General features: G+C 44.3%; 3 protein-coding genes, 1 long non-coding RNA gene and 1 pseudogene across 7 annotated transcripts; all 5 read left to right on the forward strand.

The window, feature by feature from the left end:
- Positions 1–14,857: 14,857 nt before the first annotated feature.
- LOC112259763 (C-type mannose receptor 2) lies at positions 14,858–21,274 on the forward strand. 2 transcript variants are annotated; one of them, XM_024434396.2, is made up of 6 exons: positions 14,858–15,006; positions 15,152–15,209; positions 15,713–16,081; positions 19,491–19,832; positions 20,505–20,605; positions 20,909–21,274. In XM_024434396.2, exons 2-6 carry the CDS (start codon positions 15,176–15,178, stop codon positions 21,023–21,025), a joined length of 963 nt encoding a protein of 320 aa, XP_024290164.2. In that variant the 5' UTR covers positions 14,858–15,006; positions 15,152–15,175; the 3' UTR covers positions 21,026–21,274. The 2 variants fall into 2 exon arrangements, with proteins under 2 accessions (XP_024290164.2, XP_042185439.1); XM_042329505.1 differs by having other exon boundaries at positions 14,865–15,006; positions 20,921–21,274.
- A 2,111-nt stretch (positions 21,275–23,385) lies between these two features.
- Positions 23,386–27,468, forward strand: LOC112259797. The gene is made up of 3 exons (XR_002954927.2): positions 23,386–23,423; positions 23,954–24,320; positions 27,106–27,468. It is a non-coding gene; the product is annotated as an uncharacterized LOC112259797 (long non-coding RNA).
- Positions 27,469–31,353: 3,885 nt separating this feature from the next.
- On the forward strand, positions 31,354–39,066 carry LOC112259769 (adenylate cyclase type 4-like). Of its 2 annotated transcripts, XR_002954907.2 has the most exons (6): positions 31,354–31,580; positions 32,471–32,629; positions 32,909–33,065; positions 36,912–37,039; positions 37,156–37,236; positions 38,645–39,066. XR_002954907.2 is itself a non-coding variant. In XM_024434402.2 (5 exons), the coding sequence occupies exons 1-4, from the start codon at positions 31,567–31,569 to the stop codon at positions 37,032–37,034; spliced, it is 453 nt and encodes a 150-aa protein (XP_024290170.1). In that variant the 5' UTR covers positions 31,354–31,566; the 3' UTR covers positions 37,035–37,039; positions 37,156–37,262. The 2 variants fall into 2 exon arrangements, 1 of the variants encoding a protein (XP_024290170.1); XM_024434402.2 differs by lacking the exon at positions 38,645–39,066 and having other exon boundaries at positions 37,156–37,262.
- A 1,150-nt stretch (positions 39,067–40,216) lies between these two features.
- Positions 40,217–54,632, forward strand: si:cabz01101003.1 (ubiquitin carboxyl-terminal hydrolase CYLD). 2 transcript variants are annotated; one of them, XM_042329481.1, is made up of 16 exons: positions 40,217–40,336; positions 40,929–41,152; positions 41,558–41,833; positions 42,032–42,409; positions 42,618–42,723; positions 42,972–43,435; positions 43,640–43,805; positions 47,120–47,261; positions 47,823–47,945; positions 48,088–48,179; positions 48,439–48,502; positions 48,585–48,792; positions 48,870–48,978; positions 53,319–53,437; positions 53,568–53,775; positions 54,029–54,632. In XM_042329481.1, the coding sequence occupies exons 2-16, from the start codon at positions 40,985–40,987 to the stop codon at positions 54,211–54,213; spliced, it is 2,808 nt and encodes a 935-aa protein (XP_042185415.1). In that variant the 5' UTR covers positions 40,217–40,336; positions 40,929–40,984; the 3' UTR covers positions 54,214–54,632. The 2 variants fall into 2 exon arrangements, with proteins under 2 accessions (XP_042185415.1, XP_042185416.1); XM_042329482.1 differs by lacking the exons at positions 53,319–53,437; positions 53,568–53,775; positions 54,029–54,632 and adding an exon at positions 51,619–51,765.
- A 1,635-nt stretch (positions 54,633–56,267) lies between these two features.
- Positions 56,268–59,437, forward strand: LOC112259770 (annotated as a pseudogene).
- The last annotated feature ends 1,744 nt before the right edge of the window (positions 59,438–61,181 follow it).

The raw sequence follows: 61,181 nt of genomic DNA on the forward strand, positions 1-61,181 counted from the left end.
AGTTGATTAAAACACACTAGTTTTCGAAGAAGGTCTACAGTGGTGGCCAAAAGTTTTGAAAATGACACAAATATTAATTTTCACAAAATTTGCTGCTTCAGTGTTTTTAGATATTTTTGTCAGATGTTACTATGGAATACCGAATTATAATTACAAGCATTTCATAAGTGTCAAAGGCTTTTATTGACAATTACATGAAATTGATGCAATGAGTCAATATTTGCAGTGTTGACCATTCTTTTTCAAGACCTCTGCAATCCGCCCTGGCATGCTGTCAATTAACTTCTCGGCCACATCCTGACTGATGGCAGGCCAATCTTGCATAATCAATGCTTGGAGTTTGTCAGAATATGTGGGTTTTTGTTTGTCCACCTGCCTCTTGAGTATTGACCACAAATTCTCAATGGGATTAAGGTCTGGGGAGTTTCCTGGCAATGGACCCAAAATATGGATTTTTATGTTTCCCTAGCCACTTAGTTATCACTTTTGCCTTATGGCAAGGTGCTCCATCATGCTGGAAAAGGCATAAGATCAGGTAGTCCTTCACTCACAGTTTCAATCTGTTTTCTTTCCATTGTTGCCTTATGAATACAACCCTGTATTAGTCAATCAATGGGAAGGTAAGGTGAGGTTTATTTGGTTAGCAGTGGTCCATAGCACACCATCCCATGTGTGTTTGTATGTGTGTGTGTGTGTGTGTGCGCGTGCGTGCGTGTGTGTATGTCTACTGTTAGTCCATGGATCCAGAACACGTGCTGGACCATGAGCTGGTACAGCATGTCTCTTTGGCAGAGGGTAGCTTGGGGAGAGGAATGAAGTGGGAGGCTTTGGAAATCTGATATGCCACGGTCAGGATGGCGGTGTTGCCATCAGACAGGGGGAGACCTGTGACAAAGTCCAGGGAGATGTGAGAACAGGGACGGTGAGGGACAGGCAGAGGTTGGAGGAGACCAGAGTTTGTCACGGAGTCTTGTTCTGAACCATAGTAGGCAACCAAAAACCCGGTTCCGGCGGGAGCCTGGGTGGCAGGCAAGCCTGGAGGCGTGGACCCACTCCAGGACCTAGGAGTGGACCATGCCAGGAATGAACATTTGGATATCTAGGTCCCACCTGGGGTTCGGCTGTGAATGCTGCACCTCACGAACATGATTCCCTATTCCCCATCTGATTGCTGTCGCCAGGCACGAAGTGAGAAAGATGGTCTCAGGTTCTGGGGTAGTATCCATGAGGCTGTAGCGGCGTGACAGCACATCCAGTTTGACATTCTTGGATCCAGGCCGGTATGAGAGGGAGAAGGTGAACAGTAGGGTACACCTAGCTTGCCTGGAATCAAGGTGCTTGGCGGTGCAGAGATATTCCAGGTTCTTGTGGTCAGTCCACACAATGAAAGGATGTTCCACCCCCTCCAGCCAGTGCCTCTACTCCTCCAACGCCATCTTCACCGCGAGAAGCTCAAGATTCTCCACATCGTAATTCCTCTCTGTGGCATTGAGGCAGTTGGAAAAGAATGCGTAGGGATGTAACTTGAGGTCCAGGGCAGACAGCTGGATCAGGACAGCCCCCACTCCGACATCCGAATCATCGGCCTCCACCATGAACTGGTGGGATAGGTCAGGATGAATCAAGATGGGAGCTGTGGTGAAGCGGTGTTTGAGATCCCGGAACACCTGGTTAGCAGCTGGGGCCCATGTGAACGGAACCTTGGGAGAGGTGAGTGCAGACAGGGGGAAGCCAGGGTGCTGTAGCCCAGGATAAAGCGGCGATAAAATTTGGCGATTCCCAGGAAACATTGGAGCTGTACTCTGGACATAGGATGGGACCAATTCACCACTGCTCTCACATTCCCGGGCTCCATCTGTACACCCCCTGCAGAGATGATTTAACCCAGAAAGTGGATGGTGGATAGATGGGATTTGCATTTCTTTGCTTTTACAAAAGATGGTTCTCCACGAGGCATTGGAGAACCTGTCGGACATGGAGCACGTGTTCTTAGGTGGAGCGGGAGAAGACGAGGATCCCGGGCAACTTCCGAGCCCCCAGGAAGACGTCTCGGGGCAGGCTGCACTGACTTCAGGCAATGGGTGTGGCAGAACGGGCTCCAGCCCATGATGGCACCGGCAGACCAGTCAATGAGGGGATTGTGTCGGAGGAGCCAGGAGAACCCCAATACCACAGGAACCTGAGGAGACTTAATGAGCAGGAACTGGATCGTCTCGCTGTGGTTCCCTGACACACGTAGGTTGATATGAATAGTATTGTGGGTGACCCGGCCTATAGAGCACCCGTCTAGTACTCTAACGTCCATGGGAATGAATAGCGGCTGAGTGGGGATATCCAGCTCAAAGCAAGGTTTGCATCCATAAAGCTCTCACCGGCCCCAGAGTCGATGAGTACCCGGAGAGATTTCGACTGGTTCCCCACAGCAACATGGCATGAAAAGGGATGCGAGTAAGGGGAGAGGAAAAGTTATCCATATTGCCCACTAGAGTACTCGCTCCTACCGGTGAGCCTGGTCTTTTAGTGGACAGCCTGTAAAACCGTTCAGCTGGAGACAGCCTCGCTCTGCCTAGTTGCATGGGCTCGGGAAGAGGTGAATCGTCAGTCTTCGGAGGCTCTCAGGGGAACTCCGGTAGCCTTGTGTTCTCCCGGCAAAGGAGCCTTCGGAGACTTCCGGGATACCTCGGAGGCGAGGTGGAATCCTTGGACTGGCGAGTGAAATCGAATCTCCTCTCCTTCCTTCGTTCCCGTAGTTACCCATTGATCCAAATGGTCAAGGTGATGAGTGAGTCGAGATCCGTCGGTAGTTCCCGGGCTGCAATCTCGTCCTTTACTCGAAAATGGGGGAGCCCTGAGATAGAAAAGCCCGGCAGGTTACGGAATCTGCAGCGTAGCGCTCCGGAGGTGGTAAGTAGGGTTCTCGGGACACTTGGGTAGGCTGAAAGATTATGAGTGTGACTCGCTGCCCAGTGGGGAATCCGCAGAATTGCTCCAACAAGGTATCGAACGCCTCGTTCTGTCAGGGTATGAAGTCCCTCCATAAAACCTTGAAGTAACTCCTTGTGTCTTCCATGGGTGGCTCCTTGCAGGGAGACAGCATTGTGGAGCTGGTCTGAGTCTGCTGGGTCAGTCATGGCCAGTTCGTACTATCAGGTTTCAGATATGGCCCAAATGCAGACAGTGTCGAAGAAACAAACGTTTATTTCTAGTACAGGAGCAGGCAAACGGCAGGTCAAAGGCAGGCAGAGGTCAGTAATCCAGAGATGGTGCAAAAGGTCCAGAATGGCAGGTGGTCTCATGGTCAGGGCAGGCAGGGGTCAATAATCCATTGAGATGGGACAAGGTATAGAACGGCAGGCAGGCTCAAGGTCAGGGCAGGCAGAACGGTCAAAACCGGAGAAGGAATAGAAAATAGGAGCAAGAATAGACAGGAGCAGGGGAACAAACGCTGGTAGGTTTCACGAAACAAAATGAACTGGCAACAGACAAACAGAGAACACAGGTATAAATACACCGGGGATAATGGGGAAGATGGGCGACACCTGGAGGGGGTTGGAGACAAGCACAAAGACAGGTGAAACAGATCAGTGTGTTACAGTCTCAGCTTCCCTAGCTCACCATTGCCAGTGTACCGAAGCCGGATAAAGGATTATGGCTATGTTCACATAGGTAGCTCAATTATGATCATGTTTTCACTAATTGGTCTTTTGACCAATTAGTTCCGATAAAGAGCTGATGTGATTAAGACCAGTTAGTGGAAAGAATATCAGAATTGGGATGCCTGTGTAATTGCAGGCAGTGTGGCACAGCATAAGACAGTGTTTCACAAACTTGACCCTGGGGACCCCAAGGGCTGCAGGTTTTGGTTTTTGGCAAAAACCAAAACCTGCACCCCTTGGGGTCCCCAGGACCGAGTTTGGGAAATCCTGGCATAAGAACATGTAGGACAGGGGTCTCCAACCCTGTTCCTGGAGAGCTACCCTCCTGTAGGTTTTCGCTCCAACCCCAGTTGTAACTAACCAGGTTCAGTTTATCAACCAGATAATTATTAGAATCAGATGTGCTAGATTAGCGTTGAAGTGAAAACATTCAGGATGGTAGAGCTCCAGGAACAGTGTTGGAGAGCCTTGATGTAGAACTAATATGATATATGTTTGGATGTGTTCTATCACTCTTTGAAATTTGTCAGCCCTTATGGATTCACAGAATATATGTATGTAAGCTGTACAGGGCTCTGTAGCATCAAACAGATGCTAAACATTCAGATTGACAAATAAAAAAACTAAAATACAGGAGAATGTACATTATTTAATGCTCAAGAGAACTGGGAAATGAACAACAATGTTATATGGTAAAAGTAACATACAAAAAACATTTATGTACAGTGTAGTACATTCCTGTCCGAGTGTGTCCGAGACAGACAAGTGCAGAGAACTGTATCTAATGTGATTTACCCAAAGGTTTTTGCTGACATATTGTCTTTTTCAAGTCTTCTCTCATTGATCGAGACAGGTGGGTGTCCACCTCAAAGTGCTGCATTTTCTGATGACTGAGACCTGTCTCGATCACGATGGTGGCGCACATATTGTTGGATTACTTTATGGAGAAAAAAAAGTAATGGAACATTTTCTAAAATCAAACTGACCCCATGCAACTGGACACAGACCTTTTATGAGACTCCTGTTTCTCCAAATCGAAGATGAAGACCGCATCGCTAAGGTTGGTAGAACATTCTGTGCTACACCAAACAGTACCTAGACTGTACATTCCCGTAACCTGGTGTAACCATCTGTAGCTAAAAGAACTGATGATCACAGATGATGGGAGAGGTGGTCATTATGAAATTGTAATTCCAAAGAAACATGCAGTAAGTTTAGGGAATACTTGTAATGTTGTGGGAGGAGTGTGATGCTCAAACTGCCATTCAGTTCCTGATGAGTCATCTGCTTGAAATCGAGCATAATGTCTAATCCCTCGAGAGGGATACAGTTCACAGGATACAGTTCTGCTACAATGACGCATGTAAAGGCCTTCTGTTTCTGTATTTAGAATACAATTCAGGATGATGCCCAGGAACCACACGATATCGTCTGGAAGACAAAAAACAAACAAAATTATACTCTATTGTGCAGTTTGAACAACAGTTGAACCGTGCCAGCATAACTTCAACATTAGGGTAGACTAGTTGAACATACATTCATGTGCACAGGCACAGAGATTACATTTAGAACAATATCTAGCCTAATAGAAAGAAATGGGGCATAACCCTCACCCTTTGCAGTGACCAGACAATACAAATGAGCCTAGGTAGGTAGGCAGACAGTATCTACTGTACGTACAGCCATGTCGATCAAGCATGCCTAGGCAAATATGTTTTATAGTACAATTAGCTTCAGTTTTATAGATTTACAACAGTAAATTGTTGTACTATTGATTCTCCTCACTATTTGCTAGTAAACTTACCTAGCCTGCTTGCTGGATATCCAATACAATACAGATTTACATCTGTTTGGAATCCTGTTTGGATCTGTTTGGAATCCTGTTTTGCGTCATGCCTATAATTTTGTGATTGAAATGCATCCAAAGTCATAATCATATCCAATGTCAACCCTCGTCAATTATGTTACATAGGTAGCTAGTAAAACGCTTTGCTAACAAGTTAAAATGCTAGGCGTGGCACATAACAAGTTAGCAGGCGATAAACCTAGCTTTAGGTGGCTGGTTGTAACGTTGTAGCTTGCTGTTTAGTAGCTATCCATATCGAAAATTAAAAATAGAAGATTAATATCTTCTATTTCTATATCTTCTATTTTTAGTCATAGATATGGCTACTGGCAACGTGAACTCACCCCATTCCGTACAAAAAAGGCTGCAAAGAAAACTAATGGGACTGTAGCGACTGTGTTTACTTCAAAATCTGGGGTGTGAATTACGTTTCTATTCAAGAGTTGATCGACATGGTAATAGCTCTATAATATTAGAGAAAAGTTGAAAAAACTGACCCTCCGTTACATCGTGACATGTCATGTCGTAACGTACAGCACGCATAAAGCAACTATTTCTGTCTTACAATCTCTCTCCACCAGGTGTAGCACTTCTCTCATCGTTTAAAATCAAGAAATGGACAGTGACGGGGGTAAGGGGGGATACCTAGTAATTTTTTGCATTATCACTGCAAGCATCATGACTATCAATGCCGCTGTTAACTTCTGAAGATCACTTTAGCACAGCACTAAAAACCTGATTCAAATTCGAGTTTACGTTAGTTGTTTAGCTAGCTAGCTAAGATAACAAACAGAAACATATTTTGATTTCCCACCACTGTAACATGTTAGCCAGCAATCCACAGTATGGGTTTCAGTAGATAAACTAGAGTTAGCTAGGTGGCTTGCAGGGAAAATAACTTACTTAGCTAGGCACCGTTTTTGTCATCTGCCCTCTTGGTGCTGGCATCGGCTGTAGCTGAGCATCTAACGTTAGCTAAAGCCAACTCTTTGTTTCGAATCCTCTTCTTCACTTCCCCCAGATTGAAATTTCCCTTCAAGTCAAAACTGTAACTAGGCCACTTAGGAACATTCAATGTCGAATTAGTAAGCAACTCCAGTTAATTTTTGGCCTTGTGTTTTAGGGTATCGTCCTGCCGAAAGATGAATTTGTCTCCTAGTATCTGTTGGAAAGAAGACTGAACCAGGTTTTCCTCTGGGATTTTGCCTGTGCTTAGCACTACCCCCCCCCCCCTTTTCCAATGACAAGCATACCCATAACATGATTTAGCCACCACTATGCTTGATAATATGGTACTCAGTCATGTTTTGTGTTCAATTTGCCCCAAACATAACTCTTGTATTCAGGACATAAAGTGAATTTCTTTGCCACATGTTTTGCTGTTTTACTTTAGTGCCTTACTGCAAATATGATGTATGTTCTGGATATTACTGTTCTGTACTGGCTTCCTTCTTTTCACTCTGCATTTAGGTTAATATTGTGGAGTAACTACAATGTTGTTGAGCCATCCTCAAATTTCTCCATTAAACAGCCATTAAACTCTGTAACTGTTTTAAAGTCGCCATTGGCCTCATGATAAAATCCCTGAGTGGTTTCCTTCCTCTCCGGCATCTGAGTTAGTTAGCAAGGATGCCTGCATCTTTGTAGTGATTGGGTGTATTGATACACCATTCAAAGTGTAATTAATAACCATACTCAAAGGCATATTCAATGTCTTGTCGTAGCAGAATCAGAATTAGTTAGGTACCATTGATAAATAAGATGTTTTATCTACTTTCATAAATATGCTTATGTGGGAGGAGTCACTTGGGGCCCAGAGAGGGGAGAGTTCAGGATTGTCTTCATATGTGAGGGTATCTGTTAAACCATGTGAAGGAATGGCGTGATTAATGGGGAACCAGTTAGTTGGCTCCACAATGTCTGTACACCAGTCACTCCCTACTTTTCCCATTGGGGGGAGGAGTATGGCAGTGTCTGGAACCATTGTATGTCCCCTCTGATGTCGAAACTTATCTTGATATAGTATATGACCTAGAGGCTCACTACTCTCCTTGAGTTTGTCCAGGAGGAGCTGTGTGTGAGATGGGAATATCTAGAATTGACAATTGATATATGCCATTGGATGAGATAATTGTTTGGTAATATGAAGTACCAAGAACGAGAAGTAGAACCTTGTCTTAGAGAGCAAACTGAACGATAATTTATAGCTAATGCTGTCTGGCTATGGGATACTTCTCTCTCAAGTAAAAGTCTTTCTTTGTGAACAGTTCCTAAGATCTGTGGTTTGTCATGTCTAACTAGGGGGTGGATCTTTGCCATAAAAGATCTCAGTTGCCATTATGTTGACACTCTCAGATAATTAATTTATAGACTCTGAATTGATCTGAGAGTCACAGGGCTATGGTGAAGCTCATATTATTAAAAGATGAAGTTTAAAGTATTACTCTGACTTGTGTGTGGTTTGTAAACTCTCCTTTCACTTAGTAATACAGGAAATTACCACAACAGTCTGCATTTAAAACAATATTAACCCATTTTTGCTTGGCATTAGAAAATCTCCCTGGTCTTGGTGGTTGAATCTGTTAAGCACAATTTTACTCGTGAACTTATTTAGGCTAGCCATTACAAAGAGGTTATGCCTCCTCCCCAGCCATGTCAAGTGGACAAAATATGGTCCTCTAATCAATTTCTGTTTTTCATGGACTCTTGGAAGATTATGCCCCATTGGGGACTAAAATAGATTCAAATAAACAAATTCCTCTACTATGTTGACAACAATAGTAAGAGATGGATAACTTGCTGAAATATTTTCAAAATAACCTCATTTATTTTTTGAAAGAGAAAGATTGAAATGGGCATGGTGTAATTAACTTAACAACCTTAAACACAGATCTAAGTTGAGATTTCTTAATGAACCAGAAAATCAATAGTTATATCTGGTGTTTTGTCAACGTTAGCTGGCTAACTGAGTCAGGTTACCAGGCTAGGGGTGAGATTATTTAGTTCAAGTTATTATTTGGGGGCAGATGTACATTTTAGTTTTCTTGGACATGGTGTGAGAAAGAACACTGCAGTATCACAGTAGTTATGGTCTATCCTGGTCTTATGAATACTGATATTTCTCAGGTTATTTCATTTATTCATATTCTATATAATGTTCATACATTAATTACATTATTTCCCAACTCGGTCTCAATGTTTTAACAGGGGAGTACATCAATTTGTAGAGAATTTATGTCACACATTTGTATGGTTTCTGCACAATTAAATTAAAACACCTAAAGCTAAGCTTCTATTTAGAAAAGACCAGATTGGGTATACTGCCAAGCAGAATCAATGCGTTAGCCACAAACATGCCTAAATATTCTAAAATAACTATATATTTTAGAAAGATAAGCTTGAAATGGGCATGGTCTAAACCAAAAACATAATGTACCTGAAAATCAGTCTTTATTCAAAGTTGGCTGGCTAACTCATTGGTGCTTCTTTTGTAAGTCAATAGAATGCAGGCTTGGAATAATATACTTGACTAAACCATGTTCATTATTTGAAACAAATACATGTTGAAAGGAATAATGTTGTTGATACAAACATTTAAATACATGAAAACTTCAATTAATCGCCCCGGCAATTATTTGCTTATATCACTGAACACAACAGCCACATATTAGATACATGCTTCTATTTACAGTTGAAGTCGGAAGTTTTCATACACCTTAGCCAAATACATTTGAACTCAGTTTTTCACAATTCCTGACATTTAATCTGAGCAAAAATTCCCTGTTTTAGTTCAGTTAGGATCACCACTTTATTTTAAGAATGTGAAATGTCAGAATAATAGTAGAGAGAATTGTTTATTTCAGCTTTTATTTCTTTTATCACATTCCCAATGGGTCAAAAGTGTACATAAACTCAATTAGTATTTGGTAGCATTGCCTTTAAATTGTTTAACTTGGGGCAAATGTTTCGGGTAGCCTTTTGGCCCATTCCTCCTGACAGAGCTGGTGTAACTGAGTCAGGTTTGTAGGCCTCCTTGATCGCACACACGTTTTCAGTTCTGCCAACAAATTTACAATGGGATTGAGGTCAGGGCTTTGTGATGGCCACTCCAATACCTTGACTTTGTTGTTCTTAAGCCATTTTGCCACAACTTTGGAAGTATGCTTGGAGTCATTGTCCATTTGGAAGTCCCAATTACAACCAAGCTTTAACTTCCTGACTGATGTCTTGAGATGTTGCTTCAATGTTTCCACATACTTCTCATTATGCCATCTATTTTGTGAAGTGCACCAATCCCTCCTGCAGCAAAGCACCCCCACAGCATGATGCTACCACCCCCATGCTTCATGTTTGGGATGTACTTTAGATGTACTTTGATGTACTTTGGTGGTTGGATGTACTTTGGAGGTGTTCATCACCATAAGCAGTAGAATCACCAACATCACCACCATCAGTAGAATCATCACCATCAACAGTAGAATCATCACCATCAACAGTAGAATCATCACCATTATCAGTAGAATCACCAACATCACCACCAGCAGTGGAATCATCACCATCACCAGCAGCAGTAGAATCATCACCATCACCAGCAGCAGTAGAATCATCAACAGCAGTAGAATCATCACCATCACCAACAGCAGTAGAATCATCACCATCACCACCAGCAGTAGAATCATCACCACCAAAAGAATCATCACCACCCCCACCAGCAGTAGAATCATCACCACCAGCAGTAGAATCACCACCAGCAGTGGAATCCTCACCACCAGCAGTGGAATCATCACCATCCCCACCAGCAGTAGAGCCATCACCACCAACAGACTCATCACCATCAACATCAGCAGTAGAATCATCATCATCACCACCAGCAGTAGAATCATCACCATCCCCACCAGCAGTATAACCATCACCACCAACAGAATCATCACCATCAACATCAGCAGTAGAATCATCATCATCACCACCAGCAGTAGAATCATCACCATCACCACCAGCAGTAGAATCATCAACATCGCCACCAGCAGTAGAATCATCAACATCACCACCAGTAGTAGAATCATTACCACCAGCAGTAGAATCATCACCACCATCAGTAGAATCATCATCACCACCAGCAGTAGAATCATCACCACCAGCAGTAGAATCATCAACATCACCACCAGCAGTAGAATCATCATTACCACCAGAAGTGTAATCATCATCACCACCAGAAGTGTAATCATCATCATTACCAGCAGTGGAATCATTATCATCATCACCACCAGCAGTAGAATCATCACCACCAGCAGTAGAATCATCACCACCAGCAGTAGAATCATCACCACCAGCAGTAGAATCATCACCACCAGCAGTAGAATCATCACCACCAGCAGTAGAATCATCACCACCAGCAGTAGAATCATCATCATCATCACCACCAGCAGTAGAGCCATCACCACCAGCAGTAGAATCATCATCATCATCACCACCAGCAGTAGAATCATCACCACCAGCAGTAGCATCATCACCAGCAGTAGAATCATCATCATCACCACCAGCAGTAGAGCCATCACCACCAGCAGTAGAATCATCATCATCATCACCACCAGCAGTAGAGCCATCACCACCAGCAGTAGAATCATCATCATCATCACCACCAGCAGTAGAATCATCACCACCAGCAGTAGAATCATCATCATCACCACCAGCAGTAGAGCCATCACCACCAGCAGTAGAATCATCATCATCACCACCAGCAGTAGAGCCATCACCACCAGCAGTAGAATCATCACCACCAGCAGTAGAATCATCACCACCAGCAGTGGAATCATCATCACCATCACCACCAGCAGTGGACTCATCATCACCATCACCACCAGCAGTGGAATCATCATCACCATCACCAGCAGTGGAATCATCACCATCACCACCAGCAGTGGAATCATCACCATCATCACCAGCAGTGGAATCATCACCATTACCACCAGCAGTAGAATCATCATCATCACCACCAACAGTAGAATCATCACCACCAGCAGTGGAATCATCATCATCACCACCAACAGTAGAATCATCACCACCAGCAGTGGAATCATCACTATCACCACCAGCAGTAGAATCATCATCATCATCAACAAAATTGAACAATTACATGGGGCCCATAGGGCTCTGTCCAAAAGTAGTGCACTATACAGGGAATGGGGGGCAAGTATCCTGCCTCTACAAGTATCCTGCCTCTATTGTATTGTGTTTTGGAGAAAACGGGGGTCATGTTAGCAGTAACTGCATAAAGTTACTGTGAAACCAGGGTAAATACAAGCAATTTTTCTCAGTTCCACGTAATGAGCAGTTACTGCCTTTTTGCTTGGTAGGGCAGCATAGTTCTATGCACTATGTCAATGTGTATCTTATTTTCCTGAAACAGCAAATCTTACCTGTGTACAAAGAGGACAAACAATTATTGTAGTTCAGACTTGTGTTCTTATTGTATTACTGTGTTGTTGTCTCTTCCTCTCTTCTCCCAACACCTCATCTCTCTCTTCTATCAACACCTCATCTCTCTCTTCTCTCTTCTCTCTTCTCCCAACACCTAATCTCTCTATTCTCTCAAAACCTCATCTCTCAACACCTCATCTCTCTATTCTCTCAACACCTCATCTCTCTCTTCTCTCTTCTCCCAACACCTCATCTCTCTCTTCTCTCTTCTCCCACCACCTCATCTCTCTCTTCTCTCAACACCTCATCTCTCTCTCTTCTCCCAACACCTCATCTCTCAACACCTCATCTCTCTTCTCCCAACACCTCATCTCTCTCTTCTCTCTTCTCCCAACACCTCATTTCTATATTCTCTCAACACCTCATCTCTCTCTTCTCTCTTCTCCCAACACCTCATGTCTCTCTTCTCTCTTCTCCCAACACCTCATCTCTCTCTTCTCTCTTCTCCCAACACCTCATCTCTCTCTTCTCTCAACACCTAATCTCTCTCTCTTCTCCCAACACCTCATCTCTCTCTTCTCTCAACACCTCATCTCTCTCTTCTCTCAACACCTCATCTCTCTCTCTTCTCCCAACACCTCATCTCTCTTCTCTCTTCTCCCAACACCTCACCTCTCTATTCTCTCAACACCTCATCTCTCTCTTCTCTCTTTTCCCAACACCTCATCTCTCTCTTCTCTCTTTTCCCAACACCTCATCTCTCAACACCTCATCTCTCTCTTCTCTCTTCTCCCAACACCTCATCTCTCTATTCTCTCAACACCTTATCTCTCTCTCTTCTCCCAACACCTCATCTCTCTCTGCTCTCTTCTCCCAACACCTCATCTCTCTCTTCTCTCTTCTCCCAACACCTCATCTCTCTCTTCTCTCTTCTCCCAACACCTCATCTCTCTCTTCCTCTCTTCTCCCAACACCTCATCTCTCTCTCTTCTCCCAACACCTCATCTCTCTCTTCTCACTTCTCTCAACACCTCATCTCTCTCTTCTCCTCTTGAACCCAGTTCTGTTTATGATGTTCATGCTATCCATGCAAAACGGTCTGTCACAAATAGTTCACAGTGCCATTGTCTACACCCCATCTCTTACCTGTATCATTTGCATATGATGATGTTTCATACAGGCCCATGAAAATCATCAATGTATATTTAAAGTGACTATGCATATATGATACACGGAGAGTAGCAGCAGTGTGAAAAAGAGGGGTTGGGGGGGCACATAATGCAAATAGTCCGGGTAGCCATTTGATTACCTGTTCAGGAGTCTTATTGCTTGGGGGTAAAAACTGTTGAGAAGCCTTTTTGTCCTAGACTTGGCACTCTGGTGCCACTGTAGAGAGAACAGTCTATGACTGCATTGCTTGCACCTGCATTGCTTGCTGTTTGGGGTTTTTAGGCTGGGTTTCTGTACAGCACTTTGATATATCAGCTGATGTAAGAAGGGCTATATAAATACATTTGATTTAATGACTGGGGTGGATGGGGTCTTTGAACATTTTTAGGGCCTTCCTCTGACACCGCCTGGTGTAGAAGGCTTGGATGGCAGGCAGCTTAGCCCCAGTGATGTACTGGGCCGTACGCACTACCTACCCTCTGTAGTGCCTTGCGGTCAGAGGCCAAGCAATTGCCGTACCAGGCAGTAATGCAACCAGATCGGATGCTCTGGATTTTGCAGCTGTAGAACCTTTAGATCTGTACCTAGGGGAAACGTCACCCCGGACCTACACAGAAAAAGGGTGAGCTTATTTTGCACAACTAAACTGCGTAACAGATAAAAGGTGTAGTCTGCTGTCGTAATCGAGAACTGTAGAGCCTGGTGACACAACAGTTAAGAAGAAAATGTCAGATAGATTTTTTTTTTAAAGCAAGAATAGTTTCTCTAAATATTGACCGACAATACCATGGAACTGTTAAATTAGCCTCTGATGCAAATGGCTGTTGAAATGTTTGACGACAGTCCGCTCATTTGACTGTGGCTGCCATGTTTTACATAGGACTAAAAGACACTCTGGAGTGAAGTTTCCCCCAGGTGCAATAAAGATCTTGGATCAGCTTCCTCTCCCTCAATCATGACTTTAACCATTACTCACGATCAGTGCCTAGGGCAAACCCCAACTTCAACTAATTTTATGGGTTAAGTTTAGGCAATAAGTTTAAGGTCAGGGTTAGGTTAAGTTTAGAGTTTGGGTTGGATTAGACTGGAAACCTTAATCGTAAGCCACAATTGACATCCTGCCTTTTTTAAACATTTTTACCCCTTTCCTCCCCAATTGGTAGTTACAGTCTTGTCCCATCGCTGGAACTCCTGTACGGACTTGGGAGAGGCAACGGTCAAGAGCCAGGAATGAATAAGAATATGTACATAAAAATATATGAATGAGCAATGGCCGAACGGCATAGGCAAGATGCAGTAGAAGGTATAGAGTACAGCATATACATATGAGATGGGTAATGTAGGGTATGTAAACATATAAAAGTGGCATTGTTTAAAGTGGCTAGTGATACATTTATTACATCAAGATGGCAAGATGCCGTAGATGTTATAGAGTACAGTATATACATATGAGATGAGTAATGTAGGGTATGTAAACATTATATAAAGTGGCATTGTTTAAAGTGGCTAGTGATACATTTATAACATACATTTTTCATTATTAAAGTGGCTAGAGATGATTCAGTATGTTGGCAGCAGCCACTAAATGTTAGTGATGGCTGTTAAACAGTCTGGCCTTGAGATAGAAGCTGTTTTTCAGAAGGGACAAAAAAATGCAAAAGGCTAACATGCAAAAGGCTAACATGCAAAGGCTAACATGCAAAAGGCTAACATGCAAAAGGCTAACACTACTCCTTTCACTATCTCTGTTGTGAACTGGTGGTACAGAGAATGGTGACGTGTTCTTTAACACACTAAAACGTGATGAACACAGAGATGAATAGGTGTACTGTCAACAACTTTATTCTGACAGGGATTCTAGACAGTGCTCCATTCAGAGAGAGGTTCAGATGAACAGATTCCACAGTACCAGATCAGGTAAGGACATTTCACCAGTACAGAGGAAAGCTAGCAGGTTTTCTTTACAAAAGTGATAACCACATAATTCATAAAATGTATCATATTTTAAGGGTGATGAGGATGACAACATTCATGTCTAAATGTATTCACCTTTGGTCTGTAGGTACAAGAGGTCTGTTATTACGTCATGAACAAGAAGGTGCTGGTCCTGTTTCTCTCTGGTCAGTGTCTTTATTAAGGTTTTGTTTTTAAATCCAGATTTTAGATTTTAGTTGACAACATTTATCTGGCAGAATTTTCCATTTACAAGTATTTTCACATATTGCACTGGAACGGATATCTATAGGCTACAGTAGTTAGAAAATATCATCATTTGTTTGGTAGAAACATTTATATGTACAGGTATGCTGGTCAAAAAGTGAGCTGTTTGTTTGTCAGCGTCACACTGCATGGAGAGCACACCGTGGCACAAAGCTCAATTGCAAGCCTGTTTATTCTTCTAACATTGCAAGACAGTCAAGTTTGATACCAAAGTCTCAAGATGTGACGTAGAATGTATTTATTAAATGTATTGAATTTGCATCAGGGATTTGGGTCCGATAGAAAAAACAGCCCACTCCTCTCGTAAAGGTTGTTATTGAACCAGTACTTCCAACATGTAGATAATGTTCCTCACATAGACACTACAGTGAAAATATGAATGAGATAATGGACTTCTCCACAGGGCTCTACACTCTCTCCTCATGCCTTGCTCATGAGTATCACTTTGTGAACATGAATAAGAACTGGACTGAAGCACAGACATACTGCAGAGAGAAGTACACTGACCTGGCCACCATAGAAAACATGGAGGATATGAAGAGGCTGATCAACACTGTAGACAGTGGTTATAATGGATCAGCCTGGATAGGGCTGCAGAAGGGAGAGTGGCAGTGGTCTCTGGCAGACAGAGATTACATTCAGGGATATGTCAACTGGGAAGAGACCGAACCCAATAATGACGGAGGGAAGGAGGACTGTGTATTTATGAGACGCAGTGGTCAATGGAATGATGCCCCGTGTAACATTCAACATTTCTTCATCTGCAATGGCAGTAAGTAACCCTATTAGGAACACTGGCTCTTTCCATGACAGACTGACCAGGTGAATCCAGGTGAAAGATATGATCCCTTATTGATGTCAATGGTAAAAATCCACGTCAATCGTTGTAGCTGAAGGGGAGGAGACAGGATAAAGAAGGATGTTTAAAGCCTGGAGTTGGCTACTGGAGTCAACATGGGCCAGCATCACTGTTGAATGCTTTCGACACCTGAAACAATGTACATTGCTCCAAAAAATAAAGGGAACACTTAAACAACACAATGTAACTCCAAGTCAATCACACTTCTGTGAAATCAAACTGTCCACTTAGGAAGCAACACTGATTGACAATAAATGTCACATGCTATTGTGCGAATGGAATAGACAACAGGTGGAAATTATAGGCAATTAGCAAGACACCCCCAATAAAGGAGTGGTTCTGCAGGTGGTGACCAGACCACTTCTCAGTTCCTATGCTTCCTGGCTGATGTTTTGGTCACTTTTGAATGCTGGCGGTGCTTTCACTCTAGTGGTAGCATGAGACGGAGTCTACAACCCACACAAGTGGCTCAGGTAGTGCAGCTCATCCAGGATGGCACGTCAATGCGAGCTGTGGCAAGAAGGTTTGCTGTGTCTGTCAGCGTAGTGTCCAGAGCATGGAGGCAATACCAGGAGACAGGCCAGTACATCAGGAGACGTGGAGGAGGCCGTAGGAGGGCAACAACCCAGCAGCAGGACCGCTACCTCTGCCTTTGTGCAAGGAGGAGCAGGAGGAGCAAATCAAATCAAATCAAATGTATTTATATAGCCCTTCATACATCAGCTGATATCTCAAAGTGCTGTACAGAAACCCAGCCTAAAATCCCAAACAGCAAGCAATGCAGATGTAGAAGCACGGTGGCTAGGAAAAACTCCCTAGAAAGGCCAAAACCTAGGAAGAAACCTTGAGAGGAACCAGGCTATGTGGGGTGGCCAGTCCTCTTCTGGCTGTGCCGGGTGGAGATTATAACAGAACATGGCCAAGATGTTCAAATGTTCATAAATGACCAGCATGGTCGAATAATAATAAGGCAGAACAGTTGAAACTGGAGCAGCAGCACGGCCAGGTGGACTGGGGACAGCAAGGAGTCATCATGTCAGGTAGTCCTGGGGCATGGTCCTAGGGCTCAGGTCCTCCGAGAGAGAGAAAGAAAGAGAGAAGGAGAGAATTAGAGAACGCACACTTAGATTCACACAGGACACCGAGAAGGACAGGAGAAGTACTCCAGATATAACAAACTGACCCTAGCCCCCGACACATAAACTACTGCAGCATAAATACTGGATGCTAAGACAGGAGGGGTCAGGAGACACTGTGGCCCCATCCGAGGACACCCCCGGACAGGGCCAAACAGGAAGGATAAACCCCACCCACTTTGCCAAAGCACAGCCCCCACACCACTAGAGGGATATCTTCAACCACCAACTTACCATCCTGAGACAAGGCTGAGTATAGCCCACAAAGATCCCCGCCATGGCACAACCCAAGGGGGGGCGCCAACCCAGACAGGATGACCATATCAGTGAATCAACCCACTCAGGTGACGCACCCCTTCCAGGGATGGCATGAGAGAGACACAGTAAGCCAGTGACTCAGCCCCTGTAATAGGGTTAGAGGCAGAGAGTCCCAGTGGAAAGAGGGGAACCGGCCAGGCAGAGACAGCAAGGGCGGTCCGTTGCTCCAGAGCCTTTCCGTTCACCCTCCCACTCCTGGGCCAGACTACACTCAATCATATGACCCACTGAAGAGATGAGTCTTCAGTAAAGACTTAAAGGTTGAGACCGAGTTTGCATCTCTGACATGGGTAGGCAGACCGTTCCATAAAAATGGAGCTCTATAGGAGAAAGCTCTGCCTCCAGCTGTTTGCTTAGAAATTCTAGGGACAATTAGGAGGCCTGCGTCTTGTGTCCGTAGCGTACATGTAGGTATGTACGGCAGGACCAAATCAGAGAGATAGGTAGGAGCAAGCCCATGTAATGCTTTGTAGGTTAGCAGTAAAACCTTGAAATCAGCCCTTGCTTTGACAGGAAGCCAGTGTAGGGAGGCTAGCACTGGAGTAATATGATCATTTTTTTTGGTTCTAGTCAGGATTCTAGCAGCCGTATTTAGCACTAACTGAAGTTTATTTAGTGCTTTATCCGGGTAGCCGGAAAGTAGAGCATTGCAGTAGTCTAACCTAGAAGTGACAAAAGCATGGATTCATCATTTTTGGACAGAAAATGGAGCACTGCCAGAGCCCTGCAAAATGACCTCCAGCAGGCCACAAATGTGCATGTGTCTGCTCAAACGGTCAGAAACAGACTCCATGAGGGTGGTATGAGGGCCCGACATCCACAGGTGGGGGTTGTGCTTACAGCCCAACACCGTGCAGGACGTTTGGCATTTGCCAGAGAACACCAAGATTGGCAAATTCGCCACTGGCGCCCTGTGCTCTTCACAGATGAAAGCAGGTTCACACTGAGCACATGTGACAGACGTGACAGTCTGGAGACGCCGTGGAGAACGTTCTGCTGCCTGCAACATCCTCCAGCATGACCAGTTTGGCGGTGGGTCAGTCATGGTGTGGGGTGGCATTTCTTTGGGGGGCCGCACAGCCCTCCATATGCTCGCCAGAGGTAGCCTGACTGCCATTAGGTACCGAGATGAGATCCTCAGACCCCTTGTGAGACCATATGCTGGTGCGGTTGGTCCTGGGTTCCTCCTAATGCAAGACAATGCTAGACCTCATGTGGCTGGAGTATGTCAGCAGTTCCTGCAAGAGGAAGGCATTGATGCTATGGACTGGCCCGCCCGTTCCCCAGACCTGAATCCAATTGAGCACATCTGGGACATCATGTCTCGCTCCATCCACCAACGCCACGTTGCACCACAGACTGTCCAGGAGTTGGCGGATGCTTTAGTCCAGGTCTGGGAGGAGATCCCTCAGGAGACCATCCGCCACCTGATCAGGAGCATGCCCAGGCGTTGTAGGGGGGTCATACAGGCACGTGGAGGCCACACACACTACTGAGCCTCATTTTGACTTGTTTTTAAGGACATTACATCAAAGTTGGATCAGTAGTGTGGTTTTACACTTTAATTTTGAGTGCGACTCCAAATCCAGACCTCCATGGGTTGATAAATTTGATTTCCATTGATAATTTTTGTGTGATTTTGTTGTCAGCACATTCAACTATGTAAAGAAAAAAGTATTTAATAAGAATATTTCATTCATTCAGATCTAGGATGTGTTATTTTAGTGTTCCGTTTATTTTTTTGAGCAGTGTGTAATACATGTATATCAAAATATTCAGCAAATATCTGTTGATCAGGGAAATACGATACTGTAGTAGTTCCATCAGAATAACACACAATCTGACTTAATGTCATACTTACATTACAGTGAAAAATTCTAAGGAGTCTTTCCATTTCATTAATGAGGCTAAAACGTGGCACGAGGCGCAGAGTTACTGCAGGAAGTACTACACAGACCTGGCCAGTGTGAGGAACCAGACTCAGAACCATGAGGTAGTGACAGTGGCTGCTGCCAAAGAAGTGTGGATCGGCCTGTTCAGAGACTCCTGGAAGTGGTCGGCCGGAAGTAACTCCTCATTCACATACTGGATAAAGGAAAAGCCCAACAATTCCAAAGGAAATCAGGACTGTGCCTCAACAAGTTTGAATAACTTGGGAAGATGGGATGATATGCAGTGTTACATAAACAGTCCCTTCATTTGCTACGGTGGTGAGTTATGCTCCTTTTTTATCACATTCATCCTCAGTACACAAACACTGCTGAGAAGGATCTGTGTCTCTGTCCATGTGTGGTCCTAGGGCTCAGATCCTCTGGGAGATGAGAGGGAAATGGAGAGAAGGGGAGAGGAAATCAGTGGGAGCATACTTAAATTCATCCAGGACACCAGATAAGACAGGAGAATTTCGCCAGATAGGACAGACTGACCCTAGCCCCCCCAGCACATAGATTATTGCAGGATAGATACTGGTTACTGAGATAGGACCAACTAGGCAGGATATAACCCCACCTACTTTACCAAAGCACAGCCCCCCCCCCACCACCACCACCAGAGGGATATCAACAGACGACCAACCTACTACCCTGAGACAAGGCCGAGTATAGCCCACAAAGATCTCCCCACCGCACAAGACCGAGGGGGAGAAAAACCAGACAAGACGATCATGTCAGTGACTCAACCCACTCAAGTCAAGTATAGACTTAAAGGTTTAGACCGAGTCTGCGTCTCTCACATGGATCGGCAGGCCATTCCATAAAAATGTTGCTTTATAAGAGAAAGCCCTGCCTTCTGCTCTTTGCTTTGAAATTCTAGGGACAATGAGGAGGCCTGCGTCTTGTATAGGTACATGCGGCTGTCTCTTTGTCTCCGTCTGTCTCTGTTAGCTCCAGTGAAGACACAGCAGGTGGTGAGAGTGAAGCTGACCCCAAAGGACCAGAACATGGACCTGACTGATCCTGCCATTCAGGAGGCCATCTTGCAGCAGGTGAATTTCACCTTCTCTTCCTCGTTGAAAAATTAGAGCCAGTTTAGTACAAGTGATGAAGGGTTACTGCAGTATCTGGCCATAATATATACCATTGACTACAGATGTAGTACCTGTCATTTATAACGACCATTACAAGTACAGTACATTTAAAACATATTATGCTATTGTTCATAATGTTTATTACCGCCTATGACTGATGCTATAATTTCTTATGTAGCTGTTATAAAGGCTTTATGAATGAGGAATACAGTAAAGTGTTAGCCAGTACTGGCTGCATAGTTGGTAGACTAGTCAGACTAGTTTGTGTTCCAGATAAGGAAAGAGCTGAGGGAGAAGGGGATTTCTGATGACGTCAAACTGAGATGGAAGGAGCAGCCTGATGGGAAGATCTTCCACAAGGAAGAAAAGAAGAATTAAAGAGGAGAAACTCAACCGAGTATTAAGCTGGAACTGTAAATACCATTACAGTAGAGACTATGGGGACTTTTCTGACCAACATCCCATTGACAGCCCGACTAATCAAAACCCTGAAAACTAACCCTTACCGTGTCCCTAACGTTAACCAACCCCCTAACCCTAACCTTAAGTAACCCCCTAACCCTGACCTTAACCCTAACCAACCCTCTAACCCTGACCTTAACCCAACCCCTAACCCTAACCTTAACCAACCCCCTAACCCTAACCTTAACTAACCCCCTAACCCTAACCAACCCTCTAACCCTGACCTTAACCAAACCCCTAACCCTAACCTTATCCAACTCCCTAACCCTGACCTTAACCCTAACCTTAACCAATCCCTTAACCCTAACCTTAACCTCATTTTAACCAATGTAGAAATTAAATATAGTCGTTCAAGTACCCTTCGTTTCTCCCAACTTTTACATATTAAAATAAAAACGTATATTCTTTGAATCCTGTTCTTTATACTCAGTAGCCAACAACAGTTACATATTAATACTGTCAAATTGCATCTGGATTGTTTTCACACTTATTGTTCAAACTGTATTTCCAAGAAATATCTAAAAGTTTCAGCTTTCTTGTTATTGATTCAATCTATTTCTTTTTCTTGTTGTTTCTAACTGTAAACAACTACTGTACCTTAACATGAAAGAGTGAGTTTGAATTTACATTGTCGGTTAAAGGGGAAATAGTTGCATCTCTGTTTTTATTCTGTCGTTTTTTTTTCAGGTAGGTTTAACATAACAGTCCCCACAGGGAGAATATATAAATGGTTGATTTTAAATCTAATTTGTTGATCAGTTGATTGATTGCTTTATTATGTGATTGATTGTGTATTGAATAATTATGGGATTTTAATATGTTTTACAGCATTAAAGATTATTTCATTGATAAGGTTTTACTGTGTATGTTTTTCTTCCTAGGATACACATGTGAAGTCATATAATCTACAGTTTACCTTGTGCATCTGTTGCCCTTGTTACACATTCAATGACTGGCTATATTTAGAAAATGTAACATTTAAGGAGAATTGACCTGATAATACAATTGATTCTGACATGCAAGACAACAGAATAAATTCTATTCTATTCAAGACATTTCATTACCTAGCTCCTGATGATGTAGGACATTGTTGTGAAATTCATTCCATGGAGAGTTTTCACTCTTCCCTTGTAATTGATTCATTAATTAATGTCACTGATTAATTAGGATCTCCCCTCACCTGGTTGTCTAGGTTGTAATTGGACACAAATTGAAAGGAAAAGACAAAAAACCAGCAGACATTCGGCCCTCCATGGATTGAGTTTGGCACCCATGATCTGGTAGGCATTCTATTCATTGTGATGATCTAGGACCGGTTAGTCAAGTTTGGGTAAGGAAAAAGAGAACTATTTCAGGAACCTTCCTGAAGAATAGGCAACACACACAGAGAGAGAGAGAGAGAGAGAGAGAGAGAGAGAGAGAGACTCTCGATAGAGAGACAGAGAAAGAGAGAGAGATAGAGAGAGGAAGAAAGAGGTGAGGAGATCATGGTTTCTGCTTTTAATACCGAGGTTGACAAACTGTAGAAATATTTATAACACTGGATTATTTGAAGAGTTAAACTTACTTTAAAACTTGAGTTATACTTACTATTATTTCTGTGTTCAAGAAGAGGTCAGATAAGGATTGTCTGCTGGACCAGATGAATGGTTTCAGTTCAGATTTGTTGGGTTTCAATTGAACAGAAAGAAAGAAAGATGTTTAAAAGGAAAAGAACAATAGGGTAGAGGAGATAGAGGAGGAAAATAGATAAATGTCATAAAAAGGAGGACAGGCAAATGAGGGATGGATGTGTGAGCGACAGAGAGCAGCAAAGTGGAAGAAGAAGGGCAAAAGAGAGAGAAAGAGGGGGAGGGAGAGACGCAGTCAGCCAGACTAACATAAAACAACTTGAAAGACAGGTAAGCTACTTTAAAAAAAAAACTTGAACAGTTTTAACAGTTGTTGATATTTTATAACTGATAGCCGTGATCTTTGTATCAAAGGAAGTCATCTGTTCATGCTCTCTTCCCAGTGTAGCCTGGTGTCACTGCGGGAACTTAGAGAGTCAAGGGAAGATACCCAGATGTAAACGTTTATTTAGGCCTAAAATATGATTTGAAATGTGGAAACGGCTTTTCGTGTCATTTGTTTTTTTGTCATTTGTGTAACATATTATTTGAACTGTAGTTTTTGTTCATTTGTTTACAATTCTCCTCATCCACATATTGGTCTTTGACAGAGAGAGAGAAAGAGAGAGAATAAGAGAGAGTGTGAGAGAGAGAGAGAGAGAGAGAGAGAGAGAGAGACCTCGGCCTAAACATCAGCACCACAGGTAACTTCCACAAAGCTGTGAACAATCTGAGAGACAAGGCAAGAAGGGCATTCTATGCCATCAAAAGGAATCAAATCAAATCAAATCAAATTTATTTATATAGCCCTTCATACATCAGCTGATATCTCAAAGTTCTGTACAGAAACCCAGCCTAAAACCCCAAACAGCAAGCAATGCAGGTGTAGAAGCACGGAACATACAATTAGATTTAGGATCTGGCTAAAAATACTTAAATCAGTTATAGTGTCACTACCTCTGAATGTCGTTACATATAGCATAGCAGAAGTGGTTAATGTTATAGCATTATGGTCTGGTTAGCACTGGTTGGCATATTAGACGTGGTTATAGCATTTGGGCCCGGTTAGCATTAGTAGTTATGGTTAGCAGGATTTAGCACTGAGGATTACATGGATTACATGGATTTACAGTCAGTCATCCAAGGAAGACAACATCATGATTGTAAAATATCAAAGTTACTCAGAGAACCTGAATGGACTATGCCCTGACTCTGTCCCTCCTTTGTCCTTCAGTATCCCTGGCAACAAGGACAGGGATGCAGGATTGAACCACCATGCAAGACAACCATTAAGGATACTTGGTGGTTGGGGGAAACAGGACTGGAGACATGAACAGGACTGGTAGTGGGTTCGCTTGTGGTGGAGACAGGGAAGACGGAGTCAAGGGAAGAGACGAGAGAGCCAAGCCTGGAGCTGACAGATTTGTCCAGCAGCACAACAGACAATGCTGACTCTAGAGAATGTCTGATTGCAGAGGAAGAAGAGGATGGTGACAGCAAGAAAAGGAAGGACATCACAGTGAAAACATTTGGTATCAGGACTCACAGTAATGACATCAGAGATGAGGTCAGCGGAGATTCCAAGAGCCAATCAGTACATGGTGAGCCTCGTGTCTGTAGAGTTGGGCGTGGCTAGGGTGGAGCTAGCCCCAGAACCACTCAAGTCCCAATTGCCTTTCAAAGAATCTCTGGAGCCCCACCCCCTGGTGATAACTATGGCACTGAATTCAAACCAGACACTGTGAAAATTCAATGTGGATGCAGTTGCTTGCGAACGTATTCACCCCCCTTGGCATTTTTCCTATTTTGTTGCCTTACAACCTGGAATTAAAATTCATTTTTTGGGAGTTTGTATCATTTGATTTACACAACATGCCTACCACTTTGAAGATGCAAAATACTTTTTATTGTGAAACAAACTTGAGCGTGCATTACTATTCACCCCCCTCCCCCCAAAGTCAATACTTTGTAGAGACACCTTTTGCAGCAATTTCAGCAAAAAGTCTCTTGGGGTATGTCTCTATAAGCTTGGCACATCTAGCCACTGGGATTTTTGCCAATTCTTCAAGGCAAAACTGCTCCAGCTCCTTCAAGTTGGATGGCTTCCGCTGGTGTACTGCAATCTTTAAGTCATACCACAGATTCTCAATTAGATTGAGGTCTGGGCTTTGACTAGGCCATTCCAAGACATTTAAATATTTCCCCTTAAACCACTTGAGTGTTGCTTTAGCAGAACCTCCGTCCCAGTCTCATATCTCTGGAAGACTGAAACAGGTTTCCCTCATGAATTTCCCTGTATTTATGGCCATCCATCACTCTTTCAATTCTGACTAGTTTCCCTGCCGATGAAAAACATCCCCACAGCATGATGCTACCACCACTATATTTCACTGTGGGGATGATGTTCTCGTGGTGATGAGAGGTGCTGGGTTTGCGCCAGACATCGCGTTTTCCTTGATGGCCAAAAAGCTACATTTTAGTCTCATCTGACCAGAGTACCTTCTTCCATATGTTTTGGGAGTCTCCCACATGGCTTTTGGTGAACACCAAACGTGTTTTTCTTATTTTTTTATTTAAGCAATGGCATTTTTCTGGCCACACTTCCATAAATCCCAACTCTGTGGAGTGTACGGCTTAAAGTGGTCCTATGGAAAGTCATTCCAATTTCTGCAATGGAGCTTTGCATCTCCATCAGGGCTATCTTTGGTCTCTTTGTTGCCTCTCTGATTCATGCCCTCCTTGCCTGGTCCGTGAGTTTTGGAGGGCGGCCCTCTCTTGGCAGGTTTGTTGGGGTGTCATATTCTTTACATTTAAAAAAAAATTGATTGAATGGTGCTCCAAGGGATGTTCAAAGTTTGGGATATTTTTTTGTAACCCAACCCTGATCTGTACTTCTCCACAACTTTGGAGAGCTCCTTGGTCTTCATGGTACCCCTTGCTTCGTGGTGTTGCCTTTCAGAACAGGTGTATATATACTGAGATCATGTGACAGATCATGTGACACTTAGATTGCACACAGGTGAACTTTATTTAACAAATTGTGTGACTTCTGAAGGTGATTGGTTGCACCAGATCTGATTTAGAGGCTTCATAACAAAGGGGGTGAATACATATACACACGCACCACTTTTCTGTTTTGAATTTTTGGACATTTTTTGAAACATGTTATTTTTTTCACTCCACTTCACCTATTTTGTGTTTGTCCATTACATGAAATCCAAATAAAAATCCATTTCAATTACAGGTGGTAATGCAACAAAATAGGATAAATGCCAAGGGGGATGAATACTTTTGCAAGGCACTGTAAATGCACTGCCAGTCCTGACGATGATGAATTCATCACAGACTTTAACAATGGCGCCTTGAAATGAAAAACAAATCCCTACAATCACAACTTTAATCTGGCCGTGATGGACTCCACAGCAACACTCTGCAGCCATAACCACGACAACAACACAACCCCTGACGACACTTCCAGATCAGCTAATTCCATCCCTGTGAACCAATCAGACCCTGCACCCGACATCACATGAGACAACACTCCGCACCTCAGAGAGGGTGGCCGGTCCTCACAGAATAGTGTAGCAGAGGGGGTGTGCTGCTGCTACAGAGATGTACACAAGGCATTTATAACGTGTGTATGATTTGGACATTTTAAATCCAGGGATGAAACCCTGATCTCCGGTGGGGGGAAGCAGTAGCCTGTTAGCCCTCAACCACAGCTCTCTGTAGGTGGAAGGAGGATGATTATAGCCACACAGAAGCCTATGGTCAGCATCAGTCCAAGCTGGTGTCTCCTCCAGACATCTCATGAGAGAAAATAATGGAAACATTACCTTGGTGTCAATAACAGCGAAGGCTGAGTTAATTTGATACAATTGACGATTTCCATAAATAGGAAGTATAAACAAACAATAGAAATGTTCAACAATTACCATTTAAATCTTCCCAATGGAGACTAGGGTTCAATCAGTGTGTCCATCCTTCCTACTGTTCCTCCCACTAGCCAGTCTCCCCACTTGATTTTCTTACTTTATTTCAATAAAGGACATATTAGGTGTTTAGGTGGTTTGATACAATTATTTGCAGCAATTTAAAATTGTCATAAATATGAAAAATAAACTCTGCACTAAATATCTATTTCAAATGTGTATAGTGTGTATAGTGTCGTTGGATTACGCTAGTGTGTGTTTATTTTTCATATTTATGACCATTTTAAATTGATCTACAATGTGGAGGAGCTCTCTTGCTTGAAGTGTTGTGTATTAAATGTATCTTTATATGAATTATATTTCAGTTCATATGGTTTTATCTAAATCTTTCTCTCTCTTTCCCTCGCTCCCTCGCTCCCTCTCCCCCTCTGTCCCTTTCTCTCTCCCTCTACAGGTAGCATTCTTTCAGTTTCTGTTGCTGTGTGTGTACATGGTGCAGCCCCTGTCTCTAGCCTGGGCCTTCATGGTGGGCATAGAGACCAGCGTGTCACACATTATCATCATAGATGACCACCATTAGTGGGCTGCCTTCCGAACAAGAGAAAGAAAGAGATCGAATAAACCCCACTCCCCTCAATTCCGCTAGCAAACATGAAATCTTTGTACAATAAAATGGACAAGTTATTGGGAAGAATAAACTACCAACGGGACATTAGAAACTGTAACATCTTGTGCTTCACAGAGTCGTGGCTGAACGACGACAATATCAACATACAGCTGGCTGGCTATACAATGTACCGGCAGGATAGAACAGCAGTGTCTGGTAAGACAAGGGGCGGCGGTCTATGTATTTTTGTAAACAACAGCTGGTGCATGATATCTAAGGAAGTCTCGAGCTATTGCTCGCCTGAGGTAGAGTTTCTCATGATAAACTGCAGGCCACACTACGTACCGAGAGAGTTTTTATCTATATTTTTTGTAGCTGTTTGCATACCACTACAGTCCAAGGCTGGCACTAAGATAGCATTGATTGAGATATATTCCCGCCATAAGCAAACAAGAAAATGCTCACCCAGAGGCGGCGCTCCTTGTAGCCGGGGACTTTAATGCAGGGAAACTTAAATCAGTTTTACCAAATTTCTATCAGCATGTTAAATGTGCAACCAGAGGGAAAGAACTCTGGACCACCTAAACTCCACACACAGAGACGCATACAAAGCTCTCCCTCGCCCTCCATTTGGCAAATCTGACCATAATTCCATCATCCTGATTCCTGTTTACAAGCAAAAATTAAAGCAGGAAGTACCAGTGACTCGCTCAATACGGAAGTGGTCAGATGAAGAAGATGCTAAGCTACAGGACTGTTTTGCTATCACAGACTGGAATATGTTCCGGGATTCCTCCAATGACATTGAGGAGTACACCACATCGATGACATCGTCCCCACAGTGACCGTACGTATATACCCCAACCAGAAGCCATGGATTACAGGCAGCATCCGCACTGAGCTAAAGGCTAGAGCTGACGCTGCCAAGGAGCGGGACTCTAACCCGGAAGCTTATAAGAAATCCCGCTACGCCCTCCGACGAGCCATCAAACAGGCAAATGGTCAATACAGTACTAAGATCGAGTCTACACCGGCTCTGATGCTTGTCAGATGTGGCAGGGTCTGCAAACCATTGCAGATTACAAAGGGAAGCACAGCCGAGAGCTGCCCAGTGACACGAGCCTACCAGACGAGCTAAACTACTTCTATGCTCGCTTTGAGTCAAATAACACTGAAACATGCATGAGGGCACCATCTGTACCGGAAGACTGTGTGATCACGCTCTCCGCAGCCGATGTGAGCAAGACCTTTACACAGGTCAACATTCACAAGGCCGCAGGGCCAGACAGATTACCAGGATGTGTACTGTGGGCATGCGTTGACCAACTAGCAAGTGTCTTCACTGACATTTTCAACCTCTCCCTGTCCAAGTCTGTAATACCAACATGTTTTAAGTAGACCACTATAGCGCCTGTGCTCAAGAACACTAAGGTAACCTGTCTAAATGACTACTGACCCGTAGCACTCACGTCTGTAGCCATGAAGTGCTTTGAAAGGCTGGTCATGGCTCACATCAACACCATCATCCCAGAAACCCTAGACCCACTCCAATTTGCATACCACCCCAACAGATCCACAGATGATGCAGTCTCTGTTGCACTCCACACTGCCCTTTCCCACCTGGACATAAGGAACACCTATGTGAGAATGCTATTCATTGACTACAGCTCAGCCTTCAACACCATAGGGCCCTCAAAGCTCATCACTAAGCTAAGGACCCTGGGACCTCCCTCTGCAACTGGATGCTGGACTTCTTGACAGGCCGCCCCAGGGTAGGTAACAACACATCCGCCATGATGATCCTCAAGACAGAGGCTCCTCAGGAGTGTGTGCTCAGCCTCCTCCTGTACTCCCTGTTCACTCATGACTGCACGGCCAGGCACGACTCCAACACCATCATTAAATTTGCCGATGACACAATAGTGGTAGGCCTGATCACCAACAACAATGAGACAGCCTATAGGGAGGAGGTCAGAGACCTGGCCATGTGGTGCCAGGACAACAACCTCTCCCTCAACGTGATCAAGACAAAGGAGATGATTGTGGACTACAGGACAAAGAGGACCGAGCACGCCCCATTCTCATCAACGGGGCTGCAGTGAAGCAGGTTGAGAGCTTCAAGATCCTTGATGTCCACATCACCAACAAACTAACATGATCCAATTACACCAAGACAGTCGTGAAGCATCCTGACTGGTTGCATCACTGCTTGGTATAGCAACTGCTCGGCCTCTGACAGCAAGGCACTACAGAGGGTGCAAATACATCACTGGGGCCAAGCTTCCTGCCATCCAGGACCTCTATACCAGGCGGTGTCAGAGGAAGGCCCTAAAAATTGTCAAAGACTCCAGCCACCCTAGTCATAGACTGTTCTCTCTGCTACCACACGGCAAGCGGTTCCGGAGCGCCATGTCTAGGTCCAAGAGGCTTCTAAACAGCTCATACCCCCAAGCCATAAGACTCCTGAACATTTAGTCAAATGGCTATCCAGACTAATTGCATTGCCCCCCCCCACCCCCACCCCCTCTTTACACCACTGCTACTCTCTGTTGTCATCTATGCATAGTCATAGTCCTATTAATCATTCCCATTTAGTTTGATAGTTACACACAAACCCTCCTCATGCCCCTCCCCCTGACAACAGGAGCATCTCCTCCTGTCTGTGTTGCCATGGTCTATCGCCATGGAGCTGAAGACAGAGATCATCAAATGACTGTCAGAGAATAAAGACAAAGGACAGAACTTCCACAGTCTGTACATCCGTCAACACAAAAAAGTCAGGTCAGGAAATGTGTCTGTACATCCGTCAACACAACAACGTCAGGTCAGGAAAGGTGTTAGTATATCCGCCAACACAAAGACGTCAGGTCAAGAAATGTGTCTGTACATCCGTCAACACAAAGACGTCAGGTCAGGAAATGTGTCTGTATATCCGTCAACACAAAGACGTCAGGTCAGGAAATGTGTCTGTATATCGTCAACACAAAGACGTCAGGTCAGGAAATGTGTCTGTATATCCGTCAACACAAAGACGTCAGCTCAGGAAATGTGTCTGTATATCCGTCAACACAAAGACGTCAGGTCAGGAAATGTGTCTGTATATCCGTCAACACAAAGACATCAGGTCAGGAAATGTGTCTGTATATCCGTCAACACAAAGACGTCAGGTCAGGAAATGTGTCTGTACAACCGTCAACACAAAGACGTCAGGTCAGGAAATGTGTCTGTATATCCGTCAACACAAAGACGTCAGGTCAGGAAATGTGTCTGTACATCGTCAACATAAAGACGTCAGGTCAGTCTTGTCCTGGAGGCAGCTCTGCAGAGTGGTCACTATCTTGTTTAGCCACAAAGTCATAAAATCTGATTTTAAACCTACAGTAACCCTAGCATTAACCCTAACCTCAACCACACTGCTAACCTTATACCTAATCCTAACCTCAAATTAAGACCAAAGACCGATTAAGACCGATTAAGACCGATTTAAAAAAAAAACTATTTACGATATAGCCAATTCTGACTTCGCAGCTTGGAGATTTAGAGGAAAGATTCATCCCAATAAACTTCAACCTGCTTTTTTGGGGAAGTTGCTCTCATCTTCCCAATGATCTGTTACTTTGGCCAGCACACCTAAATAGTATCAGAGGACCGAGCAGAGTCGCATTGATTCCCCTACTGTATCTTCTTGGCTCGGTGTAGTATTCTGTATTCTGACATCGTGGGGTTTACTAAGCTGGCCACCTGTTCTCAGGGGAGCTGTTGGGAGTCCTCAACAAACTCTTCAGCAGGTTGGATGACATTGCCAAGGTGACATATCATTTCAACAACAGCTGAATAGATCCCGACGGCGTACGCTCACTCAAACATCATCACATACTACTCAGAGGGTACCGTGTAAAAACTCTCCATCACTGACTCTCTAACTCTTTCTTTATCTCTCTCTCTCTCCCCTCTACCTTCCCTCCCTCTCTCCTCTCCCCTAGTCTCCGTCCCCCTCTCTCTCCCATCCTCTTCTCCCCCTCACTCCCTCCCTGCCTAAATCTCTGGATCACTCTCACCCCTCCCTCTCTCCCTCTCCGCCCCCTCTCCCTTATTCTCTCTCTCTACTTCCCTCTCTTTCTTTCTCTCCGTCCCTCATGTCCTCCTTACCTCCTGCCCTCTATTTCCCTCCCAACCTCACACCCTCCTTATCTCTCTCTCTATCTCTCTCCAGAAGAATGAGTGTTCTCCTGAGTCCTGGGTGACTGTTACTACTGTGTGTCCGGTCTGCCAAACACCATCCCCACCCATGCTAGGAACTGTGTTCAGATGGGGCTTTACATGTCAGTCTGCCAACCAACCAATCACTGCTCTTCATCACCGCTCACATACCATGCTCTCTCCTTCATCTGTATCTGCCTGTCATTAAACTCCATCTATCACCTCCATCTATCACCTCCATCTATCGCCTCCATGTATCACATCCATGTATCACCTCCATGTATCACCTCCATGTATGACCTCCATGTATCACCTCCATGTATCACCTCCATGTATCGTCTCCATGTATCGCCTCCATGTATCGCCTCCATGTATCACCTCCATGTATCACCTCCATGTATGACCTCCATGTATCGCCACCATGTATCACCTCCATCTATCGCCTCCATGTATCACCACCATGTATCGCCTCCATCTATCGCCTCCATGTATCGCCTCCATCTATCGCCCCCATCTATCGCCCCCATTTATCGCCCCCATCTATCGCCCCCATCTATCGCCCCCATCTATCGCCTCCATCTATCGCCTCCATCTATCGCCTCCATCTATCACCTCTGAAAATTACTTTTGTGAACTGCTTTTATCATACAGTTTAACATATGGGTGGCAGGTAGCCTAGTGGTTAGAGAGTTGGACTAGTAACCAAAAGGTTGCAAAATCAAATCCCTGAGCTGACAAGGTAAAAACATGTCGTTCTGCTCCTGAACAAGACAGTTAACACACTGTTCCTAGGCTGTCATTGAAAATAAGAATTGATTCTTAACTGACTTGCCTAGTTAAAGATATATAGAGTATAAATCTGTATCATGTAGATAAATCAATCATTTATCTCAATCACTAATCTACTTTCTCTATTAATTATTTTATTGGCTCTGTTTCTGATAAATCACCTTGTCTCGTTGGCAACGCAGAAATAATTTACAAATAATTTAACCTTGTCATATCTCTGTAGTAAACTACGGGAGGCTACAGGTGTGGAGATCAGTATGAGAGTGGGCGTGCACTCCAGCAACATTCTCTGTGGCGTAATTGGTCTACAGAAGTGGCAGTACGATGTCTGTTCACATGACGTGACCCTGGCCAATCATATGGAGTCTGGGGGCATGCCAGGGTAAGAAACCAGGAAGCTGATGTGTTTGTTTTATGAACTGTTATAAAGGTGTAATAAGCTTTTTAAGACATGTCTCATACTGTACCTGGGTTAAAAACCCATGTGGTATGTGTGTGTTATGATAGCTTTATGCAAGTGTGTGTTCAGGTGGGCACAATGTTACAGATCATTCAGACAGAAATTTCTTAGGTAGTACAGATATGATTGTTTACCATGCAGAATACGGCGTTGTGTCAGTTCTATTCAGTACAATTCTAACTGCAATGTTTCCCACCCAAGGCGTGTCCACATCACAGAGGAGACACTGGGTCACTTAGCTGGGGCATTCCAAGTGGACACTGACGGGGGGAACTGGGACTTTCTGCTAAAGGGGAGGAAAACCTACCTGGTGGTCGACCCACATAAGGAAGAGACGACCTCTAAGAAGAAGGAAGAGGTGTCTGCAATGTGCATGTTTTAGAACCTGTTGTTGTGTGTATTGATGTGTTTATGTACAGTACCAGTCAAAAGTTTGGACACACCTACTCATTCAAGGGTTTTTCTTTATTTTTACTATTTTATTACATTGCAGAATAATAGTGAAAAGATCGAAACTATGAAATAACACATGGAATCATGTAGAAACCAAAAAAGATTCTTCAAAGTAGCCACCTTTTGCCTTGATGACAGCTTTGCACACTCTTGGCAATCTCTCAACCAGCTTCATGAGGAATGCTTTTCCAACAGTCTTGAAGGAGGTGTGTTTTAGTTGAAAAACAAATAATAATCCCACTAAGCGCAAAACAGATGGAATGGCATATCGCTGCAGAATACTGTAGTAGCCATGCTGGTTAAGTGTGCCTTGAATTCTAAATAAATCACTGACAGTGTCACCAGCAAAGCACCCCCACACCATCACACCTCCCCCTCCATGCTTCACGGTGGGAAATACACATGTGGAGATCATCATCATTCACCTACTCTGTGTCTCACAAAGACATGGTGGTTCAAACCAAAGGACAGATTTCCACCGGGCTATTGTCCAATGCTCGTGTTTCTTGGCCCAAGCAAGTCTCTTGTTATTGGTGTCCTTTAGTAGTGGTTTCTTACAGCAATTCGACCATGAAGGCCTGATTCACGTAGTCTCCTCTGAACAGTTGATGATGAAATGCGTCTGTTACTTGAACTCTGTGAAGCATTGATTCGGGCTGCAATCTGAGGTGCAGTTAACTCTAATGAATTCATCCTCTGCAGCAGAATTAACGCTGGGTCTTCCTTTCCTGTGGCGGTCCTCATGAGAACCAGTTTCATCATAGCGTTTGATGGTTTTTGCGACTGCACTTGAAGAAACTTTCAAAGTTCTTGAAAATTTTCCGGATTGACTGAACTTCATGTCTTAAGGTAATGATAGACTGTCATTTCTCTTTGCTTATTTGAGCTGTTCTTGCCATAATATGGACTTGATCTTTTACCAAATAGGGCTGTCTTCTGTTGTGTCACAACACAACCGATTGGCTGAAACGCATTAAGAAGGAAAGAAATTCCACAAATAAACTTTTAACAAAACACACATGTTAATTCCAGGGGACTACCTCATGAAGCTGGTTGAGAGAATGCCAAGAGTGTGCAAAGCTGTCATCAAGGCAAAGGGTGGCTACTTTGAATTATCTCAAATATAAAGTACGTTTTAATTTGTTTCTGTCACGACTTCCGCTGCAGTCGGCTTCTGTCCTTGTTCGGGCGGCGTTCGGCGATTGACGTCACCAGCATCGCCGCTCCATTTCTCATATGTCCATTTGTTTTGTCTTGTTCCATTACACACCTGGTTTTCATCCCATAATCACACTGCATGTATTTAGTCCTCTGTTCCCCTCCATGTCTTTGTGTGTAATTGTTTCGTGTTACGTGCTTATCGTTACGCGCCAGTCTGGGTTTTCATGTTTCCGTGTTTTTTACACATGGTTGGTTTATTTTGTATTACAGTGTTTTGTATTGAACATTTATCGCGCCTTACACTTTTGCCTTGTGGGCTGGAGATTTTAAAGAAGCTGCGTTCTTCTGTTATTTTCTCTACTGCCATAATAACGTGTGCTCTTGTTCAATACACCCTGCTCTCCTGCACCTGACCTCCACCAGCAGCGCACAGCCCTGACAGTTTGTCGTAGCAGAATCAGAATTAGTTAGGTAACATTGATAAATAAGATGTTGTATTTACTTTCATAATATGCTTATGTGGAAAAAGTCACTTGGGGCCCAGAGAGGGGAGAGGTCAGGATTGTCTTCATTATGAATATACCTGTGAAACCATGTGAAGGGCTCCACTATGTCTGTACTCCAGTCACTCCCTCATTTTCCCATTGGGGGAGGAGTATGGCAGTGTCTGGAACCATTGTATGTCCCCTCTGATGTCGAAACTTATCTTTCATAGTATATGACCTAGAGGCTCACTCCTCTCAGGGAGCTTGTCCAGGGGTGGGTTGTATTTGAGATGGGAGTATCTAGAATTGATAATTGATATATGCCATTAGATGAGGTAATGTTTTGGTAATAGGAAGTACCAAGAACGAGAAGTAGAACCTTGTCTTAGAGAGCAAACTGTACGATAATTTATATTATCTGTGGTTTGTCATGTCTAACTAGGGGGTGGATCTTTGCTATAAAAGATCTCAGTTGCCATTATGTTGACACTCTCAGATAATTCATTTGTAGACACTGAATTGATCTGAGAGTCACAGGGCTATGGTGAAGCTCATATTATTAAAAGATGAAGTTTAAAGTATAACTCTGACTTGTGTGTGGTTTGTAAACTCTCCTTTCACTTAGAAATTACCACGACAAGTTTCACACTTTTTTGGTTACTAAATATGTGTTTTTCATAGTTTTGATGTCTTCACTATATAATCTACAATGTAGAAAATAGGAAAAATAAAGAAAAATCCTTGAATGAGTAGACGTGTCCAAACTTTTGACTGGTACTGTATGTGTTTACATTCTGTTAGATGCCTGTATGTAAACAAAAAATAATGTGTTTGAATGTTAGCATTTCTGTGTGTGCACACATCCCTGATGAGTGTGTGTGTGTGTGTGTGTGTAGGGAGGAGGGAGGAGAAAAGGAGGGAGGGGTAAAGGAGGGAGGAGAAAAGGAGGGAGGGGTAAAGGAGGGAGGAGAAAAGGAGGGAGGGGTAAAGGAGGGAGGAGAAAAGGAGGGAGGAGAACAGGAGGCAAATAGGGTCTAAAAGGATTAATGGAGAGAGATGGAGAATAGATGTTGTTGCTCTCTTTCTCTCTCTCTCAGAAACATTGCTATGGCTGTGTCATATGGAGTTACCTTTCCTGTTGAGGTGCTACTCCTCTCTGTGGTCTGCACCGGTTACCTCAGGGTAACACTGTAACCACAACCCTAAACCTAGCTTCATGTCCACATCCTGGTTCAACCCTAACCTTAGCCTCAACCACAACCCTAACCCAAGCTTCATGTCCACATCCAGGTTAAACCCTAACCTTAGCCTCAACCCTAACCCAAGCTTCATGTCCACATCCAGGTTAAACCCTAACCTTAGCCTCAACCACAACCCTAACCCAAGCTTCATGTCCACATCCTGGTTCAACCCTAACCTTAGCCTCAACCACAACCCTAACCCAAGCTTCATGTCCACATCCTGGTTCAACCCTAACCTTAGCCTCAACCACAACCCTAACCCAAGCTTCATGTCCACATCCTGGTTCAACCCTAACCTTAGCCTCAACCACAACCCTAACCCAAGCTTCATGTCCACATCCAGGTTCAACCCTAACCTTAGCCTCAACCACAACCCTAACCCAAGCTTCATGTCCACATCCAGGTTAAACCCTAACCTTAGCCTCAACCACAACCCTAACCCAAGCTTCATGTCCACATCCAGGTTAAACCCTAACCTTAGCCTCAACCCTAACCCAAGCTTCATGTCCACATCCTGGTTCAACCCTAACCGTAGCCTCAACCCTAACCCAAGCTTCATGTCCACATCCAGGTTAAACCCTAACCTTAGCCTCAACCACAACCCTAACCCAAGCTTCATGTCCACATCCAGGTTAAACCCTAACCTTAGCCTCAACCACAACCCTAACCCAAGCTTCATGTCCACATCCAGGTTAAACCCTAACCTTAGCCTCAACCACAACCCTAACCCAAGCTTCATGTCCACATCCAGGTTAAACCCTAACCCTGAATGTTTCTTTTTAACAATTCCAGTGTGAGTGTTCTAGCATGGTATTTGATGTATATATGTGTGTGTGGGTGTGTGTGTGCACGTGTGTGTTTCAGAGGTTGAGCTCTAAGGTGTCCAGTGGATTTTGGCTCTTTCGCACAGATTGGCCACCAGGGCGGCGCTACAACTACTACTGGTCTGCTTCTGTCTCCTCATCACCCTGCTCATGGCTATACTGAACGTTGTAAGTCACACACACACACACACACACACACACACGTTAACATGCATGCACACACATACTGGAATTCACAAACAAACACACACACACTTTAACTCACTGTGTTTTTCTCTCTACAGCTCTTTTTTCCTGGAAACAACCGTACGTCAAACTCCTACGACAAAACACCACTACATAACCTCCCCCTATACACTGTCCCTGTGAGTAGCTCCTCAATCCATCAAGCAATCAACCAGTCAATTCATCAATTATAACCTTACTTGAGACATGAACATATTGGTTAGCCCCCTGAGGAAATACCTAGGCTTTAGCTCAGTAGGCTAACCTAACACACAGTTGTGGCCTGAAGACGACCCAGGTTTGTCATAAGGTGCTTAATATCTAGTCTAATATCAGTCACTGGTGATGACTCTCTTTCTCCCCCCTCATCAGATATTTTTCAGAGCTGATCTGATTCGTCAAAAAGACCAATTAGTGGAAAAAAGAATCCGAATTGGGCTGTCTGTGTGAACGCAGCCATAGAGAGAGAGACACACACACACACACACGTTGCTCTACAATGACACCAAGTAAGACTGGATAACAGGTAGTAACATAGAAACACACACCTTTAGCAACAGCTTTCATCAAAGCCACTTCAGTATCACGTAACCTCATACAGAGTATCTCATTACATTAGTCAACGAAGCCTGAGGCGGTGTTATCTCCTTGGCCCTTTGTTTAAGCTGCGTGAACAAATAGAGGTAAAATGATACTATCGTCTGGGTTCCACCATCTGGACTTACAGAGTGACAGACAAAAGGCATGAAACTCAAACCAGGGTTGAGTCAGACATGTGTGTCCAGTTTGTGGAACCCCCTCTCTCCTTGCCTCTCCCTCCCTCTGTCTCTCAGGAAAGTGAGTTTGAATATGTTTTGTAAAAGACTGACATCACAGAGGGGGGGAAGAGAACAAGGGAAAGACGGATTATTACATGGTGGCTCAAAGTGTGTGTTTGTATTTCCCCAGGCCTGGAGTCCTAAAGGATCCTAAGATAATGGCTGGTGTTTTGTTGTTCATCTTCTATTACACCTGTCTGTTCATACGTGCATGCGTGCTTGTCACTGTCACGACTTCCTTGTTCGGGCGGCGTTCGGTGGTCGACGTCACCGGCTTTCTAGCCATCGCCGCTCCATTTTTCATTTATCCATTTGTTTTGTACTCACTTTTGTTGCCAGCGGTTTAGACATTAATGGCTGTGTGGTGAGTTATTTTGAGGGGACAGCAAATTTACACAGTTATACAAGCTGCACTCTCACTACTTTACATTGTAGCAAAGTGTCATTTCTTCAGTGTTGTCACATGAAAAGATGTACTCAAATATTTACAAAAATGTGAGGGGTGTACTCACTTTTGTGATATACTGTAGATAGCTCTGTTCTGCCTCACTGGGTCGAATTCAAATACTTTAAAAAAAAATGCCCTTACTTACTCTCTTCCCGGAGGTAGTCAGGGATCTGTATGTGATTGGATGAGAGAAAGAAAGGTCACTTATCATGTCATTGTTTTTACCACTCAAATCTTGTCAATGAGTGGAAGTGTTCTCTTGTTCTCTGTCTCCCTCTGTAGGGCTGTGATGTGTCCTACAGCCATGTGCGCAGCATGGTAGAGTTTGCCATCGCTCTGAAGAACAACCTGGAGTCCATCAACCAACACTCCTTCAACAGCTTCAAACTACGAATCGTTGAGTCTGGTGTAGGTGGCCAGCGGCTGGCTGGCCAGTGGGACAAGGAAATATGACTAATTTAATCTTTACTCGATTCCTTGTCGTCTCTCCTTGCCTGATTCTCAAAATGTAATGGAGAAGAAAGTCAGAGGGAAGGGACCTTCTCCTTCAGTAAGGTTGAGGATGCACAGAATCAAGGAAAGACTAAAAGAGATTGAGCCTTAACTTTGTAACCATCTCCCCATTCCAACTCACGTTCTAATGTTCTCTTTAAAATGGATAAACCACGGTCCAAACCACAGTATGATATCTGGGGGAACTTTGTGTTTGTGTGTGTGTGTGTGTGTGTGTGTGTGTGTGTGTGTGTGTGTGTGTGTGTGTGTGTGTGTGTGTGTGTGTGTGTGTGTGTGTGTGTGTGTGTGTGTGCCTGCCTGCCTGCCTGCGTGCGTGCGAACGAGCGAGAGAGAGAGAGAGATATATCCCACTACAGGTGGAGTGACTAAGAGAGGAGTCACCACCGGCAAGGGGGAATTCAACACCGACTGACCAATCAGCTCCTCTGTTCTGACCTCTCCAACCAATCATCAACACTCACCCGACCAAACAATTTTGTGTTAGAAATGCCCGTGTCGATTTCTGGTTCCAGTAGGTTCCTTTCTGTTTTCTGAAGACGTTAAACCACAATCCAGACTGTTGGCGATAATTTGTGATAATTTATTCATTGTGTTTTTAATGACTCTCTACTCATGTACTACTTACTGTATGTATCTATGTGTGATCTGTGTATGGCAGACACCTAACCAAAGACCTTTAACAACATCCTCTTATTACTAATGACAGACACACAGAGTGGGTTCAAGGCAAGAAATGACATTGAAAGGGCCTTCTTGGGAAATGACAGAGTATATGGAAACTCTAGATTGGTTCCCTTAATGGGATGTTTGAAATAAGTGGTGCTGCATATAATAAGCATGGTGTTATGTTACTGCAATGGATGAGGAGGTTCTGGCCAGTAGGCTTCTCTGCCAAAGGTATTGAAACATTCACACATAGCTACACCTTTTTGAATCCATCTGCTGCCACTTTAGTGGCCTGAGAATGCAATATAACTTATGATAATGCAATTATTTGTTTTGTACTGAGTTTGTATTAAAGAGATTCATATGTGTTGTCTATTCTGAACTACTTTATAATAAAAGCTTGCTTGACTATAAATGAATGCATATAAAAATGAACTTAGATGTGGGAGATTTTGTAATTACTTCTAAGCAATCAAATTCTTTAAATACTGTTAGTGCATTACTACTTTAGTAAGATGATAATAATGTGTAGCCTATTAGTTCGTACTCATAAAGTGTCATGAAGCTCAAAGAACAAGGCCTACCTTTTTATTCTCGAAACGTCAGTTTCCGACATGAACTGAGAGCTGTGGAATTTCCCCTCTGTTTAAGCCACACCCACAGACCTCTCTGACTGGCCAGAACGATTTATATGTAAAACTCTTCTCGCTCGTTATTGGTCCTCATTCTGTTTTGGGACATTTCGTGAGTTTTGTTATATGAAAGTTTTGGTTGATCTAAAAGTTGGTGAAATTGGTAAGTGTTGTTATTATTAACTGTCAAATAATGTGTAAATATATTAGTTTCAGTCGAGTTTTAACCGATATGGCACCTGTTTCCTATTCGTCATGGTTTGTGAGGTAGAATGACTCGTTTTGGTAGCTAATTTAGTAACGCGTCAGAATCGTCAGGTAGCGTGACCGTAGCTACCAGACATGTTCAACATTGCGATGTGGGCTGTTGTAGAGTTATGGCTAGAAGGATTCCAGCTTTTGTCAAATTTACGTCAAAAGTATATATATATTTTAGCTAACCCTAACCCTTTTCCCAACCTTAATTAGCTTGATTCCCCTAACAGCTACGTCAATTCTCCCTACCTATTGGGGAAAGTCTAATCGGACAAAAACTGGATCCTTTCTAGCCATAACCATACATCTGCTGGACGCCCAACATCCTGTAACTACATTCACGCGAGATTCAGCTCTGGTCCGAGATTAGGTTATGGTAAAATGTGCAGGTTATGTTTTATAACTAGTTTATAATCTACCTTTTTATGAGGCTATGTTGTGCCATTTAGTGACCGCACCATCAATGCCACGAGATACACCCACCTGCTCTATTCACACAGATTGGGGCTGATGGATAGGTGAGCTCACTCAACTGAGGACACATACTCACAGCACAATGTCTGGGGCCCAGGACCACAAGAGACGGCAACCCCCAAAGATGTACTTGGTGCTCTCCAACCTAAAGATTCAGGACCAGTTGGAAGGTACCATCCGACTGCTACGCGGGAACCTCTGTCAGGAGCAAGAGGGGGGAAGGAGCAGGGGCGACCAACTGTGGGTAAAGGTAAGAAAAGGAATGAATACTTTATCACGCCTGTCTTCTCTCTTCCTTGTGTTTGAATATTGACTCTTCTCTTCCTCTTTCTTTCTCTGCTCTCCCTCCCTCTTTCTCTGCACTCTCTTTGTTCTTGTCTCCCACCACCCTCCATCCCTCTCTCGCTCTCCCTCCCTGTCTCTCCTTGTCCCCTACCACTCTCTGTCTCTCCCTTCCCCCCTCTCTCTCTCTCTCCCTCTCTCTCTCTCTCTCGCCCTTCCTCTCTCTCCTTGTCCCCCACCACCCTCTGTCTCGCTCTCTCTTTCTCTCTCTCGCTCTCCATCAGGTATTTGACAATGCCAGTATGTCAAGACTGTCAAGCAGCTGAAGATTGACAAGTTATACACTCCTCTAATTTCTTTCTCTCTCCCTCAGGTGTTAGACTATGGTTGTATGGTAAAGATTGACAAACAGCTGCTTATAGAAGTCCCCACCGACCTGACCGGCCTATTGGAGCCTGTATCTGATCCAGAGTCCCGCCTCAATTTGCTCATTAACCCCAAGCAACTTTACCGATTGGCTGCCTTGCCCCTAGGCACCCCCCTCTATGTCCAGATGGGCCAACCAGGAGAGCTGGCGGAGGCGGAGCTGAGGTATCGAGGACCGCTGACCAGAGGAAGTACTGCTGTGTTGTTTGGGGTGCAGCTGAAGGTATTGTTGCTAACGTGGTGTTTTTAGCTATAGACAACAGACCATAACAACAAACTTTCACTCTTTGATGATTGTCTTGAACATCATTTTACTTGTATTTTAGTTAGCCACTGTCACACAGTAGTTACCAAAATTGTCAAATGACTCGGATCTACCTTTCTCGCTCTCTGTCTCTCTCTCTCTCTCTCTCTCTCTCAGGACTCAGCAGTGGGTAGAGGCAACAGTAATGGTTCTTACAAAGGCCACCAGCTCTTCACCTGTCCCGAAGCCTCCGCCCTCTTCCTACCGGCCAATCAGATTAGGCTACGACGCTGGTCCCGTGCCAATGACGACCATCACAACAACGCTCTTCCTCCTCAACCTCAACCCCCCATTGGTAACATCATTGCTAGAACGGCCGAATCGTCTCCCAGCCTAGTCCCAGTCCTGGCTAGAAACACCAGCTCCCCACCTCCCTTCCAGGTGGGCCACAGGGTGTGCTTCCCTCTAGAGGATACTGTCCATGGGGGAGAGGTGAGGTTCTGTGGGGCCCTGCCTGGACGGACCTCCACTGGGGTGTTCGTAGGAATCCTGCTGGTCAGTATTACTGCTGGAGGGTGCGGCTGTATATAAAAATACAATCGGTGTGATTATACACATTTTAGATTTTATAGTAATTATTGTGTATTAAGACACCCAAAATACAGTGTTTTGTGGATAACATTCACACATGTTTAGGCCAAATTCTTCATCTAACAGTCAATGTTTCCTGTATATTTGCGCTAATCAGTTTGTTTATACGCAGGACAATGCGGTTGGTAACTGGGATGGTTCATATAAAGGAGAGAAGTTGTGCTCCATCTCCTCTTCTCTGTATGGTTGCCTGCTACCCATCTCCAAGGTGTCCCCTGGTACGTCACTCCCTGGTTCAAATGTTACGGCAGATCAGAGATCCTGTTTGGTTTACTGTTGAGTTACTATTATGACAGTTATGAGAGAGGGTGTAATTGGAAAACAAAACGTTGTGGAAAATCATGACTGTTAGATGACTGACGTCCTCCCTTTCTTTACCCCTGATTCTCTTTAATTTTCCTCCTACCGGGCTTTGAATTGTGTGCTGTGTTTGACCGTTGACCTCTACTGACCCCCCCCCCCGCAGAACCAAGGTCACGCCGCCACACTCCTCCCCTCCAGAACCCCAAACCGGTCCTCAAACCCACCCAACCACCTGCTCCTGTATCCTCACCTGCCTCCACCCCAAAGATCGCTCTGATGCCCCCCCAACTCCTCTCAGCCAAACTGGCCTTAAAACCTCCACCCCTCCCCAGCCCCAAACCTTTCACGAAACCTCACCCCCTTCCCCCAACCCCTCCCACCATCAAACCCCAAACCCTGCACTCCCCGACCGCCACCGACCAACCACAGCTCTTGAACGGTTCGCCCGGTCCCCTCTCTCCGGGTCGAGGTGACGGATTGGACGCTGAGGAGAACGGAGACGCGGGATTGGAGGTTGAGTTGGAGGTGGGGTCCATGGTGGAGGTGAATGACCCACCCCTTTTTGGAGTGATTCGTTGGATTGGACGAATCATTGGAGTTTCACAATTGGTGTCAGGAATTGAGCTGGTACGGTAACACTGTCAACACTGTCACTGTGTGTCATCAACTCCCTGTAATTCCATCAACTCTGTAATTGTGTCAGTGTCAAGTCAATCAGTGTATGACAACGTTGTAAAGCAGCGGTATTCAAACATTTTCAACTAAGGCACCCTTAAAAACTCAAAAAATGTGTTTTTGTAACATATTTATCTGCTTACTTTCCTTTCTCAGGACCAGGAACTGACCGCTGGAACAGACGGCAGTTACCTTGGCGAACGCCACTTTCGTTGCCCTGCCAACAAGGGGCTGTTCGTCAAACTCCGGAACTGCAGGCGGGATTCCAGATTCCCTGCCCCTGAGACACCAGTCAATCAGGTGGAGCGCTGCAACTCCATAGGTGTGTTATCTGTGTGTGTGTGTGTGTGTGTTGTCTTGCCTGACTCACGCCACTCCCTTGAGATGAATGAGCTAGCCCAGGTTCCCACTGCTTCAGGTCTATGACCTACAGGTGCCGCCCTTCCAGCCCAGTCCGGATGCCAGCAACCCGCTGATTCCAGCCGCGGCACCGGCGTACTTCTTGGCGGCCGACAGCTGGAGTGGGAGAAACCTTTTTTTGTTAAAAAGCACTCAGCCGGGCGTCCAACTCCGGGGTAGGGCAACCAGGGGAAGCATAAGACCAGGGGAACTAGAGGGAGAGTATAATTTCTCCTCTCTGCAACTGTTTTTAGTTTTACACCCACGGGTGCGCGTCACGAACCGTTCACCTGTGAACCTGAAGTTACCCACCCTAACGTGACCTAGTGTCCTACGAGACGGAAGAGGTATATTCACACCTAAGACATTTTCATACACACGCCAAGCATGAACCACACAGTTACCAAGAGAGGAAACCATCGGGTCTATTTCGGTCAGTGGCCCCTTGAGAGGAAGTACACCACCTGTATTTATTCAAGCACAGCCCTATACAAAGACTCTACTTATCTTGTGAATACCCTAGCTCTCAATCCAGAGGAAACAGACGCCTCACAAGTCCTCAACTGGAAGCTTCATTAAATAGTACCCGCAAAAAGCAGTCTCATTGTCAACAGTGAAGTGGCGACTCCGGGATGCTGGCCTTCTAGGCAGATTTAATGTGCTTCCTTTAAAAAAGTAATTTGGTCACTTTCATTGTGATACAAACCTTATCAAAACATGTAGGCTTATGGGCTTGGCTACATGAGATGGGCGGCCTATGATAAAAACATTATTTAAAAAAAGGCATTGTTTCTTGCCGTAAGTTGGGCGTCATTCACAAGTGATAGGCTAATATTGTCACTCATCACACTATTCTTGATTTAATCATGTCTTTACATATACTAAATTACATATGTGTGAAATGTGTTATGTTTCGAAACAGGGATAGAGGGGGAAAAAATACATGTCATCTATGCACTTAAATAGCAAATGGAGGTTGCTTTCCCCCGTGGTTTATTTTCATGCCAGCCAGGTAGGTTATATACTGTTGCAAAGGGAAGAAATGTACTTAATATTAGGAAAGTTTAGAAATAAATATAGTAGACCTAACCCAGTGGTTCCCAAAGTATTTATAGTCCCATACCCCTTCAAACATTCAACCTCCAGCTGCGTACCCCTCTAGCACCAGGGTCAGCGCACTCTCAAATATTGTTTTTTGCCATCATTGTAAGCCTGCCACACACACACTATACAATACATGTATTAAACATAAGAATGAGTGAGTTTTTGTCACAACCCGGCTCGTGGGAAGTGACAAAGAGCTCAAAGATCTCGGGGCACAAATAGTAATATAATAATAATAATCGTTATTTAGCCATCTTGCATATAAACCTTATTTGTTCATCTAAAATGGTGAATAACTCACCACAGGTTAATGAGAAGGGTGTGCTTGAAAGGATGCACATAACTCTGAAATATTGGGTTGTATTGGAGAGAGACTCAGTCTTAAATCATTTTCCACAAATAATCTGTGCCTGTATTTAGTTTTCATGCTTGTGAGGGCCGAGAATTGACTCTCGTATAGGTACGTGGTTGCAAAGGGCATCAGTGTCTTAATAGCGCAATTTGCCATTGCAAGAAACTCTCTCAATCCAGAAATCTGGCAGTGGCTTCTGATTAAATTCCATTTTCACAGAACTGCTTGTTGCAATATCGATGAGGCTCTCTTGTTCAGATATCGGTAAATGGACTGGAGGCAGGGCATGAAAGAGATAACGAATCCAGTTCTTTGTGTCGTTCGTTTCGGGAAAGTACCTACGTAAGTGCGCACCCAGCTCACTCAGGTGTTTGGCTTCATCACATTTGACATTGTCCGTAAGCTTGAGTTCAGTTGCACACCCAAAAATCATACAATGATGGAAAGAAAGAAACAAGACAGAAACAAGCTCCAAACTTCTTAATCATAGCCTCAATTTTGTCCCGCACGTTGAATATAGTTGCGGAGATTCCCTGTAATCCTAGATTCAGATCATTCAGGCGAGGGGAAAAAACATCACCCAGATAGGCCAGTCATGTGAGGAAACTTGTCATCATGCAAGCGGTCAGACAAGTGAAAATTATGGTCAGTAAAGATAACGTTAAGCTCGTCTCTCGATTCAAAAAAAGTTTAAATACTTTTCCCCTTGATTACCAGCGCACTTCTTTCTGTATGTTGTAAAAGCTTTACATTGTCGCTGCCCATATCATTGCATAATGCAGAAAATACACAAGAGTTCAGAGGACTTGCTTTAACAAAGTTAACCATTTTCACTGTAGTATCCAAAACGTCTTTCAAGCTGTCGGGCATTCCCTTGGCAGCAAGAGCCTCTCTGTGGATGCTGCAGTGTGGCTTCGGGAGCAACTGCTTGCACGCGTGTTACCATTCCACTATGTCTCCCTGTCATGGCTTTTGCGCCATCAGTACAGATACCAACACATCTTGACCACCAATTTTATTTTTGGCAGTGAAACAAGGCTATTCAGGCGAGGAAAAAAACCTCACCCAAATGTATAGCCCCGTTGGAAAAGGTGTGGGGGGAGGAATATTATATATATATTATGTGAATCACATTTTTATTTGGCGTACCTCAGACGGCATTGCGCGTACCCCAGTTTGGGAATACCTGGCCTGGCCTATAGAAAGCTGATGTGATCCTCCTCTTTTTAATAGATGCCATCACTCTGTTTTCTCACACAATTTAATAGTCTATAGAAATGTTGCGCAACATGAGCTCATGGGCTCCCATGAAGTGTTTGATTAGATTTTTGATTAGATTTGCATTGATGTCAGAGTGATTAGAGGGACAGTAGAGTGCTGAGTACCAGTTAGCAAGTTTCATAGGCTACTAATGACCATCATCAGCATCACAGCTTGGAGAAGCCTAATTACCGTGACTACGGTCACGTGAAATTTCACTGCCGTCACAACTCTTGACCGGCGGTAATACGGTCACCGAAACAGTCCTAGCTGCCTCCTCCTCTTTCTGCTAGCTGCGGTGCCTCTCGGCTCTCTCCCTTCTGTTCCTTTTCCCGCCCCGTTGAGTCTCTGTTTTCTTGGCCTCCTGCTCTCTCCATCCCAAAAGCCGTAGTTTCAGCAGGGGTGAGTTACATCCGTCCGAGGGTTTGCATGTGTGTGTGGCACATTTTTGTCTCTATGAGTGTGTGTGCATGCGTGTGTGTCTCCATACCATGTAACATGATGACCAATCCAACCACCAGCGTTTGCCGAGTGGGGCAGTGAGCGCGTCGAGGAGCACACCCCTCCAGTCCAGGGGGACGAGGCCAGAGATATGTACCAGGGCTGGAAGAGAGGCATCCAAGGCCACCTCAACTCCTGCTACTTGGACGCCTCACTATTCAGGTGACCATATGCTGGCATTCTCCCTCCGTCCTGTTTGTGATATTATTAAGCCAATAATTGTTATTCAGTTATGTAATAGGATGTTGAGAACCGGAACCCTCAGTTAGAACCGGAACCCTCAGTTAGAACCGGAACCCTCAGTTAGAACCGGAACCCTCAGTTAGAACCGGAACCCTCCGATAGAACCGGAACACTCTGATAGAACTGGAACACTCTGATAGAACCGGAACACTCTGATAGAACCGGAACACTCTGATAGAACCGGAACACTCTGATAGAACCGGAACACTCTGATAGAACCGGAACACTCTGATAGAACCGGAACACTCTGATAGAACCGGAACACTCTGATAGAACCGGAACACTCCGATAGAACCGAATTAAGGATTAGATAATGCAGTCAAATGCTTTTTTGTGTGTGCAAAAATGTAAAATTGGGCAATGTTATCATGTCGAATATAAGGTTGTTTTTTAAACTAGAAGGAATGCTGGATGCATTCATGTTAATGAAAGTATTTTCTCCCCCTCCCCCCTCTCTCTCCCCCTCTCTCTCCCCCTCAGTCTGTTTTCGTGCTGCAGTTCAGTAGACTGGGTGTTGCTGTGGCCCTCGAACCCCTCAGATGGCCCCCACTGCAGCCAAGCCCAGGACCTGCTTCGCTGTGAGATAGTCAACCCCCTACGCAGGTGTGTGTGTGTGTGTGTGTGTTCCTTCACAATGGATGTTTATGTATAGGCATATATTGTGATTTAAATTGTTCTGTTGTAGATCAGTATCACTTTGTATTTATATAGTGAATTTGAATAGCTTTTATGAATGTACTTTCAGGTTTGGCTATGTATGTGCCAGTAAAACCATGGCCCTGAGAAGACTACTAGAGGCTGAGAGTAGTGACACAGGCTTCACCAACCAGGAGAAAGGTGTGTGTGTGTGTGTGTGTGTGTGTCCATCCGTCCGTCCGTCCGTGGGAGAGGGTGTTTGGCTGTCTGTCCATCTGTCTCTCTGCCCGTGTCAGTAGGATGGAGAGGGAGAGAAAGTGACTGTGTTCAGGGGAAATGTTGATAGTGTTATTTAACTCTTAAGTTGAGTGAAGTTGAATTTTGTGCCACTGCGCAGGCTGATATTTGAGGGAACATTGGTGGTGAGTGTTTTTAAACACGTCTGTCTTCTTTCTGTCAGACCCAGAAGAGTTCCTCAACAAGCTTTTCCAGCTCCTCCGGGTTGAACCTCTTCTGAAGATCAGGTATACTTTCTCTCCCCCCTCTCTCGTTCTCTTATTCTCTCTTACACACACTTTCTCTCCTGCTCCCCCTCCTTCCTTTCAGGTCAGTGACACAGAAGCAGCAGCCTCAGGAGTGTCACCTCTACCAGCTCTTCCCTCCATCCGTTCCCCTCTCTCCTTCTTCCCCTGTCCCTCTGTCTCCGTCCCTCTGTCCCATCCCTCTCTCCTCCCCTGCAGTACTCATGAGGGTGGCCAGTGTTCAGACTCTGTTAGAGACATCTTTTCTCCACGCGGGACTAAAGTTTGCTGAGGTAACAACACAAGACGACATAGTAGATACACAAACTCTACGTTGATGTGTTGATGGATTGACTCTCCCCTCCGCCAGGCCCCTTCCTGCCTCCCCCTCCTCATGCCTAGGTTTGGGAAGGACTTCAAGATGTTTGACGCCATCTTGCCTTCACTCACCATCGACATCACAGACCTGCTGGATGACAGTAAGAACCAAAGATATTGTCATGGAAATTCTTACACAGGGACACTGGAAGTCATTCTTAATGAATCATTGTTTATTGTCAGCACGCTGGAGAGGTTCCAACCAACTCAATGCACCATAGTACACATGTCAATCAGGAGCTCTGCCTGGGCAGTCCCAGCAGTGGTCTTCTATATGACTATACACAGACAAGTTATATTTGCATAATTAATTTATCATTACCATTTTGTTTCATTCATGTGACAGACCAACACCTCACGAGTCTTCTCTCTAAGATGAGACCTTGAAACTGAGATATCTTTTGTTCGTTCTCAAAACAAGGTCTGGGCGTACTGCCAAATTACGGATTCTGATAAATCAAATCAAATGTTATTTGTCACATATTTGTCACTGAGGGTTCCGGTGTAGACCTTACGGTGAAATGCTTACTTACAAGCCCTTAACAAACAATGCAGTTTTAAGAAAATACCTACAAAAAAAGCAAGCGATAAGAATAACAAATGATTAAAGAGAAGCAGTAAATAACAATAGCGGGGCGATATACAGGGGGTACCGGTACAGAGTCAATGTCAAATCACTTTATTTGTCACATATGCCAAATACAACAAGTGTAGACTTTAGCGTGAAATGCTGACTTACAAGCCCTTAACCAACAGTGCAGTTCAAGAAGAAGAAAATATTTACCAAGTAGACTAAAATAAAAAGCAATAAGAAAAAGTAACACAATAAGAAAAACAATAACGAGGCTATATTACAGGGAGCACCGGTACTGAGTCAGTGTGCAGGGTTACAGGCTAGTTGAGGTAATCTGTTCATGTAGGTGGGGGCGAAGTGACTATGCATAGGTGACAAGCAAACAGCGAGTAGCAGCAGTGTACAAAAGGGAGAGTGGGGGTCAATGTAAATTGTCTGGTGGCAATTTTATGAATTGTTCAGCAGTCTTATGGCTTGGAGGTAGAAGCTGTTGAGGAGCCTTTTGGTCCTAGACTAGGTGCTCCGGTACCGCTTGCCGTGTGGTAGCAGAGAAAACAGTCTATAACTTGGGTGACTGGAGTCTGACAATTTTATGGGCTTTCTTCTGACACTGCCTGTATTTTATATCGGTCCTAGATGGCAGGGAGCTTGGCCCCAGTGATGTACTGGGCTGTTTGCACTACCCTCTGTAGCGCCTTACGGTCAGATGCCGAGCAGTTGCCATACCAGGCAGTGATGCAACGGTCAGGATGCTCTCGATGGTGCAGCTGTAGAACCTTTTGAGGATCTGAGGACCCATGCCAAATCTTCTCAGTCTCCTGAGGGGGGAAAAGGTTGTCGTGCTCTCTTCACGACTGTCTTGGTATGTTTGGACCATTTATAGTTAGTTGGTGATGTGGACACCAAGGAACTTGAAACTCTCGACCCGCTCCACTACAACCCCGTCAATGTTAATGGGGGCCTGTTCGGCCCATCTTTTCCTGTAGTCAATGATCAGCTGATTTGTCTTGCTCACATTAAGGGAGAGTTGTTGTCCTGGCACCACACTGCCAGATCTCTGACCACCTCTCTATAGGCCGTCTCATCGTTGTCAGTGATCAGGCTACCACTGTTGTGTCGTCAGATAACGTAATGATGGTGTTCGAGTCGTGTTTGGCCATGCAGTCGTGGGTGAACAGGGAATACAGGAGGGGACTAAGTACACACCTCTGAGGGGGATCAGCGTGGCAGACGTTAAGGATCCGTGTGGCAGACATATTGTTGCCTACTCTTACCACCTGGGGGCGGCCCGTCAGGAAGTCCAAGATCCAGTTGCAGAGGGAGGTGTTTAGTCCCAGAGTCCTTAACCTCTCTAGGGAATTTTACCTGGCCAACATCCGGTGAAATTGCAGAGCGCCAAATTCAAAAACAGAAATGCTCATAATAAAAATTCAAAAAACATTCAAGTGTTATACATTGGCTTAAAGATTAACTTCTTGTTAATCCAACCGTTGTGTCAGATTTCAAATAGGTAAACCAATGGCTCCAAGGCGGTCACAACAGGCAGACGAAAAATCCCAAAAGTATCATTAAAGTTCGTAGTAACATGTCAAACGATGTTTATAATCAATCCTCAGGTTGTTTTTAGTCATATTATTCAATAATATTTCAACCGGACAATAGCTTCGTCAATATAAAAGGAAAACAAGAAAGGTGCGCTTCCGGTCGTGCGCAGTAAACAGGTCTGGGGACTTTCCACTATCCACTCACTCAGAGAGGTCTTACTCTCTCATTTTTCAGAATACAAGCCTGAACAATTTCTAAAGACTGTTGACCTCTAGTGGAAGCCATAGGAAGTGCAATCTGAGTCTCAAGTCATGGGATATTGTATAGGCAGTCAGTGGAAAAGTACATACATAAAACATACAAACATCCCACATCCTGCCCATTATTTTAATCGTTTTTTAAACTTTAGAGTGTTTTCTATCCAAATCTACCAGTTATATGCATATCCTAGCTTCTGAGCCCGAGTAACAGGCAGTTTACTTTGGGCACGCTTTTCATCCGGAGGTAAAAATAGTGCCCCCTACCCTAGTGAGGTTAACTAACTCACTTCGTGGGCACTATGGGGTTGAACGCTGAGCTGTAGTCAATGAACAGCATTCTCACAGGCGTTCCTTTTGTCCAGGTGGCAGTGTGGATGGCAGTGTGGAATGCGATTGAGTCATCTGTGGATCTGTTGGGGCGGTATGCGAATTGGAGTGGGACTCCGGTGTCTGGGAGGATGCTGTTGTGAGCCATGACCAGCCTTTCAAAGCACTTCATGGCTACCAATGTGAGTGCCACGGGGCGGTAATCATTTAAGCAGGTTACCTTCGCTTCCTTGTGTACAGGGACCCGATGGTCTGCTTGAAACATGTTGGTATTACAGACTCGGTCAGGGAGAGGTTGAAAATGTCAGTGAAGACACTTGTCAGTTGGTCCACGCATGCTTTGAGTACACGTCCTGGTAATCCATCTGGCCCAGCGGCTTTGTGAATGTTGACCTGTTTAAAGGTTTTGTTCACATCAGCTACCGAGAGCGTTATCACTCAATCATCCAGAACAGCTGGCGCTCTCGTGCATGCTTCAGTGTTGCTTGCCTCGAAGCGCGGATAAAAGGCATTTAGCTCGTCTGGTAGGCTCGCGTCACTGGGCAGCTCGCGTCTGGGTTTCCCTTTGTAGTCATTAATAGTTTTCAAGCCCTGCCACATCCGACGAGCATCAGAGCCGGTGTAGTAGGGTTGAATCTTAATCCTGTTTAGACGCTTTGCTTGTTTGATGGTTCGTCTGAGGGCATAGCGGGATTTCTTATAAGCGTCCAGATTAGGCTACCGCTCCTTGAAAGCAGCAGCTCTAGCCTTTAGCTCGATGTGGATGATGCCTGTAATCCATGGCTTCTGGTTGGGATATGTATGTGCAGTCACAGTGGGGACGACGTCATCGATGCACTTATTGATGAAGCCGATGACTGAGGTGGTGTATTCCTCAATGCCATTGGATGAATCCCAGAAAATATTCCAGTCTGCTAGCAAAACAGTCCTGCAGTGTAGCATCCGCATCATCTGACCACTTCTGGGCCGTACGCATTACCCTCTGTGAGGATTTGTTAAATTGGTCACTTGCATGAACACAGAAATTGGTTATTAGAAAAGCACAAACATTAAAATTCCAATTACAATATAAACTCATATATGAAAATGTACACTGAGTGTACAAAACACTTTAAGAACACCTGTTCTTTCCATTACATATTGAAGGGGAGGAGTCAGGTTAAAAAAGGATTTTGAAGTCTTGAAACAATTGAGGCATGGATTGTGTCTGTGTGCCACTCTGAGGGTGAATGGGCAAGACAAAATATTTTAGTGCCTTTGAACGGGGTATGGTAGCAGGTGCCAGGCACACCGGTTAGTGTCAAGAACGGCAACGCTACTGAGTTTTTCACATTACAGTTTCCCATGTGTATCAAGAATGGTCCACCACCCGAAGGACATCTAGCCAACTTGACACAACTGTGGAAAGCATTGGAGTCACCTTGGACCAGCATCCCTGTGGAACGCTTTCAGCACCTTGCAGAGTCTATGCCCCAACCAATTGAGTCTGTTTTGAGGGTAAAGGGAGTACAATTCAATATTAGTATTGTGTTCCTAATGTTTGGTGTACGTCTGGTAAGAACCCTGCTATGTTACATGAGGACATTTTATCGGGCGGGTTTCCTGTTGATGACCTATTTAATACTTTCTCTCTCTTTCTCTTCACTCTCATCACTCTCTCTCCCTCCCCCTATTGCAATCTCTTCCTCTCTATTTCTCCCTCCTGCTGTCTCTCTCTCCTCCCCCCTCTCTCTAGCTCTCAGACAGTGCAGTATTTGCCAGGCAGTAGCAGAATGGGAGTGTCTAGAGTGTTATGACGACTTGGACATCACACCTGGTCATCTCAAACAGTACTGCCACACCTGCAACACTCAGGTAACCATAGCACACCATTATTACCTATAGTACAGCTCTCAAAGTTCCATCAAAAGTCCCTTACATCTACACACTGCAGGACCAATATCCTCTGTCTCCCTTCCTCTTTCTCCCTCCATCCTTCCATTAGGTGCACATCCACAAGAAGCGCCAGTCCCACAGTCCGTGTCAGGTGGGTGTGGCTGGGGGTCCATGGACCGGCCCACTGCATGGAACTCGTCAGCGATTGGCTCTCTTTGCTGTGACGTGCATCGAGACCAGCCACTACGTGAGCTTCGTCAAGCACGGACCCCGCCCCAACGACTGGCTATTCTTTGACAGTATGGCCGACAGGGAAGGTGAGAGATGTCAACTTTAAAAATGGGCCTTAAGGCCTGCAGCTAATTTTCATTTCTTCCTGTTAGTCAATTGATTGGCCAGAGAGTCTACTCATCTGGTGTTCCAGATCTGAATCACTCCCTGATTACAGGGCAAATGCAAATCTGCAATACTGCAAATCTCAAATAGCCCCCGAAACCATGAAACTCTTAATTTATATGATCGTGACATCCCATAATAGTTGCCATGTTCTGTTTCCATGGTTACGGCCAGGCGGGGAGAACGGTTTCAACATTCCCCAGGTGAGGGCGTGTCCAGAGGTGGGCCGCTACCTCAGCCTATCGGCGGAGGAGCTGGTCAGGCTAGACCCCGCCTCCTTGAGAGAGTCCGCTCGCCGGCTGCTGTGTGACTCCTACATGTGTCTCTACCACAGCCCCGAGCTCAGCCTGTACAAGTAACACACACACCAATGTGCCTTCAGGATGAGTGACGTGCAGTATTGTACATTAACCACTGTTGTGCCTGTTCAAGTAACACACGCACAAGTTCCAGTATTGCACCAATGTGCCTCCAACAAGCAACACAGAAACAGACTCCCACAACAACCACAGCCCAAATGTGCCTTTGCAACACGAACAACCTGTTTTTCACTCTTCTGTTTACTTTATCCTTATGTTCAATGAAAATCTGAGAAGAAAATTATGAATAATTGTATATAATATCATAATTTGATATAATATAATGATGTTATTATATATATCGAAACAATTTGCATATTTTTATTTCACACACCACTTTTTATTCCATATTGGTTATGTTGTAATACATAGATTTAGAAAATTACCATGAGAATATATTAAAGAGAATTATAATGAAATATGTTGTTTGAAACATGTTATTGTCAAAATATGATTCTGGTGTATGAAAAATAGCCCTAAATGCTTATCGGCGCCAGGTAGTCCCGAGATTAGAGTGTTGGGCCAATAGCCGATAGGCCTCTGGTTCAAATACAGGAGCCAACGAGGTGAAAAATCTGTTGCTATGCCCTTGAGCAAGGCACTTAACCTCAATTGCTCCAGGGTTGCTGGACAATGTTTACCCTGGCCGTGACTCCACTCCCTGCAGGTGTCTCAGGGAGAGTTGGGATATACAAGAAAAATATTTCCATTACTCACTTATTGGTGTAACAGGACATATATATGCACCCCTCCAAATAATAATGATTATTATTATCATCACGTTTTATTTTAGTAGAGCCACCACGACTTGTGACGGTTTCTTATCAAACGAGGGATAGTGAAATGCAACATGTTAAAGGTGGACTTTGTATTATTAATTGCAATGGTCATAAACTGTACAGCACAAGCGGAGAGGATGTCAAAGAAAATTGGAATCATTGTGAATGCAGCTGAACGTTTTTTGGTTTTTCATCATTTCACAGCCGAGGCCTTGCCAGAAACCCTGTGGGTGATGTACGGTCATCACAGGCCACTGAGCCTGCTAGGGATGTATTTTAGAGTGGATTTGAAGACGTGGGATGGGTTTTGTTAGTTGACGTGTCTAATTTTATATGATGTCGTTAACCCCCTTTTCCGTAATGTTTTTATTTCCTCATTCAACACCCCGACTAGCTCGTGGCGGTAATGCGCCATTAACATCGGATTCCAATCGCCTTTAAACCCCATTGAAGGGGAAGTTTTATTTTTCAACTACTATGTTTGCCCACAAGAAGGCAGTGAACAGCGACATCAATCATGAAACGTCATCATTATGAGACCGACCATCATATATTATTTTTTAAAACTTTTTTTCGACCATCATATGTCGTCCATTCAAGTTGTGTTCACTACTTGTAATTTGATGATTATCCATTATTTGACTGCTAATTCGGCACAATAGTAATATAGAAGCATATTAAACAGTAGTTGGAACGTGTCTGAAAGGTAAGGAATGTTGGCATTTTAAATATTTAACTCATGTTTACTATAGTAGATGTCTGAAACTAGCTAGTAACGGTAGCTAACTAAGATTGCATGCTATCAAGCTAGACAGCTGTTTCAGTACATTTGTAGTCTATTAGCAAAAGTCCCAGTTTACATAAGGGACATGTCTTGATAGCGCCTTTAAATGTAATTGACGTCGATAAACGTATGGTTTACACCTGCTGTAATCTGGCATGTGACAAATACACTTTGATTTGATTGTAGCCAGATCTAGCGATCTTTCGTTCAAATTTAAAACGAAACCAATACGTTTCACCCCTGTAATAGTCTTGTTTGCCCTATGTCAAACCAAGGCCTTTTCCCTTTCCTCTAGTAGAAAATATTAGTTTTTTTTTGTAATAGTCTCTGACACAACCAAGTTCTATGAAGTTCTGCAAAAACAAAGATCTGTGTTTGTTTTGGTCATTGTTAATATGTACTTCAGTTCCTGTCATGTAATAATGTTGGGTTTTCTCTGCAGGGTTTGTGGTGCTACTTTGTGTGGTTGTTCAGCAGAGTTTTACGTTGCCATGGCGACTCCAGGGGGACAGGGGGAGGGGCGTTGTCTACAAGAGGAGGAGCTAGGAGGATGAAATGGGCTTTGGAGCTGACATTGGGCAATGCCAGGTAAGAAGAGAAACCCACAGGTGTGTAGGGTTTAGTGGTTGATTTTTGGATTGGAACTATCAGCCATGTTGATATTATCTGACAAATGGTGGATTATTGTGCCCAGAGCCCACATTTGATCATGAATTCAGATACACAGGCATGACTTGCTTGAAGAACTAGCTACCTTGTTAGAACTATGAATAACATGTATATCCTTTCACCATCTACAGCCCTCTGAATAAAGTGAACTGAACTGACCTATGTCTCTTCCAGGGGTCGTGGTGACAGAGTAACCAGGGAGATGTGATGTATCCAATTGGCTATTCAGACAAACCAGTCCCAGACACCAGCATCCAGGAATCAGACAAAAACCTGGTGGAGAAGGTAGGTAGTGTAGAGGAGGAATTTAAATGATCTAAATCAGACTGGCCCTCGGGCTACATATGATCAGGAAGTATTAACAAATCTCCCTGTGCACATTGTACTTAAAAAAAGAAAATGCCTTGAATATACAGGTAACTGCCAAACTAAAGGAAACATTTCAGTAAATGAGGGATACAAAGTACACTGCTCAAAAAAATAAAGGGAACACTAAAATAACACATTCTAGATCTGAATGAATGAAATATTCTTATTAAATACTTTTTTCTTTACATAGTTGAATGTGCTGACAACAAAATCACACACAAATTATCAATGGAAATCAAATTTATCAACCCATGGAGGTCTGGATTTGGAGTCACACTCAAAATTAAAGTGGAAAACTACACTACAGGCTGATCCAACTTTGATGTAATGTCCTTAAAACAAGTCAAAACTAGGCTCAGTAGTGTGTGTGGCCTCCACATACCTGTATGACCTCCCTACAATGCCTGGGCATGCTCCTGATGAGGTGGCGGATGGTCTCCTGAGGGATCTCCTCCCAGACCTGGACTTAAGCATCCGCCAACTCTTGGAGTCTGTGGTGCAACATGGCGTTGGTGGATGGAGCCAGACATGATATCCCAGATGTGCTCAATTGGATTCAGGTCTGGGGAACGGGCAGACCAGTCCATAGCATCAATGCCTTCCTCTTGCAGGAACTGCTGACACACTCCAGCCACATGAGGTCTTGCATTAGGAGGAACCCAGGGCCAACCGCACCAGCATATGGTCTCACAAGGGGTCTGAGGATCTCATCTCGGTACCTAATGGCAGTCAGGCTACCTCTGGCGAGCACATGGAGGGCTGTGCGGTCCCCCAAAGAAATGCCACCCCACACCATGACTGAAGGATGTTGCAGGCAGCAGAACGTTCTCCATGGCATCTCCAGACTGTCACGTCTGTCACATGTGCTCAGTGTGAACCTGCTTTCATCTGTGAAGAGCACAGGGCGCCAGTGGCGAATTTGCTAATCTTGGTGTTCTCTGGCAAATGCCAAAAATCCTGCACGGTGTTGGGCTGTAAGCTCAACCCCCACCTGTGGACGTCGGGCCCTCATACCACCCTCATGGAGTCTGTTTCTGACCGTTTGAGCAGACACATGCACATTTGTGGCCTGCTGGAGGTCATTTTGCAGGGCTCTGGCAGTTACATTGTTGTTTAAGTGTTCCCTTTGTTTTTTTGAGCAGTGTATATTGAAAGCAGGTCCTTCCACACAGGTGTGGTTCCTGAGTTAATCACGCAACCAACATCTCATCCTGGTTAAGGTTGTGTATAAAAATGCCCTGTTGCCCATTGTTTAAGCTACCATGGCTAGAAGAAGAGATCTGTGACTTTGAAAGAGGGGTCTCAAAGGAGCATAGGGGGTTTAAAGGGTGTTTATCTCAGTCTCCAGAACTCAACCCAATTGAACACTTACGGGAGATTCTTGAGCGGCACAATATCCCCCCTTTTCCGCAATTGTTTTTTATTTGTTTTATTCAACAAAAGACTTTGATGGAGTTTCTCATGGAAGAATGGTGTCACATCCCTCCAATAGAGTTCCAGACACTTGTTAAATCTATGCCAAGGTGCATTGAAGCTGTTCTGGCGACCCAACGCCCTTTTAAGACACTTTACCTTGGTGCTTCCTTTATTTTGGCAGTTACCTGTAGATTGTTATTAACTTGCTTTCTCTCGCCCCCCCCCCCTCCCCATGACAGCGTTGCTGGGACGTAGCTCTGGGGCCTCTGAAGCAGCTTCCTATGAATCTATTCATTATGTACATGTCTGGTAACACCATATCCATCTTCCCCATCATGATGGTCTGTATGATGGCCTGGAGGCCCATCCAGGCTCTCATGTCCATGTCTGCCAGTGAGTGTTTATTTAACCAATTAGGCACCTTGTGTGGGTTTGTGGTATATTGCCAATATACCACGACTAAGGGCTGTTCTTAAGCACAACGCAATACGGAGTGCCTGGATACAGCCCTTAGCCGTTGTTAGGTTCTGACAAGCAGAGTGAAAAACTAACGGACAACTAGGAAAAGCTCAATCCAAGTTTATTCACCCAATGGGTCAGACAGCTGAAACAACAAAGATATGTTCCCACCAGCACAATAATTTAGTCTCCACTTTAGGTGATGTCTCCTCCTCCTCTCTAAACATGACATCTTTGTTGCTAGACAGGAAGTTAAGTGATGTGTGTAATAAACTGTTCCTTCTCCCTTAATCTGACCTGACTTGACCTCGGCCCCCATTCCTCACCAAACCTCATCTCTCCACCCTTATCAGTGACCTCAACCATGTGATTGCCTTTTCCCTCACTTAGTAACTCTCTTAGCCCATGTCTCATATCCACCCTTAATTGACTCACCATATACATTCATCCTATGTATAACCATTAACTTCTGGTGTAGCAAGTATTTCAAATAATAACGCAACAACTGAAACCAGAGTGTAGCCCTTCTCCACTCCATGGGGTTCCTAATATCTAACAATAACATGTTCTGTTAGAATGTAAACTCTCTGCATTCTACTCTCTCCCTTAGTGACATGAGTAAGGATATTTCAAGTTTAGAAGTCAGTACCCATCAGTCCCCCCTTTTGAATAATAACGCCGTAATGTTCAACATTATATAAACTTGGAAATTACTTATAAATGAACAAAAAATAAAACATTAACAACACAGTTGATTATTAGGTTTATACCTCAGACTTGTGGCCTCTGATATATATAACTACACTATGCACACTTTTATGTTCATATTTCGTTGGACAACTGATAATGACATTTCAGCTGGAGCTTTTGACTTTCTTCATGTCCTCCTTCTGGTTCCTAAGAGTGACAGCACAAGGCTTGAAAGCAAAAAGAAACACAAAACATAACAAGTATTAATAATGTGCTATGGTATGCATAAACCTATATAAACTCAGCAAAAAATGAAATGTCCTCTCACTGTCAACTGCGTTTATTTTCAGCAAAATTAACATGTGTAAATATTTGTATGAACATAACAAGATTCAACAACTGAGACATAAACTGAACAAGTTCCACAGACTAACATAAATTGAATCATTTGTCCCTGAACAAAGGGGGGGTAAAAATCAAAAGTAACAGTCAGTATCTGGTGTGGCCACCAGCTGCATTAAGTACTGCAGCGCATCTCCTCCTCATGGACTGCACCAGATTTGCAGTTTTTGCTGTGAGATGTTATCCCACTCTTCCACCAAGGCACCTGCAAGTTCCCAGGCATTTCTGGGGGGAATGGCCCTAGCCCTCACCTTCTGATCCAACAGGTCCCAGACGTGCTCAATGGGATTGAGATCCGGGCTCTTCGCTGGCCATGGCAGAACACTGACATTCCTGTCTTGCAGGAAATCATGTACAGAATGAGCAGTATGGCTGGTGGCATTGTCATGCTGGAGGGTCATGTCAGGATGAGCCTGCAGGAAGGGTACCACATGATGGGGGAGGATGTCTTTCCTGTAACGCACAGCGTTGAGATTGCCTGCAATGATAACAAGCTCAGTCCGACGATGCTGTGACACACTGCCCCAGACCATGACGAACCTTCCAACTCCAAATCGATCCCGCTCCAGAGTATAGGCCTCGGTGTAACGCTCATTCCTTCGACGATAAACACGAAACCGACCATCACCCCTGGTGAGACAAAACCGCGACTTGTCAGAGAAGAGCACTTTTTGCCAGTCCTGTCTGGTCCAGCAACGGTGGGTTTGTGCCCGTAGGCAACGTTGTTGCCGGTGATGTCTGGTGAGGACCTGCCTTACAACAGGCCTACAAGCCCTCAGTCCAGCCTCTGTCAGCCTATTGTGGACAGTGAGCACTGATGGAGGGATTGTGCGTTCCTGGTGTAACTCGGGTAGTTGTTGTTGCCATCCTGTACCTGTCCTGCAGATATGATGTTCGGATGTACCAATCCTGTGCAGGTGTTATTACACGTGGTCTGCCACTGCGAGGACGATCAGCTGTCTGTCCCGTCTCCCTGTAGCGATGTCTTAGGCATCTCACAGTACGGACATTGCAATTTATTGCCCTGGCCACATCTGCAGTCCTCATGCCTCCTTGCAGCATGCCTAAGGCATGTTCACGTAGATGAGCAGGGACCCTGGGCATCTTTCTTTTGGTGTTTTTCAGAGTCAGTAGAAAGGCCTCTTTAGTGTCCTAAGTTTTCATAACTGTGACCTTAATTGCCTACCGTTTGTAAGCTGGTAGTGTGTTAACGACCGTTCCACAGGTGCATGTTCATTAATTGTTTATGGTTCATTGGACAAGCATGGTCCTGAAAATGGAACGTTTCTTATTTTGCTGAGTTTATATGCAAAGAAAAACCCAAGTGTGATAACATGACGATTCCCACTCTCTCTTCGTCTCTCTATGCCTTCGGGATACTTTTCTGCTGGATTCCACTA

The sequence above is a fragment of the Oncorhynchus tshawytscha genome, linkage group LG10 (assembly GCF_018296145.1).
Source record: "Oncorhynchus tshawytscha isolate Ot180627B linkage group LG10, Otsh_v2.0, whole genome shotgun sequence".
NCBI lineage: Eukaryota > Metazoa > Chordata > Actinopteri > Salmoniformes > Salmonidae > Oncorhynchus > Oncorhynchus tshawytscha.

Coding starts and splice junctions, on each gene's coding strand:
- LOC112259763 (XM_024434396.2), top strand. CDS start 15,176: ATGAACAAGAAGGTGCTGGTCCTGTTTCTCTCTG. Junction 15,210..15,712: donor GCTGGTCCTGTTTCTCTCTG/GTCAGTGTCTTT, acceptor ACTTCTCCACAG/GGCTCTACACTCTCTCCTCA. Junction 19,833..20,504: donor TCCCTTCATTTGCTACGGTG/GTGAGTTATGCT, acceptor TGTCTCTGTTAG/CTCCAGTGAAGACACAGCAG.
- LOC112259769 (XM_024434402.2), top strand. Junction 32,630..32,908: donor GAGTCTGGGGGCATGCCAGG/GTAAGAAACCAG, acceptor TTCCCACCCAAG/GCGTGTCCACATCACAGAGG. Junction 33,066..36,911: donor CCTCTAAGAAGAAGGAAGAG/GTGTCTGCAATG, acceptor TGTGTGTTTCAG/AGGTTGAGCTCTAAGGTGTC.
- si:cabz01101003.1 (XM_042329481.1), top strand. CDS start 40,985: ATGTCTGGGGCCCAGGACCACAAGAGACGGCAACCCCCAAAGATGTAC. Junction 47,946..48,087: donor ATAGTCAACCCCCTACGCAG/GTGTGTGTGTGT, acceptor ATGTACTTTCAG/GTTTGGCTATGTATGTGCCA. Junction 48,503..48,584: donor GAACCTCTTCTGAAGATCAG/GTATACTTTCTC, acceptor CCTTCCTTTCAG/GTCAGTGACACAGAAGCAGC.